General features: G+C 41.9%; 3 protein-coding genes across 6 annotated transcripts; 1 reads left to right on the top strand and 2 right to left on the bottom strand.

Moving 5' to 3' along the window:
- Positions 1 to 271: 271 nt before the first annotated feature.
- Positions 272 to 11,249, bottom strand: SPA17 (sperm autoantigenic protein 17). Of its 2 annotated transcripts, XM_079930199.1 has the most exons (6): positions 11,084 to 11,249; positions 10,580 to 10,618; positions 9,837 to 10,017; positions 6,172 to 6,242; positions 4,316 to 4,390; positions 272 to 991 (listed from the first exon to the last, which is right to left on the bottom strand). In XM_079930199.1, the coding sequence occupies exons 3-6, from the start codon at positions 9,988 to 9,990 to the stop codon at positions 848 to 850; spliced, it is 444 nt and encodes a 147-aa protein (XP_079786325.1). In that variant the 5' UTR covers positions 9,991 to 10,017; positions 10,580 to 10,618; positions 11,084 to 11,249; the 3' UTR covers positions 272 to 847. The 2 variants fall into 2 exon arrangements, with proteins under 2 accessions (XP_079786325.1, XP_079786324.1); XM_079930198.1 differs by lacking the exon at positions 10,580 to 10,618.
- Positions 11,250 to 11,299: 50 nt separating this feature from the next.
- On the top strand, positions 11,300 to 45,521 carry SIAE (sialic acid acetylesterase). Of its 3 annotated transcripts, none has more exons than XM_079930195.1 (10): positions 11,300 to 11,420; positions 14,998 to 15,159; positions 23,235 to 23,410; positions 32,127 to 32,187; positions 35,833 to 36,010; positions 37,422 to 37,531; positions 38,110 to 38,243; positions 42,258 to 42,415; positions 43,662 to 43,854; positions 45,266 to 45,521. In XM_079930195.1, exons 1-10 carry the CDS (start codon positions 11,354 to 11,356, stop codon positions 45,515 to 45,517), a joined length of 1,491 nt encoding a protein of 496 aa, XP_079786321.1. In that variant the 5' UTR covers positions 11,300 to 11,353; the 3' UTR covers positions 45,518 to 45,521. The 3 variants fall into 3 exon arrangements, with proteins under 3 accessions (XP_079786321.1, XP_079786320.1, XP_079786322.1); XM_079930194.1 differs by having other exon boundaries at positions 32,049 to 32,187; XM_079930196.1 differs by lacking the exons at positions 11,300 to 11,420; positions 14,998 to 15,159 and adding an exon at positions 17,712 to 17,825 and having other exon boundaries at positions 32,049 to 32,187.
- A 3,834-nt stretch (positions 45,522 to 49,355) lies between these two features.
- TBRG1 (transforming growth factor beta regulator 1) lies at positions 49,356 to 59,696 on the bottom strand. The gene is made up of 9 exons (XM_079930197.1): positions 59,254 to 59,696; positions 57,495 to 57,565; positions 56,650 to 56,882; positions 55,930 to 56,066; positions 55,488 to 55,634; positions 52,385 to 52,482; positions 52,031 to 52,141; positions 51,478 to 51,620; positions 49,356 to 49,507 (listed from the first exon to the last, which is right to left on the bottom strand). Exons 1-9 carry the CDS (start codon positions 59,401 to 59,403, stop codon positions 49,362 to 49,364), a joined length of 1,236 nt encoding a protein of 411 aa, XP_079786323.1. The 5' UTR covers positions 59,404 to 59,696; the 3' UTR covers positions 49,356 to 49,361.
- Between the last annotated feature and the right edge of the window lie 1,252 nt (positions 59,697 to 60,948).

Raw genomic sequence — 60,948 nt, 5'->3', positions numbered from 1 at the left:
CTTTCTAAAAATAAGGCACCAGTAGCTTGAATGGTTCATTGAAAAAAAAAACAAAAAAAAGGAATAGGCTCCTGAGTTTGTGAAATAGGTATTATCATTTACACATTAAAGAAACTTGGGAAGTTTTAGCTAAAGAAGAGAGCATTTATGATGTTATGATAACTTTTGTTTTTTGCAAATGTTATGCATTAGTCTTATTCTGTGTGGTTCTGGAGAGCAAGACAATAAAAAAAAAAAAGAAAACTGTCAACAGCTGCATGAGTGTAAGAGCAGATATTTACTACTAAATCCCAGCACATGAATTGTGCGCAATACATTTTTTTCAATAAAAGATTGCATACATGACAAATGAAAACCAATGGGTGAAACTTACAGGGAGACAGATTTTTGACTCAACTTATCTTCTAATAATTTGAGTTATTCAAAAATTGAATGGACTATCTTTGAAAAGCAGTGGAATTCTCTACTACTGGGAGTGAAAGAGGAGCCAAAGGACTATTTTTCAGGGATGTGATAGAGAGGAGTTATTCATTAGATAATGGTTGAATCACACAGCCTCTGAGATCTCTGAAAACTCAGATACTCCAGCTTTGTAACTCTAAATCCAAGGGTCTCTAGACATAGACCTGGGAGAAGTATAAATAAGACTCATGATCTCAGAGAAGTCTTCAAGAGGCATGGGTTCAATGGCATGTTTATTAAACACATGCTCGCGACAGATTTTCACAACAGCAACAAATGTTATTTCACTACCTCAAATCTCACTTATTAAGAAAAATAAGACAGTCACAACAAGGTTGATGGATTTGGATTTTTTCGTGTTTTCTGGGATGTAAAGCCAGCCTCCTCACTCGTTTTCCTCTGTTTTTTCTTGAAGATCACTCGATTTCATTTTCTTTACCTTCTCTCTGGCTAAGTGTCCCCGGAAGGCTGCTTGGATTTTGATAGCAGCATTTTCCTCCATGTCCTTGTCTTTTTCAGAAGATTCATTCTCAGAGAGGAGAAAAAGTAAGAGACTTCTTAAGCATCTCATATTTTGATGCTATAAAAATAAGTGTATAAACTTAATCAACTTAGGGATGTAACAATTGAGATGGGTTGCTTCCTGAAGGAATTTTATATATCATCACGTTGTATATGTACCAAATGGTGGATGCCAAAATATCAGACATCTTGTTTTGTCACTCTTTGATATGTCTGTGCAATAAAAGATCATTGCCAACTTCTTCCCCGCAAAACAGCTCCTATTCAACATTTTTTGGGGGAAAATAAGTGAGAATCCTTGAAGCAGGGTAAAAATGCCAAGAAGGGGCTTCCCTGGTGGCGCAGTGGTTGAGAGTCCGCCTGCCGATGCAGGGGACACGGATTCGTGCCCCGGTCCGGGCAGATCCCACATGCCGCGGAGCGGCTGGGCCCATGAGCCATGGCCGCTGAGCCTGACCGTCCGGAGCCTGTGCTCCGCAACGGGAGAGGCCACAACAGTGAGAGGCCCGCGTACCGCAAAAAAAAAAAAAAAAAAAAAAAAAAAAGCCAAGAAGAATAGTAAATGTGCTGTTTCAAAATAATCATGATTACACAAAATGGATTATTTTTAATTTCTCAATGATTAGCTAATTAAAATCATACATTTAAAATGAAATGCCAAAGAGGAATCCATTTAGTCCAATAAAATCAGTTTTAACATGGTTGGTTGAATTTTTGTACACAGCTTCCTTTTTAAAAAAAATTTAGGTATAATTTACAGAGAGTGAAATGCACAGATCTTAAGTGTACAGGTCAATAGATATATAGCTTTTAATATTTTTTTAAATTAAAAAAGTGATACACATACATTTAAAAACTTAAATACCACTGGTAGTGAAAGTTTTCTCCATCTTCCCAAATCCTATACCTAAAAGGTAACCCATCATCATGGATTGAGTATATATATCCTTCTAAAATTTCTCTATATACAAATGTATTCATATGGGTATATATTTGCCTTTTTATTTAAAAAATGAGATCATGCTAATCACAATGTTCTGCAGCTACTTTTCCCATGTAACAATGTATCTTGGTTCCCTTTTTCCCTTTTTTTATGTTATTCAGTATATAATTCTGCCCATTCCTTTTTTTTTTTTTATGATACCATTGTAGTCCATTGTACTGATATACTTTGATTTATTTACTCATTCTCCTACTAATGGACCTTTGGGTTGTTCAACCACCCCCTCCCCCCATGGCAAAGAGGCAAATCTATCTCTTAAACTTTATTTTTATTTATTTTTTGCGGTACGCGGGCCTCTCACTGTTGTGGCCGCTCCCGTTGCAGAGCATAGGCTCCGGACGAGCAGGCTCAGCGGCCATGGCTCACGGGCCCAGCCGCTCCGCGGCATGTGGGATCTGCCCGGACCGGGGCACGAACCCGCGTCCCCTGCATCGGCAGGCGGACTCTCAACCACTGTGCCACCAGGGAAGCCCCTAGCTCTTAAACTTTAATATGCAAACAGATTGGTATAAAATCCTCTGAGATGATGCCCTAATGTGGGCAAATGAATTATGCTGAAGTTGGAAATCAATGGGCTCTCAATTCAAAGTCATAAAAACCTGTGTAAGGGCACCTATTAAAGATGTAAGGAAATGACACTACCTTCCTTCTTTCCTGACCTCCCACTGCATCTTATGCTAATGTCAGGCTGACTGAGTTGCACTGATATAATTCTGAGATGACTTACAAAGGTTATAAGGTAAACTTATGACCCACTGGGTAGGAAGTAAGGTATTCCTGGAGGGGGATTGCCCATTTTGGGTGTCAATTATTGGGTAACTAACTGGGACATTAATACATGAAAAGAAACTCAGAAGTTTGGCCTTCAACACTGTAGACTGTGAGTTCTTCTTTCTCACTAGGCTTGGTCTTCTTGAATCTGGACTATGAAGCATATAGGCAGTGACATGCTGGTAAACGTTTAACAACTAGCCCTCCAGAAAAAAAAATTGGTCCTGATTTGTAGTATTTATCATGATCTTAATACTCCCACTGTGGCTGATTTCAAGCTATCAAAGTGATATTATTGAACACGGGGTTGTGTACATATGTGCATGACTGTCTCTTAAGAGCTGGCTTTAGCACACCACTGAATACAGGCATCTTTGAGAGTGGACCGAGCCTAACCCATTGTTGCTTGAATGTAGGCTGTCAGGCAGGAAGTCATTTTTGTAGAGCGAAATGCATGGAAGATGAGTAGGACTCATTGTGTAAAGCCATTTTATTTGGCTGTATGCAATTCCCCATGAGCTTCCTTTTGTTATGTCTGAACCTTTACCACTGTGTGGTGATGAAAAGTTAGTTAGTGAAAAGTTAGTGAAAAGTTCCTGAAGTGGAAGGTGAATCTGAAGGATGAAGACTGAGGCTGTATACCCTGAGAAAACCATAATTCAAAAAGACACATGCACCCCCAATGTTCACTGCAGCACTATTTACAATAGCCAGGTCATGGAAGCAACCTAAATGTCCATCAACAGATGAATGGATAAAGAAGATGTGGTACATATATACAATGGAATATTGCTCAGTCATAAAAAGGAACAAAATTGGGTCATTTGTAGAGACGTGGACGTACCTAGAGACTGTCATACAGAGTGAAGTAAGACAGAAAGAGAAAAACCAATATTGTATATTAACACATATGTGTGGAATCAAGAAAAATGGTACAGATGAACCTATTTGCAAAGCAGAAATAGAGACACAGACGTGGAGAACAAATGTATGGACACCAGTGGGGGGAAGGGGTGGGATGAATTCGGAGATTGGGATTGACATATATATACCACTGTGTATAAAATAGATAACTAATGAGAACCTGCTGTATAGCACAGGGAACTCTACTCAGTGCTCTGTGGTGACCTAAATGGGATGGAAATCCAAAAAAGAGGGGATATATGTATACGCATAACTGATTCACTTCGCTGTACAGCAGAAACTAACACAACATTGTAAAGCAACTATGCCTCAATAAAAAATTTAAAAAAAAAGACTGAGGCTGTGATTTTTGTCTGTTCTTCCCCTTGGGGAGATTTTCCCATCCATAATCTTCTTCCATAATCTTGGAAAATAAGATTTTATTTTTAAGGGGAACAATGAGTTTTCCTTTATAAGAGGCACGGCTAAAATTGATCCACCAGTTAGTATATCACTGGTGCTAGTTATCTAAAAAGCAAAATCATGATTTTAGCAATATGGATAACAGACTGGATTCATATTTGGAGGATAATTTTAAATTGAGGGATGTCATTCTTTGTAGGAATCCAATAGTACATGGAAAATATAACTTACTAAGGCTGTCACCTCTTCCATAGATGTCTGAGACTTTTCCTTTTCAGGCTCACATTTCTCCAGTGGTTCTTGCTCCTAGAGGGGAGAGGGCCAAATAGACAATATTTCCAAAACAGTAAAGTCTTGGATCAAACTGCTTAAAGGTAATTAAATATTACTTTAAGTTATTGATAAGTGGTGGGAATTAAACACACATTTTTTAACAAGGAAAGTAGGTTGGGAAAAGGGATAAAAGAAAACTCTCAAGGGAATATGCATAAACAAATATTAAAGACCAAGGAATTGGTTAAAAAAAGTTTGATCTTTTGTTTTTGGAATGTGTATAATATTGTTTTATATTAAAAACAAACCATTGTCTTAAACTAAAAGTTGATATGATGCTGTAATGAATCCTGAACAAGGAATAAAAAAGAGGTGCCAATAGTTTCTCAAACAGGAATGAAATAAATGCTATTGTATTCCATAGTATGAGGTCAAGTTGACTTTTTAATGATGTTTGTAGATTAAAAACTGAGTCAAAGAAGTAAGTTTTGCTGTAGGGAAGGATTTAAATAGAAAAAAATGGAAACCAGCTCCATTTATTTTGACATGGTTACTGAAATATTACTCCAGAATAGAAGCATGGTTAATTCAAAACCTTATGGGAAGAGCTTCTTTAATTCATAAAACATAAATTTAAGCACATATAAGCTAATCAAATAAAGTCTTTAGAATTCAAAAGAAGAAAAACCACTCTAAAATTGCTATGTGAATAAGATTTAACATTTTTCAACATTATTCCTTTGATTTCAATAAAACATGAACACAGAGAATCTACTTAAATGGAAATAAACAGAACACCCTCATATCTGGCAGGCACAGATGGATGGAACTTCACTTTTGAATTCATGGAATAAGTGACAGGGGGATTTCCTCAGGAAATCCCCCAAATCTACTGTGCAACACCATCAACATTTGACCTTTGTTAACTCCTTTTAATTCTAATATCTGCTGCTGCTTCATGGCTAATTATTATCATACTTGCCTAGAGTACTGCTTCTCAGATTTTAATGTACCTACAAGTTACTGTGTGGATCTTGTTAAAATTTAACCTCTAGCTGGGGTAGAGCCAGAGATTGAATTTCCACCAAGTTGCCAGTTGGAGGCAATGACGCTGGATCATACACAGCCTTTCTCAACCGGTGTTCCTCATTGGGATCATAGAACACAGAATCTTGAAGTGATTATTTTTCTCAATTTCCCAAAGGATGGTACATAAATAGAATCATTCTAGATACAAAGAAGAGACATTGATTCCTTACGTGCAATGGATGCCTTTGGCTTAGGGCTTAATTATTTTGAGGCGTCTTGGTTGAGAAAGACTGGTTCTGAGAATGCTGCTAAAGAGAAGATAGACTCTCTGAACAGATTGGCTTAATAGAGAAGACTCTATACCATTACCATCTTTAATTCTAATCAGTCTTTTGTAAGACGTCAATGATAATGAAATAATTGGACAAACAGCGTTTTATTTTATGAAATATCATTCATTAATTCAACCAATATTTATTGGGTATCTGCTATTGATAAGCACTGTGATACTCAATAACATTGGAACAACAAATGAAAGTAATTATTCTTTCACTTTCAAGTACGTGCTTCCTGTTGATCATCTTTAAATTTAACCTAAGTACTGTACACGATGCAGAAACCTTAGAAAAGAATTTCTTGCCAGAAAGAACAGCACAATCAAAAAGGTTTCATAAGATATTTGTGATGCCTCTCACAATATTCATGATTTTGGGAGATCCCAATAATCTCTGTATCGGAGACAGGAAGAAGAATTAACCAAATCCAATAGCTTCACGGGACCATACCTTGAATGCATGGTTGTTATAGAAGCGGTCATCTACCTTAGTCGCCCATTCTGCTGGATCAAAGTTGGTTTCTAAATAACAAAAATATAATAATTTCAGACTTACTTTGAGTTCATTAAAGTAAATGTAGACTAGTAACATAAAATGTTTTCTTTTTCAAATTATAGGTCCTTTACTGCCAGTTGAAAATTTTATTGACGCTGTACACAGCCTACTGCTGTAGATATAACCAGTGATTATTAAATATATGATGATGAATTAAACATTAGATGAACGCTTGAGGATATTTAGAAAGGCAGTTAAAAAACCTAATTGCTGCTTTCAGAGTTTACAGTAAAATGGGAGAGACAGAGAACAAATGCTAATACTTAAATATAAGTATAGAAATTTATCGTTATATAATTATGGAAACATTATGTATTAGCAAACATGGGGGAAAATGTAACAAAAATAAATGTTAAATAGTAAGGAAGTTTGGAAAAGTGAAAGATGGGAGAAGTTTTTTAAAAATTAGGCATATTATGTAGTCAGTTGACATAGAAGTATTTAAACAGAATTTTTCTTTAACTTTTCATTATGAAGAATTTCAGATTTAGAAAGTAGAGAGGATAATAACAAATTTCCATGAGCACATTACTCAGATTCAACAATTATAATCTCATGATTGATCTTATTTTATTTGTAACTTCACTCACTTTCCTGCCCTTTCTTCTGATTATTTTCAAGCCAATCCCAGGCATCCTACTATCTTATCTACAAATACTTGCTTCAGTATGCATCTCTAAGATGTAAAGCCACAATACCATTATCACACCTAAAACTACTAACAATAATTCCTTAATATCATCAACTATCCAAATTTCTCCCATTGTCTAATATATTTTTGTTTATTTATTTTTTTACTGCTGATTTGTTCAAATCAGGACCCAAACAATGGGCACACAGAGCCTTTTGTTATGTCTTTTAAATCTCTTATAATTGAAACCTCCCTACCTCCCACCCCACATTTTTTTCCTTGCAATTTATTTGTTGAGGAAATTGAGTCATTTTTCCTTTGGAGTTTTCCACAGTTTAGATATCTGATTTCATTCCCGTTATGATTTTTTACCAAGTTCCTCTGCCTTTGAATTTCCTGTAGATTGCTAGTTAGATCTATAGGTCTTATCTGATTCAGGTTTGAGTTTTTTTTTTCAAGAATACTTCATAAGTAGCGCGGTATAATTCTGCCAGGAGATATATAATATCTGGTTGTTTCTCTTTATACAATTTTTATGGGCCCATTGATGATGACTGCTTAGATCATTTCTTTAGGGTTGCAAAATGGCAATATTCTAATTTGATCATTACTTCTTTATTTCTGGAGTACTCAATAAAAAATACTTTCCCTGTTTGGTTACCCTGAAATACAGTTCTTACATAAAAGGTAGGTTAAAGGTTTGATTCTTTTCCTTTATTTACCAGTTTTCAGATTAATCAGTTGGTTCCTTAGGATCCTCTCAACGAGTTTTCTTGATTTTCTTTTTTAGTAAATAATTATGAATTAATGAATATTTAACAAATTGAACGAATTTCAATCCACTGCATTTATTAATCTTATTGATGCTCTAATTGTCCAAAATTGGCCAGTAGGGGCTTATTCAGGTGCTCAGATGTTCCTGAGTCCTTTGGAAACAACTCATAATCTTTGATAGTTTTCTTATTTTCTGGAATGGCAAGGTGTTGAGGCTCATCTTGCATATTTCCTGCCCAGTTTATGGGATTGGTTAGTTCTCCAAGAAGCTCTGGTTCCTGGAAGATGGTAGTTGGAGGCCAAAGTCTAGGGACTAGGTGCTCACTGGGACTGGGTTGGTCATTGTTTTGAGGCCTTTAAAAAATATAGAGAGCTAGAAAATAATACTTTCACTTTTCAAAGAGAAAATATATCATGAAGTCTGATGATATTTTTCAATTCAAATTTAGAATTATGGGATTTTATCAACTTCTTTCATTTTTATATTTGTATGTCATTTTTCTTACACTAAAAATCCTATTCCTAATAACAGTAGGACAGTTACTTATTTGCTATGTTCTACAATATATAAAAATTACAGAATAACTGCACTATAATATTATTAAATATTATTATTTTCAGTGATAACTGAAAACAATTTAAGATTTTTTTTAAAAACTTCATTTTATTTTTAGGCTGTATCCACCAGGAATGCACAAAGTACTGTGTTATAAAGTCTCTTGAAATAATTCTTTTTTGTGTGGTTATGTTACCCATTTAATACTAGTTAGGTTCATTTGTTTCACTTTGCTTCTAAATTTAGAAATTGCTTAACAATTAAAAAATTTAATTCTATTTTATAACTATGTGAAACATATATGATTTTGAATTTAAGATGTATTCAGACAAGTCTAGCTTCTGTCCTGTTCCCTCTGCTCTCTGTTCCTTCTCCTGCTAGAGGTAAATGTTTTTTTGCTTTTTTTTTTTTTAGAGGTAAATGTTAATTTTTTAAAGATTTATTCTTCCATTTAAAAAATATAAATGAATGGTTATGTATTCATATCAACACCTCTTTGTTAGATAATTGGTAGCATACTAAATACATTTTTTTCCACCTTACTTTTATCACTTAATATATCCTGAGGGTCACTGCATAACATCATAGAGCTCTTCCTCGTTCCATTTTTGTTTGTTTGTTTACAGCTATACATTAATCAGTAGTGTAGATGTACTCAAGTTTATTCAAAAAATCCTCTATGATGAATATTTGGGTTCTTTCCTCAAGTAACAATAAATTGTAAAATGATTAAAAATGGAATGTTTATTTGCTTGTGACTATTTCTAGTCATCTTTACTACTCTGTTGGAATACTGTAATCAAAAGTAATGATGACAGCTTAAACAAAATGGTTGTTCTAGTCAGGGTTTTTAATAGAAACTTATAGCTGTAATAATTCTCATTTTGACCAGTGGGTCAGGTCTTGATTGTCATGAACCGTCAAAGCTGGGAATTTGGAAATTTTATTTATGGAAGTGAAGAAACTCTGCTTTAGCTCTCAACCAAAGAGTCACAGTTGGCAGGAATCTTAGTCTCTGGACAGGATGGAACCTTGGAAATATAGAAAAAGAATATAAATTACCTTCCCAAGCTGGAAGTTCACTTTTCAAAGCAGTTTTTCTCTGTGCCTTTATTGAGGAACAGTTTCATATACCCCTGTGAATACCAACTTATTGAATCTAAGGAGTACAGAATTATTTTTTTTACAACACTTAATAATACTTTCAAGTAAAAAGAGTCAAAATGTAAAGAAAACCATAAACTCTCCTCCCAAGAAGAATAGACAGTCAACTGCCTGGGAGGCATAGGAACAGCATGTTGGAAAACAGACAGCTAGAGTGGGTGCTCTCCTGAGCTCCTCTTCCACCCCACGTGTCCATGAGAAATACAAAGAAGAGGGTCTGAGTGATAAACAGTAATCTTCAATAATGTGAAATAATGTGATTTAAGAGAGCCTGTCAAAAAGGCACATGCTGTTTCAAATAGCAAGAACTGTTAGTTGAAGATACCTGCCCCATAAAGGCTTTCTGTGGAATAGGAATGGTCTTAAGCAGGTCTCACCATAATCAAATGCTTAGTCTCTTATTTTTTAAAAAATGCCGATTTTAAAAAAGCTTACTCTCTCTTTTCTCTAGAAGATTCTCAAAATATGCTGCTGCAAAAGCTGGTATATTGTCCGGTTGCTCCCTCAGAATCTCGCGTGTGAGCCCTTCAAGAAGATTCCCAAATCCTTGTGGAATTCGGTAGTGGGTGTTGGAGAATGGAATCGACATCTCCTTGGGAGGAACTGCCTATTGTACCTAGAGATTCATTAAAGAGTACTGTCTTTAAATTTGTCTGATTTTACTTATATAATCACAACTATGACAACAAATTACTTCTGAGACTCCAAATTTCTGGACTTCAGTCCTTTTTTTCCCCAACACAGCCCAAGTCCATCCATTTCTTCCAAAGAGTTTTGAATTTTTCCATTATTAGAATATTAAAAATATTTAATAGGTGAAATTATTTTTTTAAAATAATTTCCTCCCTCTTTGTCTTTAAAATGGTAATTTTTCCTATCCCACAGGAATTTAGAGAGAATGATTGTTAAAAATTCATCTTAAATTGCCGAAAAGACCCTGTTTAAGGTCTAAAATTAAAAAAACAGAGGAAAAAAAACCTAGTCCTTGTTATAGAAATTAATTTGTCGAGTGAATTAAGTTTCACACTTAGTCGTTCCCTTAGCTTCCACTTCTGAAGCATGACCTACAATGCCTCGTTGAAGCATCTATATACTCTGGAAGGGGCAGTGGGGACAGAGCGGCTGGGGGCAAAGTCATGATTTTGCAGTTCCAGCCTGCAAAGTTTGGGGATGCTTACATTTTCTGGTTTTGTCTCGACCCGGTCTTCTCTTCCTGTCTTGGAATACAAGGGTCAGATAAGGATAGCTGCTAAGCAGCGGGATGGGCTACTGAGTCTGCAAACAACACTCAGGGACCTGGCCTGTTTGTGAGAGTATCAATGCCGAATAAGGCCGGAAGCCGTGGTAGGGGTCTAGGTGGGGGACTAGTCGGTTTAATGAGGCCGAATCTATAGAGTTTTTCCTTCTTATTTTGAGGGAACAGGAAATGAGGCATTGAGTCATTCTAGGGTTGTGAAAAGGAAAAGACTCTGAACTAACGTGGGGAGTGGAGGGCGGTCGGAGGGGGAACACTGGTCTAGTCGGGGGCGGCACGGCGAGGATCTGGGATTTCGGACTCGCTGCTTGGCTCCCAGTCTGCCCTAGGCTTCCCAGAATGCGGCGGGGATCCTGAGAGAATACGAGAGGCGAAGGGAAAAGGCGAGGTCTCGATTTCGGAAAGGAAACGGGGTAAACCGCCTCACCTCTCAGGTCTCTCAGAGCTGGAGCTGATGGTTCAGGTTGTGTTTTCTCGTTGCCGGGAAACCGTGTTTTGTTTTGTTTTTTCCATTCAACTACGGCGGCCGAGGAGAGGCACGGGCCCTCCCGGAAGCCGCGGACAGCTTCGCGGACTGAACGGCCTGGGAAGGGCGGAGTCAGGCCTTTTCCGCCCTGATCAGGCCCCGCCCCACGGCCCCGCCCCCGATGGCGTCCCCGCCCTGAGACCTTCGCTGTGGTGAGGGCTTCTCACAAACATGGTCGCGCCGGGATTTGTGTTTGGGCTCGTGCTGCCGTTACTCCTGCGGGCCGACGCAAGTGCAGGTGAGGCGGCCGGGCTCGGCCCGACCCCTGCCCGTCCGTCAGCCTGCGCGGGCTCCGAGATAACCGCGTCCTCCGCAGGACCGCCCCCCGCGCCCTTCTCTCTAGCTCCGGGAAGGAACTCCGGGTAGGAGCCGGGTTCCACCACCCGGGCCTCGGTTGCGGGTGTCCGCTGGGCAGGAGCCCCGGCCTGCCCGCTTCCTCCACTCCCTTCCACCGCCCCTATGTTGCAGCATGTGGGGCAGCGGGAGAGTTGGGTTATCTAAGGAGGGGAGGCCCAAATGTGCCCAGACCGAGGCCCTCAGTGTCTGAATAATTGCAGGGGAACTCGAAGGGGAGGGGGCGAAGCTAGTTAGATAATATTTGGAAACTGGTGACTGAGTCATCCAAAACATTTCAGTGCAGCCCCCTCAGTGGTGCCCCTGGGGAGGGTTTGCTTCAGGCTGGGTTGCTTGGGGGAATTAAATTTTCCTAGTTTAAGTGGTGATTAGGGCTAAGGCATACAACCCCCTCACTAGCTCAGAGTATGTAAGACTCAGCTTTGATTCCTGCTGCAGCTCGCAGACACTGCTGGTGGGATAATATGCATGGCATTGGGGAGGAGGATGACTCACTTTGACCATTGTCCAGGTCATATCGTGTCATTTGAATACCCCAGACTGGATGCTGGGTCACAGAAAAGAAATGAAAGTTGAGGTGGGAGAACAGAGTGCAGAAAAATGACTGCACTACCTAAGAACCTGCAAAGTACCCAGATGCAGACAAACCGAAGCCCTTAAGTGGTTTTTCAGGGTTTAACAAAAGTGAAAACTAGCAGCAGTTTATATCATTTCCTGACTCATCCCCACTCAGTGACCTTTGAGTCCAGTATATGAGGTGGGGAGAAGGGAAAGAGGAGAATAGGGCCCTTATTCTATTAATTTTTCTGTTAAAGGCTGTTAACTTTAACATCACTATTTTACCTTTGCCTTTGGGTCATATTGTTACATCACCTTCATTAACAATGACTTTATTTTCTAATTTATTAATGCTCTAAATTTTCTTCCCTTATTTGGTTGCATATCCTGACTTCTTTCCTTCAAATCATTCCCCCGTGCTCATGTTTATCACGTAATAGTTGAAATGTGCAAACATGTATGTAGCAATGATAAAATGAACACCCCGAGGCGCTTCACCCAGCTTAAGAACTAGAACGTTCCCAGTTTTATTGAGACTCCATGGATATTCCTCCCTAGTGCATCCACCAGTTCCTCACCAGAGGTAACCACTGTCCTCATTTTGTCAGTCTACTTTTAACTTCCCAGAACACTAATTCCTGTTTTTCTACTCCAACACCCAAAGGAAACATTGAAGACCTAAAAAAAAAAAATCAAATGTTGTGTCTTTTATTTGACAAAAACAATTACCAGTCCCACCTCCTTTCTTGTTCTCCTGTTTTGTCCATTGCTCAATTCCTTGGTAATATTCCACTGTCTATTCTTATCAGCTTGGAATGTGAGCTTTATAAGAACAGGGAATATGACTTGTCTGTGATTTACCACCAGTATCTAACTGTGGCAGAGTGGAAATTGCAGTGACTTTGGAATCAGGTGGCTTGATTTCTTGTCCTGTCTTAAACTACCTATGTGATTTGAGGCCAAAGAAGTTACTCTTTGTTACACAGTTACTCTTCCCAGTAGAATGTAAGCTCCCTGCTGGCAAGGATTTTTGCCTGCTTTTTTTTTCTTTCTTTCACTGTTACATCCTCAATGCTTAAAATCGTGCCTGGCACACAGTAGGCATCTTTAAGTGTTTGTTGAATGAATTAATGCGCAAACTATTTTAAAAAATTACCTAATCTACTTGGGTCTCAGTCTGTTGATCAGTAAATAACGTGATTATACCCCAGGGTGTAAAAAATTATTTCCACCTCTAAAATTCTTTAACTCAGAATAGAGCCATGCACAAAGAGGTTCGGTGAATGTGTGTTGTCGAAAACAGACTGACTGGGAAAAGTATTTTCCCCAACATTTGAGAAGGTGGCTGCACACCTCCAGAGCCCCTTATTTGCCTGGGTTCATGCCTGCGGCAGCCAGTTTTCTTCAATCCCTTCCCCACCCCATCCTCTTTCTGCTCAGCTCTTAGGCCTTTGGTTTTCAGGTTTTGTTCCATATAAAACACTTACCCAAGACAAGGCCTTCCCACACATGCGCCTCTTCCCTTCCCTCCAACGTGCTTATGCAATTCTGGGCTGTTGTAGTCTCTTCTTAGAGCGTTTTGCTCCTGGTAGCTGTGCATCTCCAGCCCAGTGGGTCTTCCGGATGATCTTTGATTGTCATGTAGGTTTTATGATGGAACAAACTCCTAAGAGAGAGCTGAGGATGTCTAGGGACTGGGTTGTTATTCGAAGTGCAGGAAAAATAGGCCACCAAGTCTGTGTAGGAGACCCCATTAGCTGTGCTGCCCTGTTAAGTATAGCCTGAGGGGCTGTCATCATTGTAGCTTCCAGGGGGGAAAATGTCAACTTTGTTAGTTCTGATTCTCTTTCCTGCCAATCATTTTTGTTTAAAACCCTTTAAAAAAACCTTAATTTTGTTAATTATTTTCTTCTAGGGAGTTTTGTCTGTTTTGTTCAGACAAATTGGGATGTAACTTAAAAAAGATTTTTTCCCCCCTTATGAAGTTTTGATGAGGAACCCACTGAGATAATTTGGATAGATGCTTGTTATTAATAAAATACTTCGATATAGGCTGGATGTTAAAAATAGGAATGATATCGTTAAAGTGAATTCTTATTCAGTCTTGTTAGTGACTGTCTAGAATAGAATCCACAGTTTAAAGTGCTCATTCTCTTTTTGTATAATTTAGCTTGTGAAATGGGTGAATTGCAACAAAAGACCTTTTGTTCAGACACTTTGACCTTCTGTCTCTCACTGACCTTATTTTTTGCATCTTAATTTATCTGAATTTACCTTAGAAGGAAGCAGACTTGTTGCAGATATTCATAAATGTTTATTTAGAATTTTCAGTGGGTTGTCAAAAAACACGATAAGGAGAATTATTGAGGGAAATTGACACTGAGAGGATGGAAAGGGGGAGATAAAGAGGGAGGAAAAGTTTAGAAAAGGCTGTGTTGAAGAGAGGCAGCCTTCTTTATTCCCAGCTATGAGGAGTGGGAGTGGTAATGGGAAGTAGGGAAAGGAAGTGGTTTATTTTTCTCATAAATACCATCTGTGAGGTACATAAAAAGAGAATTTTGGTGATTATGGAGGGAGAGAGTCAAGTGTTTGGGCCAAGCCTGAGAGCAAAGGAAGATGAAGAGCTTTGAAGGGGAGGAGGCTTGTGGTAAATGGGTTGCCCTAGGCTTTTTGAGTTTTCCTTATTGGTCATCTTGTACTGTGATGCATATTGCTGGAAACTGTTCTTGTTATGTTGCTTAGCTAATTAGGAGGATTAAGCTCTCACTTTAGAAAATTAAAAGGACTGGTTATCTTCAAATTCTCATGTATTAAGACTGTATGTTCCTTGCCATTTAACCAGATTCAATCTGGTGATGAATCTCTCCAACGATGCTCTCCTAAGTGTTTGCTAAATTTTTTAGATGTTGGTTTTCGCTTTGCTTCCTACATCGATAATCACATGGTGCTGCAGAAGGAGCCTGCAGGGGCAGTGATTTGGGGCTATGGAGTATCCGGAGCCACAGTGACAGTGACTCTGTGCCAAGATCAGGAAACCATCATGAAGAAAGTGACCAGTGTGAAAGGTAAGACAGGCCATCCTCCGCTCAGCTTTTGTCTTCTTCTGCCACCTGCTGGATGATCTGAAAATGAATCCTAATAGTCCAGCTCAGGTTATCCATCCATCTGTTGATCCATCCATCGATCCATCCATAAAAGTTCTTTGAGTATTTACCATGTGCACTGAGGATACAAAGAAAAATAAGACCAAGTCAAAGTCCCTGTCCTCAAGGAGCTCATGGAATAATGGGAATAGACACCAAGCCATGTAGTGCAGTGTGATAGGTGCTCTGGTGGAGGTGGATATGGGGTATCATGGGATACAGAAGAGAAACATCTAACTCAGATTGGATGGTAAGGGAAGGTTTCCACTGAAGGTGACATTTGAACTGAATCATATATAAAAGAGAGGTAGTATTGAGGAGGGGTTAAGAACCTAGGCTCTGGAATTCACCATCCCCATTCAGACCCTGACTCTGTCGCTTAATGGCTGTATAACCTTGAACATGTAATTTAACATCTCTGTGTCATAATTTCTTTATTTGTATAGCAGTGATAATAATAATATTTAGGATTATTGTGAGGGTTAAATGAATTAACATATCTAACGTACTTAGAACAGTGCCTGGCACACAATAAGTACTGAAGAAGTGTTAGCTGTTGTTATTTTTGTTACTATTATTATTATTATATTTAGTCAGTCACTCAAATATTTACTGAGTGCCTACTAAGTGCCAGATACCATGCCAGGCACTGGTTATGCAGTGATGAGCAAAACAGATGTGGTCTCTCCCCTAATGAAGCTTATGGATTTGAGGAGAGACAGAAAAATAAGAAGCAATTACAGTTAAGTGTAGTAAGTGCCACAATTGGGAAGTATAGAGTCCTATGGGAGTGCTTAAGAGGGAAAATTAACTTAGCCTAAGGCTTATTTTGAAAGGTGAGCAGGGCGAGCCAGGTAGAGGGAATAGCCTGGGCAAAGGCATGGAGGCGTGAGTGAGCCTGGGTCACTGGAGGAATGACAGGCAGGTTGGTTTTTCTGGACCACTGGGGTGTGTGACCGGTGGTGGATGGCAGGAGATAAGGTTGGAAATGTAGGGAGGCTGGTTTGTCGTTGCTATGGAGCGTGCACCGTACTTTGGATAGATGGATTTTAAGCAGCAAAATAACACAGTCCAATCTGTGTTTTAGAAAGATTACTCTGGCACCACTGTGGAAGAAGGACTGGAGATGCATGAGACTAGAGGTGGTGGGACCTGTTAGCAGGCTGTTATGATATTTAGGCAATAGACATTGAAGGCTTGACCCCAAATAGTGGCTAATTCTCAAATAGGTGAGAATTAGCAGTTAGCAGGCTTCAGGAGCAGAGACGTCCTAAAAGGAGTCTGTGTCTAGAAGAGATAAAGATGTAAAAAAAAAAAGAGAGAGAGAGAGAGAGAGAGAGAGAGAGAGAGAAAGATGTATAAGATAACGTGGGGAGGAGCTCAGAGTTACTGGATGCAGGAAGGTGTGTTCAGGGCTGGGTCAAGTGGAGACCTGGTTGTATCTTAGTTAGAGGTAACTAGGGAGCTATGGGATGTTGAGGTGAGAGTCAGGTGAGGAGGCTTCTCTGGGGGGGTGGAGTTAAGGTGGAGGCTGGTGGTTTGATAGGGACTTGAATATATATGTGACAGCGAAGCTTGTGGAAATTTTATTGGCCCCTGAAAACAAGGATTACCTGATTCGTTTTGTCAATATACGGGACTGATATCCAATCCAGAGCGATCCAGATGCTGGTGCAGACTTTTAATAATTCATTTCCATTCAGCAAACATTAAGAAATACTAAGTACCAGGCATAGATGCAAGGTAAGTGCTTCTAGTTCTTGGGTTTTAAGTCTTTTTAAGGTAAGAAGCTTATTGGGTGAAATTCAGAGACCTGAAGGGGAAGCTTAAGCTGATTGAGAAGTTGTTCTCTGTTAGATTTAAATGCTATTGGTGACTTGTAGGATACACCGAAAATGAAGAATTCAGGAGACTAGCAGTGCTTTCTTTTTGTGTTGTGTCCATCTCAGAAATGAGCAGTACGGAGTACAGATAGTGGTGCTCTCAGTAAAAAGACATTGATTTAGAGATCTAAAGAATTGATGTAATTGTTTAAAAACAATAAATAGGATTTCTTTTCCTTAGTGCTAAAAAATAGCATTACCAGTAAATATTTAGGAGACAGAGACTGTACAGTGTCGTAGAAATAGAGAAAACACATAACACATAGCATTTCAGTTTTTAAAAATATTCTTATGCATTATTTTTAGTTTTTTCCCCTTCATGGCTGTTGCAGGGCCAATATTTGGAGTGTCCAGAGACGAGACAAGAGGGTAGGTGGTGACGAGAAGGAATAAAAGGTAATAATTAGGGGATGAGCCCCTCTTCTCCTTTACGGTGATAGTGAACCTGCTCACTTATTTTGAGTTCAATTCTATAAACATCAACCGAAGGCTTATTATGTATAAAACACTGAGCTAGCAACCCTAGAAAATACAAAGAAGAATGTGCCCACCCTCCAAGAACTCACTGTCTCATGCTGTCCTTTCACATTTAGCAATTTAGGTTCAAGTAATGCTTCGGTTGCTTCACTGCAAAGTGATGCTTCATTTGGAGTTAAAATATGCAGCAGCAACTTAAGGGAGCCAAGTGATTCGTGGACTCTTGAGGTAATTTTACAGGAAAAGAGATTGTTATTGGTGGGGTGGTGGGTAGATCTATTTGTTAGGCTCTCCACACTGGCTTGGGAGAGAAGAAAGGTACTGTGGTTTATACAGATCCACAAACCTACTTCAGTGGACAGCGTGCTCTGTCTTGCCCATGAAGAAAAATGGATAAAATGTTACTTGGAATAAAAGAGATAGACATGTAAGAAATTTCACAGGGCAGTGAAGAAAATGTTTCTCAAAGGAGATACTATAGGGCATATTGAAGGGTTGACTTCTATTTAAATTTTGATGATGACTCTGGGATTTTCAGCCAGACTCTCTATCTCTGTTAATATTTAACTTATTACCTATAATCCCCTAGGTGCCCACAGCAAAGTGGAATTTAACAACGTAAAGGTTTTTGTCCAGCAGACTGACACTTAAGCATTGGGAAAATTAAAACCTGAGGGATGACTTGGAATATGGTCAGGTTCTGGGCCTGTTCAAGCCAGGTTGTCAAGTGATGCATGATGATTCTCTCAGACACAAGGAGTAAAATTGGGGCAAATAGTCTATATCCTCTCACTTTGACACACATGGGGATGCATATGTAGGTGATAAACTGAAGGCGTATCTGCCTGAATTTGTCATGATTGAGGTAAATAGAAAATACAAAAGGCCTAAACCTCTTAGAAAATTTAAAATCTCCTGGTTGCAGTGTTAGCGTGCGTGCTAGTTTTCTGCGCCATATAATAAGTTACCACAAACATAGGCGCTTAAAACAAACACACTTTTACTATCTCACAATTTCTGTAGATCTGAAGCCTGACCATCATTTATCTGGGTTCTCTACTCAGAGTTTCAGAAGGCTGAAATCAAGGTGTTGGCTGGGCTACATTCTCATCCAGAGGCTCGACTAAGGAATGATTCGCTTCCAAGCACCCTTAGGTTGCTGGCAGATTCATTTCCTTGTGCCTGTAGAATTCATGGCAGCATTTCTGCTTCTTCAAATCTCTGACCGCTAGACCCTATTTAAAGGCTCACCTTATTTAGGTCAGGCCCGCCCAGGATAATCTCCCTTTGGATTAATTTAAAGTCAACTGATTAGGGATTTTAATTATATCTGCAAGACCCCTTCATCTTTTCCATGTAATGTAACTTAATCATGAGAATGGCATCTTATCCCGTTTGCCATTTTCTGTTGATTGGAAGCAAATCATATATTCTGCCTGCACTTGAGCAGAGGGACTATACAAGAGTGTGACTCACTGGGGGTCCCCTTAGGGTGTGTCTGCCATAGCAAGCTATAGTTTAAGTAACTTGCATCAACAGTTTTATTGATAGAAAAATAGTTAAGCTTTTTTTTTTTACATTGATATTTGGTGGTGGTGGAGATGAACTTTATACAGAATAATACAGGTCAGGCAGGGGCGGTTTGGGCAGTAAGGCCTTCTTTATCTCCAGGTCACTTCCACAAACGAGTGGACCCGTTTGCAGCTGGTGAAGTACCAGGCTTCTGTGGGGGAAGAGGTGATCAGGGCCGCTTCCAGCTCTAGGTTTTCTCTCTTGGGAAGGGAAAGGTTGTGGGATAATTTTCCTTTTTCTCTTCTTGGTTTCTGAGATTTGGCACAATAACCTGAAAAACAATTAACATCTGATGTGAATAGCAGAGAAAATATAGCAAGATGTACTTCATGACTAATCATGTCTCTAGACAAATTCTTTTAATTTTTTGTCTTTGATTGTTTATTCCATTTTGAGGTGGGGTTGGTCAGGGAGATGGAGAGAACATGGAGAGAGTTCTTAACTTATGCTCTTGGCTGGAAGAGGAAGAGAAGAAGGACAGTGAGAAATAGGACACCAGATACACTAACCATTGGGCAGGAAAACACAAAGCCCCAGTCAGTCTGCGTGGCTTTCTTGTCAGTATAACCCAGGAGGACTGGGGTTTACTCTCTGCCATTTACTTGATGGAGTGCCCGGCACCTGGTAAACGCTCTCAGTGGCTGTACAATGAAGGAAGGGCATGAATCTTCCTAGATAGAAGAAGAAAGAACGGGAGGAAGCAGAGGTTTGAATGCAACAAAAATGAGCATTTACAGAAACCTGAGCCCGGATCGGTAAGAGATGTTGCAAGATAGCAAGTGATTGGGGCCCAGAGGAAGGAACCAGAGCAGGTGTTGCTCAGAAAGCCCATCCAGCTCAGCAGAAGCCAGCTGGATGGTGACCTTTAACTCTGTGGTTTGTCACTCAATTTTTAAAAAATATTTATCTATTTATTTATCTATGTTTGGCTGCATTGGGTCTTTGTTGCTGCTCGCAGGCTTTCTCTAGTTGTGGTGAGTGGGGGCTACTCCTTGTTGCGGTACACGGGCTTCTCATTACGGTGGCTTCTCTTGTTGGGGGGCATGGGCTGTAGGCGCACGGGCTTCAGTAGTTGTAGCACGCAGGCTCAGTAGTTGTGGCTCGCGGGCTCTAGAGCGCAGGCTCAGAAGTTGTGGCGCACGGGCTTAGTTGCTCCGCGGCATGTGGGATCTTCCTGGACCAGGGCTCAAACCCGTGTCCCCTGCATGGGCAGGCGGATGCTTAACCACTGTGCCACCAGGGAAGTCCGGTCACTCAATTTTATTGCTTGGACTCAACCTAATGGACTTGGTGGGTCAACACAGTTTCTGAAATCTATAACTGGACGTCACTGGCCTGTGGTCAGCTCCACTTTCACCAACCGGTCCTTAACGGACAGGCCAAGGCCTAAATAATTCTCCTTGTGAAACGTCCCACCCTTGCCCTGAGTCTAAGAAACAGTCTTCACAAGGGCCGCTCTCCTTTGTATATATTGATACTTACATGGCAGTAAATCCACATTGTTTTAAACAAATTATTTCTGAGTTACTTTGACCATTAATAACCCCTCTGTAGTGGAGCTGGTTTCCCCTGCCTTGCGTGGCAGTTAACTTTACTTAACACTCATTCTCGTGTCAGAGTTTTTCTCTTATGAAGTGGGAGAGGAAAAGAGCTAGAAACTAAAGGAACTCGAGGACTAGAACAGAAGGAAGTCTTGGTGGAAGTGGAGCAGTTTCCTGCGGGGGAGCAGTCCTGGGGAACAAGGCTCAGATCTCCATGCCTAGCTCTCTTCAGACGCTTTAGGCTCTAGAGGGAGCTCATCCTCCGGGTGTAGGATGGTGTTGCCCTGTTTTGCCCCAACATCCCCCCCTTTCCTTCTTTGTCTTTTTCTTGCTGGGCAGCAAAGCTTTTCGGAAGCTCTGGTGAAGGCGCTTTTCCACACCAGCCATATTGCCTGGATGGAGACTAAATGTAAATACCTAATTAACAGCAGTGACTAGGAATAGCTTGCACAGTAGTAGAAGGCTCAAAAATAGCCCTGTCCTGGGTTTTCTAGGGATTGACCTCATCACCACAAATGAGTAATGTTGGTGGCAGGAGGACAGAGCTCCAGTAAACAACGTCAGTGCAAGAAGTCTGGAAAGACATTGGCAAGGCTGTGGTTGGGACAGATTGGAGAGTCTGCCTGCTCAGACGAGAGAGCCATACGGAGCACATCACACCTGTGCGACACAATCTGTACTAGCTGCCCACTGTTTCCAAAACAGTGATTTTTCTGCTTTAGGTGAATTCTGCATTTAATATGTTGATGTCTGTGACTATGAGTGGTGTTAAAAGCAATAGCGAACATTTAGTCCTGGGCTTAATTGACCTCGCAGGGGTGGGAGTAGCAGGCTCAGTCAGCTGTGCTTCTGAGAGGAGCGACCTGTGCCCTTTCACTGATGCGTGAGGGTTTTGGATGTTCCCCACAGGACTCTGAGCAATCCTTTATGGTTTGAGCCTTTACCAATCTCCTGCCGTGAGGCTGGACTTCTCTTCTTAGCTCTTACTGATTAAGAGGAACTTAGCACAGTGTCTGGCACAAGTAGGCACTTGGCTAGTTTTTTTATAATTAATTTTTTCTGGTTGGTGTAATAACCTTAGGATGCCTCGTTTCCAGCTCTTGCGATTCTTTCCCTTTGAATTTACATTGATCCGATGGACACAAATTATAAATCAGTCCATATTCTTCAGCATTATGCCAAGAATATTTATTTTTCTAATAAATTTCTTTTCTTAAAAATTTATTTATTTTATTTATTTATTTTTGGCTGCGTTGGGTCTTCGTTGCTGCACGTGGGCTTTCTCTAGTTGTGGCAAGCGGAGGCTACTCTTCGTTGTGGTGTGCGGGCTTCTCATTGTGGTGGCTTCTTGTTGTGGAGCACGGCCTCTAGGCACGTGGGCTTCAGTAGTTGTGGCTCATGGGCTCAGCAGTTGTGGCTCACAGGCTCTAGAGCGCAGGCTCAGTAGTTGTGGCGCACAGGCTTAGTTGCTCTGTGGCATGTGGTATCTTCCCAGACCATGGCTCGAACCCGTGTTTCCTGCATTGGCAGGCAGATTCTTAACCACTGTGCCACCAGGGAAGTCCAAGAATATTTATTTTAAAACAATCATCTCTCTATTTTGTCTATTTTCTCCCTCTCGTTTCTTCAACTTTGTTCCTGTTGTTTGGTTCTCCTAGGCATAATTTTGCCACTTGGAAGATATTTTTCTTAAGTTTCCGAGTATGATGTTGGCAGCGGTGGTGGTGTGCGTGGGTGAGAGGGGGGAAGGTGGTAGGGGGGTGGTTCCTAAGGAATATGCTATGAATTTCTGAAATAGGGTCTTGGATAGCTTTTCATCTCCCAAACTGCATTCAAAAACCTTAAGTCTGGTGGATAACTCTGTGAAAATAATTAACTGGGCAAGTCTCAATATCTTCTTCAAAGAGAGATTAATTTATGTGCCTCCTACTACTTCTTTATGTGTCACCTGTTTAACTGTTGATAGGAGAGCCCAGAACCACTGGTGGTATTAATCCCTGAGAGCAACAGGGGGACGAGTTGGGGGGTTGATGACAAGGATGATACCATCAAGTCAGTTTCAGATGATAAGTGATTTTCTCTAACCTGTGCTCACATTTGATTGGATACTTACAAGTTAGTTTGGGGCACTGGGTAAATCTGTTCGATTAGGATTAGGTTAATATTGATAGTTGGATGGTATAGGAAGAATTTCTATTTTATATTTTTGTATTAAACTCCCTTGAATTTTAATCTCTGTAGTTTTGTCTGTCCTCGTTTAGGATTATAACTGGGTGATTTATTTTTCTTGTAAATGCTTTGATTAAAAGTAAGGAGGGATTGGTACAGATTAAAGATAGCTACGCTGCTGCTTTTGTTATTTCTGTTGACCTGTCTGAAATTTGGCCAATCTTCATAGCTTTGAATCCAGTTCATCACAGAAGCTGGGAATCGCCACAAATGATCTGATGCATGATAGGATTGGGTTTTAATTTCACTTTAGTTGATTGATTGATTAATTCTTGGAGCCTTGTTATTGTTTCAGCACACTCTAATAGCTGGATGGTGGTACTGGATCCTGTGAAGCCTGGTGGACCTTATGAAGTGATGGCACAGCAGACTCTTGGGAGGAAGAACTTCACCCTGAGAATTCACGATGTCTTATTTGGAGATGTCTGGCTTTGCAGTGGGCAAAGTAACATGCAAATGACTGTTTCACAGGTAATTTGCAGAGTCTCAGTGTTAATAATGTTGATACAAGAAGAGAAAGGAGGAAGAGGAAAGGGGCAAGGAGGAGAAGGAGGTAGAAGCCTTCTTTTTCTACTGTGTGCCAAGATCTGTTCTAAGTGCCTTCTTTGCATGTGTTAATTAATTTGATTAACAACTTTATGCGATAAGTACTTATATGATATTCCCATCTCACAGATGAGGAAACTGGCCCATCTGAGGTTAAGTTCCCTGCCTAAGGTCAGCGTGTAATTGTGGAGCCAGGATATGAATGCGACCCCAGAGCCTGCTTTCTTAGTCACGGCTAGTGTGTCAGTGTGTGGGGCACTATTTTCTCACCTTTCTGGGCTAAAGGCAGAAGCGAGAGAGTATCTGATGGTAATGGAGATTTCATATCAATGAAGGCAAAGTAGATTACTCTTCTTTTTGATTGGTTTAGAAGATGAGCTTCTGGAGAGAGCCTAGGGAATCAAAACAATTAGATTTTGTTTGAATGCTGGGCAGCTAACATACTCTGTCTTTTGTTGTTATGGAGATTTAAAAATTGAGAGTGAATGTTGGCTTTGCCTCTTACTAGTTGTATGGCTTGGAGCAAATCACTTGGTGTTTATGAAACTTTGTAAAACATGCTTTTAAAAAATTGTGGTTTAAATGAATATAACATAATGTGTATCGTTTTTGGTAAGTGTACAATTCAGTGGCATTAAATATATTCACAGTGCTGTGTGTACCCATCACCACTATCTATCCTCAAAACTTTTTCATCATCCCCAATGTATACTCTGTACCCATTAAGCAATAAATCCCCCCTTCCCCTTCCTCCTGCCTCCTGGTAACCTCTGTTCTGCTTTCTCTCTATGAATTTGCCTCTCCTAGGTACTTCATATAAGTGGAACCATACAATACTTGTTCTTCTGTGTCTGACTTATCTTGCTAAGGATCATGCTTTCAAGGTCCATCCATGTAGCAGATATCAAACTTTTATCCCTTTTTATGGTTGAATTGTATTCCATTGTATATGCCACATTTCGCTTATCCATTCATTTATTGATGAACACCTGGGTTGTTTCCACCTTTTGGCTATTGTGAGTAATGCCGCTATGAACATTGATGTACAGATATCTGTTCCAGTTCCTGCTTTCAATTCTTTTGGATATATGCCTATGAGTGGAATTGCTGGGTTAGTTCTATATTTAACTTTTGAGGAACCACCAAACCATTTCCACAGTGGCTGTACCATTTTACATTCCTACCAGCAATATACAAAGGTTCTAATTTCACTGCATTCTAACACTTTACTTTCCGTTTTCTTGATTATAGCCACACTAGTAGGTGTGCAGTGGTATCTTAATGTGGTTTTGATTTGCATTCTCTAATGACTAGTGATGTTGAGTATTATCTCATGTATTTATTGGCCATTTGTATATCTTATTTGGAAAATTGTTTACTTAGGCCATTTGCCCATTTTTGAATTGGGTTGCTTGTTGTTAAATTGTAGGACTTATTTGTATCTTCTAGGTATTAATCACTTGTCAGATACACGATCTGTAAATATTTTGTCTCATTCTTAGTTTGTCATTTCACTTTTTTGAGAGTGTCCTTTGATACATAAAAGTTTTTAATTTTTATGAAGTTCAGTTTATCTATTTTTTCTTTTGTTGTCTGTGCTTTTAGTATCATCTACTTGAAATTGTTGCCAAGTCCAATGACATGAAGATTTTCCCAATGTTTCTTCTAAGATTTTTTTGGTTTTATCTCTTAAGTTTAGGTCTTTGATCTGTTTTAATCACTTTTTTGTGTATAGTGTAAGGTGAGGGTCTAACTTCATTCTTTTGCAAGTGGATATCCAGTTCTCCCAGCATCAATTGTTGAAAACACTGTCCTTCGTCTATTGAATGGTCTTGGCACTTTTTTCAAAAATCCATTGGCCATATATATGAGGGTTTATTTCTTGGGTTTCTAGTCTATTCCATTGGTCTATATGTCTCTTCTTATGGCAGTACCGTACTGTTTTAATTACTGTAGCTTTGTAGTAAGTTTCAAAGTTGAGACATGTGAGTGTTCCAACTTTATTCTTCTTTTTCAAGATTGTTTTGGCTATTCAAGATCCCTTGTAATTCCATATAAATGTGAGGATATGATTTTCCAGTTCTGCAAAAAAGGTTGTTGGAATTTTGATAGGTATTGTGTTGAATTTGTAGATTGCTTTGGGTAGTACTGACATTTTAACAATGTTAAGTCTTCCTATCCATGAACATAGAACGTTTTTCCATTAATTTATATCTTCCTTATTTTTTTTCAGTAATATTTTATAGTTTTTCAGTGTACAAGTCTTTTACCTACTTGGGTAGATTTATTCTGAAGTATTTTTCTTTTACATACTATTATAAATAGAACTTCTTTCTTAATTTCCTTTGAGGATTGTTCATTGCTCATTTATAGAAATGAATGATTTTTGCATTTTGATGTTGTACCCTGAAACTTTGCTGAATTTGTTTATTAGCTCTAGTAGCTTTCTTCTAGGTTCTTTGGGATTTTCTATGTATAGGAGCATATTATCTGCAGTTAGAAATAGTTTTACCTTTTTTTTTTTGCAATTTGGATGCCTTTTATTTTTTTATCTTATCTAACAGCTCTGGCTAGAACTTCCAGTACAATGTTGAATAGTAATGGTGAAAACAGACATCCTTGTCTTGTTCTTGGTCTTAGGGAGAAAGCTTTTAGTCTTTCTGTGATGTGACCTGTGGGTTTTTCATAAATGCCTTTTATCATATTGAGAAAATTTCCCTCTATTCCTACTTGTCTTAGAGCTTTTTTCATGAAAGTTTGTTGTATTTTGTTAAATGTCTGAGGCTTAGTTTTAATGACTATACTGCAACTATATCTGACCTAACTAACAGGGCCATTATGAAGATAAAACTATTTTGTTTGTCTCTAAAAGGCCCTTATAAATTGAAAAGTGATGTCTAAATATAAGATGTCATTATTTAAAAAAGCTTTTTATTGTAAAAACATCAAACACACACGAAAGTTAAGAGACTTATAAAGACCTATATATCCATCACCTAGATTGACAGTTGTGAGTATTTTGCCATATTTGATTTATCTGTTTGTTGTTGTCATTGTTGAACCATCCCAAGGTAAGCCGCGCGCAGACACCTTGATACTTCAGTTAGGGGTCATGTGTCAAATTGATATATATATTCATATATCAAATTAATATATATATATATATATTTTACACAGAAATAAGAGCTGTTGATGACTCTTTTTTTTTTTTTTTTTTTTTTTGTGGTACGCGGGCCTCTCACTGCTGTGGCCTCTCCCCTTGCGGAGCACAGGCTCCGGACACGCAGTCTCAGCAGCCATGGCTCACGGGCCCAGCCGCTCCGCGGCATGTGGGATCTTCCCAGACCGGGGCACGAACCCGCGTCCCCTGCATCGGCAGGTGGACTCTCAACCACTGCGCCACCAGGGAAGCCCTGATGACTCTTTTTGCTTAACTTTTTCATAGCCTAGGATTTCTTTTGTTAGTGTCAGTTTTTTTCTCTGTTTCAGTCATGGCCTTTGAAGATAAATTTTTCTTAAATTTTGAGAACTAGCATATTTTCTCCCTTATTGTAGCTATAGAGAGACTTCACTGGGCTCTTGTTTACCCTGATAGAATGTCGGGAGGAAGAACACTACATGAGTTCCCAGATAGGGGATGGGGCATATACAGTACCCAGAGAATCAAATGGGACAGAACGAGGGAATGCCAACCTGCCAGTACATTGTCAGTGATGAAACTCATCTTGAGGTGTTCCTGTCCCCATTGCTATTAGAGGATAGGGCCCCTCTGACACACGATGAGTGAGGTCTCTTAAGTAAAGCTGGATAAAAAGGACATTGAAAGAGTTATCAAGGGAGAAAGTTTCTTAGTTGTTAATTGGTATCCTAGCAAGGCAACGGTGGTAGAACAAAAGCTTTGGTGCTAAATGTCTTTAGCACTGAGATTTCTTTTTAAAAACAACTCCACTTTCTAATTGAACACAAACACAGTCTAGAATAAAGAGAGTGGATTTCTAGGTACCGTGTGATGGGGTTATTGCTTTTGGGCCTCAGAATTGTCATTGCTTTGTTTGTTTAGTGGAAGCTATCTGATTTAAAAATAAAAGTAAGTGAGACCATTGCTGTTTCATTTATATTAGGATCAGGGCTGGACAGTAGCAAGTTCATAGACATATCAGCTTAAAATATTGCTGAAAGATGAGTAAATATTTTTTACTCAGTATCAGACATCCAGAGAAGTTAGTGTGAGTTAAATTCTTTGGCACATTTGAAATTGGGATTAGTTTTCTTTGCTTGTCTGTATTTTTTGATTTTTCTATAATGAGCATGAAATAACTATAATTTTTAAGAGCAAGTTAAAAAATCAAGAAATTGATATTCACCTAACTGATATCTTAAATATCTATCAAAGGCTCAGTTTACAGTAAAGAGGTACATTATATAAATAAGAATCTTAGGAATAAATGATTTAATTTGCATTATTCATCAGAACTAATACATTTATATACTTTGATGTGTACTTTCATTTGTTTCCTTTAATAGGTTAAGATCTTGAAAAGATTATCATCTTCTCTAGCTCTTTCTCTAAAACTCTGTTCCTCCTCAAGTTGATTTTTATTTCCTTGCCCTTTTTCCATTATCTACTTCTCCATCTTTAGAAATATTTAAATTTGAGATTTAAAAATCTCTACAGCTGGACCCTGATCTCAATTAATCTTTTTAAAAAAATTTATAAAATTGAGTCCTTGCACATCCTTATGATTTCTTATTTTGCTTCTATAGCTTCTACCCCTTATGGTTTCTTCCTTTTTTTAACCAATTAATAAATAATGCTCCTAAAAAGATTCTACTCTGGACATAGCTACTTCCTTTCATTATTAGTTTTCTAATTTAAAAATCTAAATTCTTGCACTTATGTCTTCCTAACCAATATTTTACCTAGTCTTGCTTCCTGCCTTACTTAAGTATACGGAAACCTTTTGAATTTAAATGTTTATTAAACTGGACTTTAACTGGGCTCCCTTTTAACATAAGTGAATAGAAGCAAAATTGAAGTTTTATCTCTTGATAGAAAGCATGGTTTTATATAGAAGTGGGATTGCTGTTAACTCATTAAGGAAAACAGTATTTTCCTTAATGCTTTAATTACAGTTCTCTGTTTGCACAGAAAGGCATGGACCAGATCTATTTGTATCTGTACAGTCAGGTTTTCAGCCGCAGTCTGTGCCAGGGGATCTCATCCCATTTTCTGTCAAGCTTAATCAGATTTTGATTGTTAAGACAGAACACATTCTTTCTGCCTGGAATCTACTCTTAAGCATATTCTGTATTAAACTAGGGCTACAAGCTCTGAGATACAGGGAAATAGAAAAAAGATTCCATCTGAAAAAGACAAGTGTTAATTTTTTTTATTTGTTTGTTTTAAATCACACACTTAGTCTGCAAGACTGAATTTTAGGTGCTGACAGTACCAAAAGCCAAGTTTTCTAGTCTCTAAACACTCGGTAGAACTTTGTTTTTTGATCAAAAGGATGCTTCACATGACTCCTCCTTGATTCCACTTGCTCCTTTCCCCCCGAAGACTCCCAACACACACGCGCGTATACACACATAGAGTCTCTGTCTTTCTCCTTCTCTCCCTCCGTGTGACTTTTCTGAGGAGATAAGATTTCCACTATAACCAACCACTCTTCACAGTCAAATGAGGGAAATGGCAGATTGTATGCCCATCTTGTTGTTAGGGTAAAGTGGAATTTTAAAATCAAGTGTTATTTATAACACTGAGTGAGATGTTTATAAATGGAGGAAAGTCTAAATGTTCATCTGTCACCTCCTAAGTCAGGGTATGTCTTAAGACTTGGATATTTCTAGTTAGCTCAGAAGAAGATGGCCAACATTAGGTAGAAAGCCCATTTTTCAATATCTCAGCAATCCCCGCATTCCTGCTTTACAAATAGGGGAATTAAAATCCAGAAGAGAAGGGCTGGTGCCACGTTACAATACCAGATTCATAGGAGCTGTGATGACTGGCTTATTTGTAGTTATTTTCTCAACTAAATCTGCTATATTGTACTGTGGTAGAAGGTAAAGTAACATACAGGATCCAAATTCTTTTAAGTAAAGTTTCCCTGTGTCCTTCAGTGCGTGCACTTGTGTGCACACACACACACACATTCACACACATGCCTTGCTCCCCTGTGCAGACCTCATGCCAAGATTCTCTGAGGAAATAGATTCTTGACGTTTCTTCATTAATTCAAGAATGTAGTATAAAGGTTACAAAATGAACACCAGTGAGCAGCTGCTTTGATGGTGAACTGCGGGTCCCCAGAGAGGTGGTTGGGCTCTCCCAGTCGCTGCAGCCTTAATGACTTCAAATACCTTGGTATTCATTTACATCCTCATTTCAATACTTGGTAGAAAAATAATTACACTGAGGTGTTTGATGAGATGAAATTTGATCTCAGCAGATGGAGTAAGGCTTCCCCTCTCATCAGCAGGGAAACCAAGTGTCATTTAAATGAAAATCTTCCTGAAATCTCTTTATTCCTAAGTTTGCTGCCAATATCCCCAAGGAAATCCTTCCATCAAAAAGGCTCGGTGATATTGGGACAGGATACCAATTTCAGAAGTAATTGTCATCAGATGCAGCAAGAATTTCCCTCCACCCTCATTTTTGCTAACACCTTCTGTGGCTTTCAAGCTTTGGCTTGAAATAATACACAAATGTGAGTTTGAAAATGGAAGTTTTCCAGCCAATGCTTTGGATCCAGTTCTTTGTGCTGGTAACAATAGAGGAGGATGCCGACCCCCCCCCCCCCGCCCTGCTCCCCCCAATTCTGTTGGCCTTGCAGTACTCTACAGTGTTAGCAACGGGTCGAAAAGAAAAGACGTATGTTCCCTGCGCTGCCCCCCGAAACTAGCGTCTCATTGCGAGGAGGCACTGGAGTTCCCAGTCGGTGCAGAAGCTGGTGTGGGTGGAGAGAAGCAGTTTCATCCCCTGTTTCCATGGAAGCAACATACGATCCTTACTGCTTGGTGCAGAACTGAATTTCAAGGGAGGCGACTTTTTACAGGTACTTGCTGCTGAAAAATAACTTCCCTGCCAAAATATACTGTGAGTGCATTAGTCTCTTCTTAGTCTTTAATGTTTATTTTACATGAAACTTGCCAGGGAAGATCCTGAACAAGCAGGTCTGGATTTCCTATGGAATTTTCCTGAGACCATGTGTGGAAGACCAGTAACCCTGACAGCCTAGAGCTGCCATTACCCAGGGAGCATTTCAGGCTGCGGCTCCCACTGGGACCAAAAGAGCCATTTCTTTTGCATCTGGCCATCTTATTGGCCACAGCAGGCTCAGCGGCAAGTCAAAAGGCGATTCAAGGGGCCGCGCATTTCAATGAAGTGCTCTGTGGAGGCACTCTGGCTGCTCCTACACTGCAGCGGCCAGGCCAGCTGTATTCTCTGTGGCGGGTGGGAGGGAAAGCCAGCCAGCTGCACACTCTGTGGCCAGCAGCCAATGGAAAGCGGCCCAGCCTCCTGTGCCTCTGGCTGTGGCAGTCCTGGCTCAGCTGGAGCTCTTGTTCCCCGAGGCCAGTGATAACTGGCCTTCTGGAGGCTCCTGTTAGGCCTTTGTTTTGGGAAGACCAGACTGTCCAGGGGGATGGAGAGAAGACCAGGAAAAACAAACACTAATTAAAAAGCAAAACAATATATTTATGACACATTCTTTTTAAAATAAAGAGAAACATAACTACTGAAAAATCAGGATTGAAGGAGATAGCACTTACATGTAAGCCCAGAGAGGAATGATGCTTCATAGGACCAACAATGAAACCAGTCGGTGTAGCACACATTCGTGTCCAGAGGAACCCTAAGCCAGTCCTGTCACACTCTTGGCAACTGGTGAGGTTTCATAAAGTGCTTTGGGAAAAAGTGCTGTGTCTTTGGACGGACCCTTTTCTTTGTCTGGTTTCTTGGGACTGTTGTCAGCAATCACTCTGAACACCACCTTTCACACTGCCAGGCCTCCCGTGCTATTCTTGGGTGATTTTCCAGGACTGAGATGAGAAGATAAGCATCTTGAGGCTGATTTCAGGATGTTTCAGGAGTTCAGAAATCGTTGCTCAGGTGTGTTTCTTTTGAATATACATCTCTCGTGGGCTATGGATGACGTAAACTTACCTCCCCACGGCCTTTCTGGCTCCATTAAAAAAAAAAACTCAATGCCATGGCTTTATGTTAGCAGATACGTTTTCTGAATAGAAGTATTTTCGTCTCAAGATATGGGTCTTCTTTAGCCTAAACCCATCCACAGCTCCTCTCATCTAACACAGACTTGTCCTTGAGATCTCAGATTTCATTGTGTTCCCACCTTCTTTGGGGACATGATTTATCATGGTCTCTGTGGATCAAGGCGATCCGGACCAGCCCATCATTGGTTTTGATTATTCATTTGGTTTTGGTATCCTAAAGGCTCAGAAGGAGCTCGGAGGGTTGGCAGTGTTTACCAGGAGGCAGTAGCATCATTGACCATCCACTAGCTTGGTGTAAGAAATGACGTTCCTGCTTCTTTTCCAGATATTTAATGCCACAAGCGAGCTATCGAACACAGCTGCCTATCAGTCTGTCCACATCCTCTCCGTGTCTCTCACCCAGGCTCAGCAGGAGCTGGAGGACCTTGCCAAGGTTGATTTGCAATGGTCCAAGCCCACCTTGGGTAAGTGATTGCTGGAACGTGTGCCATCTCTTCTGTGAGGGGCTGGTGCCCTGCTTGCAATCTGTGATCCTGAATTTGGTTCTGATCTATTTCATCCTTTTATTCATTCTTACTGACCCCTCCCCCATTCCTGACGGTACCTGTTTCATACATTTCTTCCCAAGACTCCACAGTGAATCTTGCCCCCTTGCTCTGAGGAGATGGCTCTTCCTCCAACTTCGTCGGTCCCATTGAGGCCACTCAGCACGAGCTCCGCCAGCATCTCTTCAGTGTCTGACGCTCTCTTCTCTTTCTTCCTTTGTTTCTGTGTCTGAACACAGCTGACTCTTTCCTTTCAGGCCTGCCTCTGATGCGGGCTCTGACCTTCTCCAGGGCCTTCTCTTATCCCTCAGGCTCTGTCCTTTTACCCCACTGTCCAGTCTGCACGAAATCTTTAGTTCAGGCTGCTCTGCGTCAGGCTCTGATCTAGACCCCGAGGGTGCAGCTGTGATTGGGGCAGACACAGTCCCCGCCCTCAGAGCTCTGCTTTTCTTTTATTCTAACAAAACCAAGGGAAACAAAGCATAACGCACACCCTTCTCCTGGTACCTCACCTCTCTCCTTTGCTCTGTTAAACCTTTTTAGAACACCTTTTCATTCTTTTCATTGCCTTCCAACGTGTTCACTCTTTAACCCTTTATAATCTGGCTTCTGCATCCAGGTCAACAACCGGTTCCCCCAAGGTTACTGCTGTTCTTCTGCAATGCACTCTGGACACCCCGTAGCATCGGCACTGCTGACTGCTGTTTTTAGAAGCTGCGCCTTCTCTGAGCTTGCTTGGTACTTCCTTTCCTTCGTTCTCCCTCTCTGTCCTCTCCCTGCCTGTTTCTTTGCTTTCTTCAGTCCCTTCCTCCAGACGTGGTCCCTTGTGCTCTTTCTGGTCCGTTTTGTCTTTCACCTGTATGTGCTTTACCTTGGTAACCTCAATTGCTCCTACATTTTCAAGTATTAATTCATCCAGCCAATATTCGGATGCCCACTATGAGCTAGGTGCTATTCTAAGTGCTGGGGGTATAGCAGAGAATAAAGCAGGCAGGCACGCCTGGTCTCCTGGATGGAGCTCACAGTCTAGTGAGGGAATACAGAAAATGAATAATACAATTTGCAAATTATATACAAAGTATTGATACTATTCCGTATCACACTGTCAGAACTTTCCCTTTAAGAACTCAGAAACTGAATAGATTTGGGTAAATTTTTTAGTGAATCCTTTGGTCCGTGAACTCTTAATGCATGTCATCCAAAACTCAGGAATCGATTAGATTTGGATAAGGTATTATACCTTGCTGTCGGCTCCATTGCACTCTCTGAACTCAGAGACTCAAATTTTTGAGCATCAAGGGATAGGTTAGATGGTAGTGCTTGCTGAGACAGAAATAAGTACATAAAATACATCAGGGAAGGGGGGCAGTACTGCTGGGGCTGGGATGGGGTAGTGGTTTCCCACTTAGAGTGGCCACGGAGGTCCCAGCTGAGAAAGGCAGCATTTCTGTAATAACCTGACAGAGGTGAGGCCACACAGGTGTGTGGGGAAGAGCCTAGCAGGTCAAGCCCCTCTCACATTTCCAGTCTCTGCAGCCTCTTCTACTGCCTTCATATCTCTGACTGCAGCTGGGAAGGGTCTCTGATTTTAAAGACTCCTGTAATTAGCTTGGCCCTATCTGGATAATTCAGGACAATCGCCCCCTCTCTAGTCCTTACTCTTGAAAACACCTGCGATGTCCCTTTAGCCACATAAGGTTCATTCACAGGTTCCAGGCATTGGACTCCGGAGACCTCTGGGGGCTGTGCTGCCCACCACACATTCTCATTCTCACGCATTTCCAAGTGGCTTTCCATTTCCTTTACTCCAAGATGTGCCTCTAGCCTCCCCTCCAGTTTTATCTTATACCATTCTCCTTTTGTAATCTATGCTCTAGGCGAATACTTTAAAAACTGTCCAGTTTTACGTGCCTTTGTACATACTGTTTCTTCTGCCTAGAATGCTAGCTCTACTTCCTGGACTTCTGTCTTTCAAGGCCGCCCAACCTCCCTCCCCTTCCCACTTAATTACCTCTTCCCTCTACCTGCCCATCAGTGAGTCACCTTTATTCCAGCTGCCCACAGCTACCCAGCACCAGCCAACAAACATTCACTGACTCTGCACTGGGTGCCAGACATGGAGAATATAGAAGTCCTAATGGTTTAGTGGGGTGAGGGAAACACCGGGCACAGAGTATGCCCGGAGCACAGGGAAGGAGGTCCGCCCTCACCTGGCATTTAATGATCTGCCTTTCATTTCTTATTCTTTCTCTTGCTGTTAAAACCCCTTAACACTTGTTTATACCTCTTAAAGCACTAAACCATATTTTGCCGTCTGTTTTACTCAGCTGAATATTTGTCTTATTCTGTAGAATATAAGACCTCTGAGGAGAGGTTCCATGTCTCTCCATGTCCCTTTAATTACAGTACCCCTATCATCTAGAAGCGCCTGGCGCCTGGCGGGCGCTCAATCCATTTTAACTGATTTGAAACTGATTTCAGTTCCTACTATTACGCTATCCGCATTTTGAGAGCCGAACTGTATTGAGTTTCGATCTTTCACGTGCCAGGCCAGTGGTTTACACATAGTGGTTCTTTAACAGCTGTTGGATTGGATTGATCCCATCAGCTGCGTGTGTTCACGTTGCCCTCTTCACCAGCCTTCTTCTAACATGGAAATTGCCTCTTCTGGTCTGTGTTGGTTACAGGGCTGTATGGACGAATGAGCTAGATGATGCTGAACATTTATTTATTTTTAAAAGATTTATTTATTTGTTGGGTCTTAGTTGTGGCATGCGGGATCTTTCATTGTGGCATGCGGGCTTCTCTCTAGCTGTGGCGTGTGGGTTTTCTCTCTCTAGTTGTGGCACGCGGGCTCCAGGGCACGTGGGCTCCATAGTTTGCGGCACACAGCCTCTCTAGTTGAGGTACACGAGCTCAGTAGTTGTGGCACGTGGGCTTAGTTGCCCCACTGCATGTGGGATCTTACTTCCCTGACCAGGGATCAAACCTCCGTCCCCTGCATTGGAAGGCGGATTCTTTACCACTGGACCACCGGGGAAGTCCCGATGCTGAACATACACTGGTTTTGGTTTCTGTTACTTTCCCTTTTGGCCAAACTCCCCATCACTTGTTTGTTCTTGTTTTCATTACCATAGCTATAAAATTGGGTATAAAACTACCCAGAAAAAACATACCTTTCTTCTCGACATTGCCCCATGCTTGCTTGTTCCCTTCCACAGAGCTAAGTGGGGATGGATGCTGGGAAAGAGGAACACGTAGGTGAGGGTGGAATGGGGGCCAGCAGCCTTTCTGCCCCTCACCTATTGCAGAGGAGTATTAATCTTCCTAGATTCCCCCCCACACATGGTGGGGAAGCAGGGGGATGCCTGCTTGCCTGGCCAGAGAGCCTTTGGCTTTCTGCTAGTGAGACAGCTGCCTCTCAATCTTATCCTACTCTTGGAAAGTCTCAGAAAGAAATGCAAGGCCTGACCCACACCCATTCTTCTCACCTAGACTCACCTAGGAGCTGCAGTCCCTATCCATCTACTTTTTCCGTGACTGTTTAACTGTTTCTCCAAACAGAAAACTTGGGCCATGGCAATTTCACGTACATGTCAGCAGTGTGCTGGCTCTTTGGGCGTTACCTGCATGACACTCTGCGGTATCCCGTGGGGCTGATCTCCTCCTCGTGGGCCGGGACGCCCATTGAAGCCTGGTCATCTGAAAGGTCACTGAAAGCCTGTGGGGTCCCAAGGCAAGGGTAAGAAAGCGTCCTCTGGTCTGGGAGAAAGCCAGCCAGGAAATTTTGTAAGAGAGAAAGATCATGGTCTCCTTTGGGGAGTCAAGAATGTGTTTAATGTACGAATATGTATTAAATGTTTGTAACTTATTCAGGTATTATTTTCACTGTCATCAGCACCACAATCATCTGAGAATACGTCAGGAAGTAATTATGACCCTTTTCCTTAATAATAGTGATAGCTAATACTTAATGGAAGCTTTCTAAATGCTGGATACTGTTGTAAGCACTTTATATATATTAATTCACTTAATACAACACTGTCTTGAAGTGGATACTATTAACATATGATGGAAAAAGGTACTAAGTCTGAGAGAGGTTTAGTGACTTGCTTGTGGACACGACTAGTAAATGATAAAGTCTGGTGTCAATGTCTGTGCTCTTAACCACTGTGCTGTGTTGCCTGTGAGAATGAACACAGTCCAACAGTTTGGAAGAACAAGTACCCATGTAATCAGAGAAGTGTATTAGAAGACTGATGGTGAAAGCACGCTCAGGAAGGGCTGGATCAGGAAGAATATTTGGGGGTGGGGGAAGGGAGAGAAAAGGCTGGTTAATAACATCTTGACACTAATGTTAAAACAGAGATGAACAATATGTGAACTGCTTTCACAGACCTTGTCCCATCAGTTCTGGGAAGAGCATGGACTTGAGCTCTTGGTATATCTTGGGTAAAGGTCTGCCTGTTGTGGAGTGAAGTTATCCAGTTTTGGAACAGAAAGACTTGCCTTCGGTAGAGTTGGAGGAATCTGAAGCCAGGTTTCCCAGGTCTCTGGGGACATGGCAGGGACAATAGCAAGGGGAAGTGGCCATTCTCATATGCAGCTCTTGCAAGTGTAAATTCATACAAGTATTGCACAGAGACAATTTAGGGACATGTTCAAAGTCTTAAGAAAATGTGCGCTTTTGACCTGGCAATCTCATTTCTGGGAATTTATCTTAAGGAAATAATTAAGACTATATGCAGTGATTTAGCTCTAAGGAAGATAATCATGGCATTGCTTATAAAAGCAAAGAGCTTAACGCAATCTCAGTGTCCACCCACTGAGTACTAGTTAAATAAACTTATTGCCTGTGCAATAGACTCATTAAAACGCTCCTCCTCCCTGGTCTTAATCACTAGATGGAAACCGGGGTGGCCCCGTCTGAACTCACAGAAAGCTGACTGATGACAGTGATTCTGGGAAGAACCTGGAGTGAAATTTGGAGACTGTCCTCATGTTTTCATGGAAACAGAGTGGTTGAATTGAACTCTGTGTTGCTTTCATCAGGAGCTTGCCCCGAGTGAAGCTGGATAGATGCCCAGCTCAGGGATCGTCATGTGATCAGTCATTGGCTCTCTCTTGACACTTGTGTGTCTTACTGATTTCAGGTTCATGCCGTCTGATCTTGAAACTGGTCCCAGTGAATACTCTGTTCTCTGGAATGCCATGATCCATCCACTCCGTAATATGACTCTGAAAGGGGTGATATGGTACCAGGGTGAGTGTTCAGTTTGCTGGTTTTCCATTGTATCAGTTAGCTGTTGCTGCACAAGAAACCACCCCAGAACGTAGTGGCTTCCGACAGTAATAATGTTAGCGAGCTCACTATTCTCTGGGTTAGCAGGGTAGTTTTTCTGTCTGGGCTGCTTTGGCTGATTTCTGCCGGGAGCTCTTACGTGCCTTTGGCCACCTGGCAGGTTGTCTGGTGGCTGGATGACCTAGCCTGGCCTCTCCCTCATGCCTGTTGACTGGGGCTGTCTGTCTGCCGGGGCCTCCTGCTTCTCACGTGGCCTCTCATCCTTCAGCAAAGCTAGTTCAGACTTAATTTATCGTTTACATGGCAGTGTCAGGGTTCCAAGTGTATCAGGAGAGAACAAACCACAGAGCTGAATTGCTTTTCAAGCCTCTGCTTGCATCGTGTTTGCTGATGCCCCATTGGCCAGAGCAAGCACAAGGCCAGTCCAGGGAGACCGCAGGAAGGCCCGCTACCTAAGGGCATGCATGGAGGTTGGGGAGCAGTGTGTGGCTGCCTTTGCATCTACCCCAAACTCTTCTCACAATTTGGACTGTTTCTAGGGGAGTCCAATGTAAACTTTAACAGGGACCTGTACAATTGTACGTTCCCTGCACTCATTGAAGACTGGCGCCAAACCTTCCACGATGGCTCCCAGGGGCAGACAGAGCGCTTCTTCCCATTTGGATTTGTCCAGGTACGTGCTGAGAGGAAGAGGGTTCATGGGCTTTGGTGTGGGGAGGTGCTGTTGAGATCTCTTCCCTGGAATCCATCTTCCTTTTTTTGCCCTCCTAGCTTGCCTGCTGGTCAAGAACTGAATGTAACTTAATTCTTCTCAGTTTACTGATGGGACAATTACATCTTTAAAAAAGTTAATAAGTAACCAATATTTCTTCTTATTAAAAAGCATTACATGTTCATTAAAGAAATATTAAAGAGAAAGGCAAAAAAAAAAAAAGAAGCTAAAAACACTTATAATTCCACAATCCAGAAATAAGCAGACCTTTTCTGCTCATATATTTTTGAAATAGGATCCATACCGTAATACTGTATCATATCTCGCTTTTTCTCTTAAGGTCATATTGTGAACATTTTTCATGCCAATAAATTTTAATCTTCAGCACAATTTATAACGATTGGAGGGTGTTCAGAAGTGTGGTTGTATTGTAATTTAACTAGTCTTCCATAGATAGGCTCTTAGGTTGCTTTAAACGTTTTGCCTTTATAAGCAGTGGCATGTTTATTTTCCTTGTAGCTAAATCCTTGCACACATGCTTAATTATTTCCATAAGATAAATTCCCAGAAATGAAATTACTAGGTTAAATTGCACACTTTTTAAGGCTTTGAACATGTCCTTAAATTTTTCTGTGGAAATGTATCAATTTGTATATTTATACTCTTAGCAACCATGTGTGACAGTGTCCACCTCCCCACACCTTCCCGAACTTGCTGTTATCCCTCCCACCTCTGAGAATGAACCGCGCTCTTTCACTCACTCCCAGCCCACTGCGCATGCTCTCTGCCTGGAATAATCTTTTTTTGCCACACATTCCTAACTTTCATCATCCGTTAGCCTGGATATCAGTTAGGAAGCCTTCTGCGACTACCCAGAGTCTGTCCGCATATGGGTGACTGCTTAGTACCCTTCACTTCCCCTTTTTACTTGTATGTACTTTGTGCACATGACCACATTTTCCTGGATCACATTTATAGCCCCAGTACGACCTAATTGGTCGGCACTCATTAAATATGTCCCGACACACAAATGAAAAAGTATATCAAGAGAAACCATACTTTCAGTTAGTGGTACCTCGTCAGAAAGATTCTGCTCTCAGCCTTGTCTAAAAGGAATAAACATATTTAACCAAGTTCATAATTGCCTTGCCTCACCTGTTCACGTGACCCCTCCGAGACCTAGACGTCTTAGCAGGGTAGTAGTTCTGACTTGTCTGGGACATAGGAATTAAACAAGTAAGGTGTTATAAAAACGAGGCCCAGGTTCATGCCCCGGTCCGGGAAGATCCCACATGCCGCGGAGCGGCTGGGCCCGTGAGCCATGGCCGCTGAGCCTGTGCGTCCGGAGCCTGTGCTCCACAACGGGAGAGGCCACAACAGTGAGAGGCCCGTGTGCTGCAAAACAAAAACCAAACAACAAAAACAAAAACAAACAAACAAAAAAAACGAGGCCCACCTCACAGCATAAACACAAAATAGGCTTTAATGTTTGAGTTGGACGCACCTACTTCCAGGCGTCTGCCTCTGAGTGTCCCCCAGATGCTCTCCTCTCACCATCCTCCTGTTCCTCTACCTCATCCCATTTCATGTACCTTTTTTTGGATAAAGATTTTTATAGACCTTCTTTCCACTTATAATTTCTTTACAATCATTTTCTTTCTTCTTTCTAACATTTGTTTTGACTTTGAATGAGAATATTCTGCTCATTATTTTCAAAATAGCAACTCCTGTCACCAGTTCTGTATTACTGTTGGTGGAAACTATTTTTTTGTCTCTCAGCCTGTGCACATGGTGATTTGAATGTGACTTCAACCGATTCAAGCCAAAAATATGTTTAAATGCTTATTACATGCCACGAACTGTGTGAGGTACTAGAAATATACCATGAAGCAGAGAGACCTGGTCCTTGCACTTGTGCATGTGGTTTAGTGGAAGTCCCTTAGCCTTGGGTGTCAACTTTATCATCATCAACAACAGTATGTTGGTTGGTTGGTTGTGGAAAACTGGGAATATAAATATAAATATAAATGTTTAACTTCAAAGGGAAATGGTAAATTCGGCAACATAATGGCTCAGAGCATGGTCTGGGGATTCGAATCCCAGCTCTGGCTTCTTTAGCTATGTGATTTCGAACAAGATATTGAACCTTTTTGTTATTTTAAGTATTCAATGAGTTAGTCCATGTAAAGCCTGGCACAAGCTAGAAAATGTCAGTGTTTATTATTATTAATGAGAGAAGTCAGAAAATCTGGAGGGACAGTTGTTGTGTAAAGGAAGATGAATTGACTTAATGGAAGGGCCGAGTGTGAAACGGTGGTGGCAGTAACTAGAGCACAGTTAGAGGCAGGACACGAACTCCGTGGAGAGAGCAGGGCTAGACACCTGTGTCTGAGTAGAGAGGTGAGCGGAGGCCCGGGGAGAGAGAAAAAGGAGCCGGAGTTGAGGCACTGGAGTCCCTAGGAGTGTGCTTTTTTTTTTTTTTTTTTAGGAGTGTTCTTTTTAAAAAGGGTTTTGGAGGAACAGTGGAACACACTGCAGACTGCAGATGCTATTGTAAAGTCCTCCAAATGTGCCCAGTTTTATATTCTTTGGCTATTATATGCTTTCTTTAGCAGTGATTAGTATTTCTACTAATCACTGCAGGAGACTGAGCAAGTGCCCTGCTTTATCTCAGGAAAAACAGGAATTTCATGCGCGTGTGGAGTCTGCTGGTGCCCCCATGAGGCCAGTGTGTAGTAGTGCAGCCGATGAAATAGTGGAGAATTACTGCAGCAATTCTCAGCAAACTGCCATTTTGAGACAACTTCCTAGGCTTGAGTGGCTGTTGGTAGCATTTCTCCCGCAGCGCTTCAGGTTAGTAACTCACCCTAGACTTTGTTGCCATGATCCTCATCATGGCGCTGGTTGGTGAACATGGCTCCACTTTCACTCTTCTTCTGGCTGTTGTGTGGGAAGAAGTAGGGTCACTTACTGGATCTTTTTTTTGCCATTTTCTAGTTTGCATGACGTTTCATTGTGCAGCTTCAGCGCCTTTTATCATTTCATATGTTAAAGCCAATTTGCATAAGAGATTTTAATAAGAATCAAGTGGTGGGGAAATGTACTCCTTCTCTTAGTGGGAGAAACCACAGAGCCATATGGCAGGAGGGTGTGGCTCTTGGAAGGTGTGAAGAACTGGGGTCCTTGATGCAATCTGCCACGCACTCAAGGGCAGATTCCTCCCTGCTTCCCTACAGTGCTTTGCCCTGTGTTGTACACAGAGTTGTCAGTGACGGACCTACTGCTTTGTAACAAGCTACCTCAGAAGTTCGGGGCTTACCACATCAGCCACTGTGTTTGCTCCTGATTCCGTGGGTTGGCCAGGCAGGCAGGGCTCAGCTGGGGTGGCTCATCTCTGCTCTGTAACTTCAGCCAGGCTTGCTCATGTGGCTGCAGTTTGAACTGAAGGATCTAGAATTCACATGATTGGCCCCTCAGCTGGGACGGCTGGGATATTAACACCTCTCTCCTCATGACCTTCCAGTTTCCAAGGCTGCTCTCTCCACATTTCTCCAGCAGGGTAGCTGGACTTCTGTTACATGGCCATCTCAGGGTTCCAAGAAAATGAAATCTGAAGGCAAGGGCTCTTGAGGCAAAGCCTCAGAAGCTGCACACCATCACCTCTGCTGCACTGTTTGTCAGAGCAAATCACAGGCTTAGACAGGTTCAGCGAGAGGAGAGATAGACTCCACCTCTTGCTGAGAGGGGTGGCAGAGTTTCATTGCGGCGAGGGGGATGAGAGGTTCAGCCACAAGGGTGAGAGGCTCCGTAAGTACGTGTTGGATGAGCACGGGGGTCAGTGAAGCAGAAGCAGGGTCTTCTTGTGAAAGACTCTAGTGTAGCTTTCTTTTTAAAAATGTTTAATGTTTTTTCAGCTTTATTGCAGTATAGGTTTCTGGTGAAATAAAATGCTGATGCACAATGTCTACTTTCCAGTTATCTTCATATTTGTCTGGTGCAACCCCAAATGATGGGCTTCCTGAGATCCGTTGGCATCAAACGGCAGACTTTGGCTATGTCCCTAACCTAAGGATGCCCAACACTTTCATGGCTGTAGCTGTGGATCTCTGTGATAGGAATTCGCCTTTTGGCAGGTGGGTGCTTCTTGGGCTTTGTTTGAACAATAATATATGTTCTTTGTCTGTGGCCTTCACTCTGATGTTCACTTGTGAGGGGGCCTGAGGATTGGACATTAGAAGCATGATTTATCAATCATTCACGTGGGATGCGCTGCAGTAACCAAAAACCCTCACCATCCCAGTGCCTTGATGCCACGGAACCTTATTTCGTGTTCACACTCCATGTCCAAATAAGGTCAACAGAGAGGCTTTGCTCTCATCGTCATTCACAGATCCAGAGCGACAGAGGCTCCAGGGTGATCTGTGCTTCCACATGCACCTACGGTTTCAGGTTGGCAATTAAATGCTTCCACCCAAAGCAACGTAAGTCACTTCTGCTCACATTGCACTGGCCAAAGCAAATCCCATGGCCATGCCTGTCTTCAGCGAGAGCAGGAAATGGAATTCTGCCGTGGACTCAGAGGGGGACTATCTGGATGACTACCCCGATGTTAACAGCCCCTATGATTACCACCCGCTAGCTGTAGGATACCAGGGGATTTCAGTGTGAAATGGAGCCCAACACAGAGTGTCCGGATTATAGTAGGAGCCTGAATGAACATTTCTTTCTTTCTTAATTTTATTTATTTATTTATTTATTTATTTAAGCTGCGCTGGGTCTTTGTTGCAGCGCGCGGGCTTCTCTAGTTGTGGTGCATGGGCTCTAGAGCACGCGTGGGCTCGGTAGTTGCAGCATGCGGGCTTAGCTGCAGTATGTGGGATCTTAGTTCCCTGACCAGGGATCAAACCCGGGCCCCCTGCATTGGGAGTGCAGTCTTAACCACTGGACCACTAGGGATATTTATTTAGTTTTGAATGAATGAATGTTTATTGAATGAACAAATAAACCTAGAGGGGACCAAGTAATGAACAGCTGATTCAGATGAAACACAGGACTTTCAGTGGTTGCAGCAGTCTTACGAGAGCTCTCCTAGGTTAGTTCCAATACCTGCCCTCCCTCCCTCCTTCTCTCCCTTTATTCTTTCCTTCCGAGTCCTCGGTTATTTCAAGGTTTCCGACCCGTAGAAGGCCCAGAGCCCCATCTGTGGTTACAACTCACCATTTCTCTTAGGCTGACTCGCCACAGATCACTGGCTATTAGATTCAGTCAACTTTATTCTCACCTTCTTAAGGGGTGCTTTGTATAAGATTTCCTTTTTTAAAAAATGTGATTATTGTTGAGCCCAAACCCAAAGTTCTCTACCTCTTCTTTATCCTGTAGCACACACCCTCGAGATAAGCAGACGGTGGCCTACAGGCTGCACCTGGGGGCCCGTGCCGTGGCCTATGGGGCAAAGTTGACCTTTCAAGGACCACTGCCTCAGAAGATAGAACTCCTGGGCGACATGGGGCTGCTGAACCTCACATATTCCCAGCCAATCCAGGTGCAGAGGCACAACAACAAGATATTTGAGGTGAGAACTGCAGAAACAGTAGGGGTTCATCCTGTGGGGGGTTGGGGGGGGCGGGATATCCTCCACGCCGAGGCCCACCTCTAATTATCACATGACTGCGAGGCAGGTTTTGGTTGGTCAGGGGCTGAGTTTATCTCAGAGCAACAAAAAAGCAGCTATTGATTCATTCACTTAGAGGCAATTTTGATGGGACCACCAAGGAAGGGAAGACGTGCCCACATTGAAATGATACTCCTTTTGCGTTTTCCCTCCCAGAGCAGCCATCTTTGCGTGGGAAAGGGCCCGTGGCTTTATGTGTGGACACCTATTGAAAGGACCCTCGCTCCAGAATGTTTCCCTCACTCGTAGACATCTTTTCTTTGTCACACTATCCTAAATTCTGATTTTCTTTTGAGTCTCTCCTTTAAGAGGTTGAAGCTTGGTGATTTGCAACTTAGTATGAATTACTGTAACGGAACTCTGTACTCGCTTCTAATACCTGGTGAGGATCATTCCTCTGTGGAACTGGGGCTATTGATTAAACAGCTTCTTTAGGAGTCTTCTAAGGTCGGGGTTGGCGGTGGAGGCATTCCCAGGTGGGGCATTTATATGAGTGTCTTTGGGAGCCCCGAAGTCGTTAGGCTGTGGCGGGCGGTGAGTGAAAACAGGGCATTGGAGGGGGGATGAAAGAATGTAGAAGACAAACTGTACACAGGCGTTCATCTAGGACTGTTCCTCCTCTGGAATCCTAACCAGAGCACCCACCTGCCTCAGGTGCTTCCTCAGCACCTACTCCACCTAGCTTCTTTGCATGCTGGGTTTTAGGTGAATCCTAGCTCCAAGGAGCCTCTGTGTTCTGAGTTCTCCTCTCTAGTCAACAGCTGGCAGCCTGCCCATTGTCTGGACCTGGAATCTTAGCTGGGACCAGGACAGAACTGAACCTTGGGAACTGGGTATTTTATGCTCCCTTCACCAGATAGATTGTTTTCTGACTTGAGAACAGCTTACCATCCAAAGTTCCTTTGTGCCCCTTCTTCATTCCCCAGCTCCTTTGGGAGCCAGAGAGCAGCACAGCAGTGCCTCGCTTCACCCAAATTCCTGCCTGCTTTGCTGTTTGGCCGGAGGATCACAGGAAGGTTGTTCAGGGGAGCCTTCCCTGAATGGTTCATGACTACGCTGCCTTGTCTCCCTCAGTCATTTAATGTTTTACTCATGGATTTAAGCTATTTATTTTAGCACGTGAACTTTTACTATGGATCTGTGGCTGTGCTGACCAGACCCAGCCTGGACTCAGGTTTGTTCTGGTCACTGTAGGAAATGTGTCTGTGGCTGCGAGTGGCCGCTTCTCCTCTTTCAGTCTGTCTGAAGAGCAGTCCCGCCTCTTGGCATATCCTCCTGACCTAACTGTTCCTGTTTATGACTCTCCTGTTAGATCTCCTGTTGCAGTGACCATCAGTGCAAGTGGCTTCCAGCTCCCATGGACACTTTCTCCGCCCAGACGCTGGCCCTGAATGTCAAGTCTTGTCACAACAGCCTGGTTGCTGTTCGCTATGCGTGGACCACATGGCCTTGTGAATATAAGCAGTGTCCCCTGTACCACCCCACCAGTGCCCTGCCAGCTCCTCCCTTCACTGCTTTCATTACAAACCAGATTCCTGGGTATCGCAGCAAGGTTGCTAAATGATTCCGTTGCAGTATGATCACATCTTAGACGTAAGTGTGGATCCTTTAGATTTGGGCATTTAGGAGTTTAAATGACAGCTGTTGCTTTTTAATGGAAATGAATAGAACTGCCTCATTGACAGCGCCCGGCTAGCACATGGCTGTTTCCATATTCTGAGATGCCAGAGCTGGTAGGCAAATGAAACGCTTGTCTTTTGTCCTCCAGTTGGGCCAGGTATCTGTATTAGAATAATTCCAAACTACAAACAACTTGAATCTCAATGTCATTCGCTTCCCTTATTACTGGGAGTGAAATGTCTAACACTTTTGTCCCCTTACCTCCAGACTGTGGCAACTCGGGGTCGGAAGAGATTTTAAGGCCCTGCAGGCTGGCTAGCATTTATGTTTTTTTCTATAAAATATGAGAGGTGGTTATCAAATTTCTGTATAAAGTTTCCCTTCTACACTTCCCAACAGTTTTTCCTCAGGTGGAACTGAAATGTTTCTTCCACTACACAACAATCTTTCAGAGAACTGATTTCAGCCCTATTTTGTTCCAAGCTGAAAACAATTCTATTCCTTTAGTCTAAATAATGATAATGTGAATATTTAACAGAAAGAAACCAGAATCACGTGCAGGCATTTTGGGAGGCGCTAAGGGACGGCCTCAAGGAGGGAAGAGAAAGGCGAGCTGGAGCAGCCCATGGGGAGCCCATGTGACCGCAGAGGTCATTGAGAAGCAAACAGAGATATCAGGCTCTTTAAAGGTAAGAGGTTTAACTATGAAAAGGACAATCCAGATGGAGGAACAACGTGAGGCTGAAAGTAAAGCTACAGGATAAGCATTTAGAAAAGTAATCTAGATGGGGCAAATGTGAAAGAGGGCTTTTGTGTATACTATTAAGAATCATAATGCTGTTTATTGGTTGATTAAGAACAGTTAAAGGCACTTGACAATTGTCTGTAATCTCTAAGAAGCTGGAAATAAAAGTATAATCATTAGTCACGTGTACACATTCCTCTCTAGTCAAAACTGGGTTATGAACGGGCTTGCAAATTGTCCCCTGAACCTGAGAAAGGAGTGAGACTAATCTGTGGGTAGTTTCCATTCCCTTAATGTGAAAAATGAGAACGAAAGCATAAGCATCACTCTCTCCATACCTGTCCCCCAAGGGGTCCTGGTGTAACTGAAGAGCAGGAATGCATCGTCAGTGCCAGGATCTTAGTAAAAAGCGAAACAGCTACGCAGCTTGCAAGGAACTCTGCTCCTTCAAGGACTTCCCAGTGCACAGCTGGCTCCTAACACCCAAACCTTGGCCTCTTATTCATCTGGCCTAACAGGAACCACGGACCCAGTAACAGACTCCTGCGGAAAAGCGAATGTACTGTCCACTCCTCCTCACCGCAGCACTCACGCACGTCGCGTGGCAGCGGTTCTAACTTGGAAGAAGCTAGAAACAGTTAAGCGCTCCAGGCCCAGGTTCCCTTCACCCCCAGTAAGCTAGGGCACACAGTGTAAAATGTTAGGTTTAGGTGGTGGATATCTTAATGAAAAGTCATATGAAAGTTTATTTTTAATGGTTGAATAATTTAAAACATTCTGTGGGAATTCAGTTTCTTTCCCAAATGAAAATAACTTTTTACTATTTGCAAAAATCGAATTCATAATCACTAAGAAGACTTGGATGCTAAAGAAAAGTATACGTAAGTAAAAATCACCACAAAATTCATCATTTGGAGACACTTAATATCTTGGTGAACATCACCTGATTTGTTTAGGTCACATTTTACATACTACTACGCGGTATATTATTTTGTAATCTGCGTTTCTGACTTATTCTAGAGAAATAATTTTCCTATGTAAAGTGAAAACAGATTTAGTTTGTTTCAGTTTGTGGGAGCTCTATATTTTCTTTAACCAATTTGCCATCAGTGGACATAGAGGGTTTTAAACAAATACTGTGATAACTGTTACGTGCAAACACCATCCCGCACTTAATTCCTTAGGGTCCTGAATATGGAATAATGGGTTTAAGGATAAATATGTTTAACATTTTGACACCTACAGCTTAACCCTCCCAAAGGGTTCAACAGTTTACATTTCCACCAAGGCACAGTCCCATTTTCTCCCTCATTTTCACTGACATTGGATGTTGTCAAACTATTTTCAACAATCCAGTAGATGAAAAGATTTTTTAAGTATGCCAGCTAGGGCAGTGTTTTTCAAGTTACTTAAAATGATGATCCATAGTAAAAACACTTTACATCATTCCATGTGTCCCCATGTGTATTGTGTGAATGGTGTATAAACGCCTATATACACACTATAGTTGAAACCAGTTTCAACCTTTGACATGCGATGCATTCCAATATGTTCTAATTGTCTTCTAATTTAATTTTAAAAGATGTGGGTCTTGATTGCCTAAGTTTAAGAACAACTAGTGTGTTGAAATTTGTAGTTTGAAAAACACTGTTCTAGGAAAGCTACAAAATGAATACTTTAATTAAAGGAAAACCGTGCACTAACTTACATAAATTTTTTTTAATGTCCTTCTTAGAATGATGCTCACTTTGAATCTGTGATTAACTCAGGCTGTAACAGAATGGAAAGATATTGGTTATGTGATAAAAGCAGCATATACCATTTCTGTGTAAATGCAAATGGCTCCAGGCACCTTATGCAGAGAAAAAAGAAAAAAGAAAAACATTAACAGTTTTGAGTAATCTCCTTTCTATCCCTGATTTGCTATTATCCAAATTTTACTATTGTTTTTGCACTGTAAAAGCTATACAAACTTGTAAGACTATAAATAAGAATCATAAAATTAGTGTTAGTTACTTTAGTTTCTGATACTTTGCAGTGGCCAGTGTGATGTGCTCTAAATGCTGCATCAGATCCCTCCCTCTGCCATCCAGATATAGTCCTGTAAGATGCTAGGCCCATTTGTTTCCTCCCCCGTTAGCAGCTATGGACGGTAGCACAGTGACAATCCAGTTCTCACCGCCTTCCCCATTCTTCTACTTCCGGGGTCCTTTTGTTCCTTCCCATTCCAGGCCGGGCTGGGTGGGCAGCGAAGCATCCCACAACGCACCGTGGAGTTGTCCTGGCTGGGATAAGGTGTTGTGGTATACCTCTACCTTAATGCTGTAAGCAGAGTCCAAAAAATTCAGTTATACAGAATGCGGAATTACATCAGTACACGACTAACGAACTGTTGGGGTGAGTCTGTTACGGAGGATGGGAACCAATCACGTTCTGTCTAAATGTGTGTTATCATGTGGTTTAGCTAAAAGCACATTCTCCAATAAGGAGCCACAAAGGGAATGTAGGAAGGGTTAGAGAGGATTTTTTGATCCCCTTGTGAAATGTGAAAAAGATGAACAGTGGGCCTGGGACTGGACCTTGCAGCTTGGGGATAAGCAGGATTTCACTGTGGTGACGCTGACATGAAAACAAAGCAGCAGCTGGTTGTAGGGGCTGCGACTTAATATTCACTGACCTAGATCAGAATCAAGGGTGCAAGGTTGTCAGAATCTTACTACCTTCCTCATGAGTCAGCAGCCATCTCTCCCTCTGGTTTACAAAGGACTTAAGTTTACCTCAGGCAGAGCTAAGCCAAAAGATTATATCCTGATTACAACAAGATGAAAATAAGCAGAACTGTCAAGAAAAATTTATTACTAAAAATAAAGCAGCTGAAGTTTTTCCCAGGAAAGCTGTCACCATGGGAACCTCCGCGACAAAATGTGTTAATTTACTATCTTCTTCACTTGAGTCGCTGCCTTCTTCCATATAGTCTTAAGTTTTAGTTTAAGATAAAAAATCCATCCTGATGAAAATGATGTGGTCATTGATCCCTTCCTGTTCAATCTGAAGACTGAGTTGGGCTACACTGCGACGGAGACTTCAAGTGCTGTAGGTGAGTATCTACCAAGGGTTCATGTGTCAGGAACATGCGTTGATAAGAAGACACAAAGGCTGTAGGCTGAAGCTCTGGGAGGTCCAAGGATCCTGGAGAAAAAAAAATTCCTCAAGTTCCACTGCTGCCTGGGAATCTCAGGAGACTGGCTTGACCAGACACATACGTGTCCTTTTAATTCTTTCAACTCTTTTGCATCTGTCAGCCCAGTTCTGCCCTTGTTTGGTAAGACAGGACAGATACTTACTTTTACAATGAAGAAAACTGTGGCTGAAATACAGCAAGTGGTACTGGAAAAATTGGACAGCCATATGTAAATCAGTGAAGTTACAACACACCCTCACACCACATACAAAAATAAACTCAAAATGCCTTTAAGACTTATTATAAGACATGACACCATAAAACTCCTAGAAGAGAACATAGGCAAAACATTCCCGGACATAAATCATACCAATGTTTTCTTAGGTCAGTCTCCCAAGGCAATAGAAATGAAAGCAAAAATAAACAAATGGGACCTAATCAAACATAAGTTTTTGCACAGCAAAGGAAACCATAAACAAAATGAAAAGACAACCTACGGACTGGGAGAAAATATTTGCAAATGATGCGACTGACAAGGGCTTAGGTTCCAAAATATACAAACAGCTCATACAACTCAAAAACAAAAAAAACAACCCAATCAAAAAATGGGCCAAAGACCTAAATAGACATTTCTCCAAAGAAGACATACAGATGGCCAAGAGGCACATGAAAAGATGCTCAACATCACTAATCATTAGAGAAATTCAAATTGAAACTACAATGAGGTATCACTTCACACCAGTCAGAATGGATCATCAAAAAATATACAAACAATAAATAATGGAGAGGATATGGAAAAAAGGGAACCTTCTTGCACTGTTGGGGGAATGTAAATTGATATAGCCACTATATAGAACAGTATGGAGGTTCCTTAAAAAACTAAAAATAGAATTATCATATGACCCAGCAATCCCACTCCTGGGCATTTACCCAGACAAAACTATAACCCGAAAAGATACATGCACCCCTATGTTCACAGCAGCACTATTTGCAAAAGCCAAGCCATGGACAGACGAATTAATAAAGAAGATGTGGCATACACACATACACACACACACACAGGAATATCAGCCATAAAAACGAACGAAATAACGCCATGTGCAGCAACATGGATGGACAGAGATGATCACACTAAGCGAAGTAAGAAAGAGACAAATACCGTGTGATATCACTTATATGTGGAATATAAAATATGACACAAATGAACATATCTATGAAACAAAGACTCACGGACATAGAGAAAAGACCTGTGGTTGTCAAGGGGGAGGGAAGGATTGGGAGTTTGGGACTAGCAGATGCAAACTAGTATATACAGGATGGATGAACAACAAGGTCCTACTGTATAGCACGGAACTATATTCAATATCCTGTGATAAAACATAATGGAAAAGAATATGAAAAAATATATACGTGTATAACTGAATCACTGCTGTACAGCAGAAATTAACACAACATTGTTAATCAGCTATACTTCAATAAAATATTAAAAAAGAACAAAACTGGCTGAAATAGATCAAGTGACTTGCCTAGGGTTACACAGCACAGTAGGCAGAGACAGAGAAGTTAATACTATCTTCTTATTTCTAGTCCAGAGCTCTCCCTATATGACTCCTATGCCGGATCCCCTGATCACTCCACTCATTTGTGGGAGGGAATCCACGGAACATAGGCAGGACCAAGGCCATGACCTGATCCCCTTTACTACATCTGAAATTTCAGTCCCACAGTAAACTTTCCCTTGTATTCTGCTTAGGTCTTATTTAGGTTAGAAAATGAGATGCCCTAGTTTCTTGGTGAGCCCTGCCTCACCATGATCTCAGCCACGCCTTGTGACTTCTGCAAGGGCTGCCCATGGCCAGAGCAGGGAAAGCTTCTATCACTCACTGTCCAGACATGGGATACTCAGCGATGGATGAAGAGGGGAGGGTTGCCTAAAAATGGCCAATTTTCGAAGCAGAAGGGAAAAAATAAAAGATACCTTGTAGAATGGGATCATTGTGATCTTTATGGAAGGTCTGTCTCTGAAAGGCTTCAAAGCTTGTAGCTGCATCATTCTCTAGCTGTCCTTGGGGCGGCAGACTGTCTCCAGGTTTACACACGTCGAACTTCACCCACTGGTAACTGCAGGACCAAAGGGATCATTACTGAGTTGTCTGTTGGCCATACAACCCATTCTTCCCTTCAAAGGGACCAGGTATTTTTTTCTTTAGGTCTCTGCCATATATATCTGAAAAACATATTAACTAACCAAAAATGAAAAGCACACAGACAGGCTTCTTTAGTGACACTTACTCTGCAGGACTTCCCAATCCGTTTGCTGTCATGGTGCACACAGACGATAAGAACTTCAGTACAGTGGGGTACTGGCTCCTGCTCGCCGTCCAGGGGCCGCAGAGGACCAATACTGTGCCTTGTGCACAGAAGCAGCTCATTAAATAGATGAATGAGCAGAGCAGTGACCGCCAGTTTAGGTCCCTGGCCCACCTGGTCCCTGGGGCTTCTTTCAAGGGAATGGATTTGACCCCACTTACTTGACGCATTTTCGAGCTCCTGGACAACTCTGGATCAGGTTGTGGATGGCCGGATGAGAAAACCCAAAAAAGTCAGCTCCAGATGGATGCACGTTGGGCATTAGTTTCCCCCTAAACAGGAGAGGGAGAATTTTAGCTTGAGAGCTGAGAGGGAGGTGAGAATGTGGGTATGAACACATGGAATAAGCTTTCCTCACTTGGATACTCTGGAGACGGTAGCTGCTAAGACATTCAAAGGACACAGGATAGCTTTCTATAAAATAAGGGATCTCTACTCATTAAAAGCAAGAGAGAAGGCCTCAGTGTACCCAAAGTGATCTTTTTAGCCTGTCTCCAAGCTGTTGGTCAACTTACATAGCAGCACTTATGGTCTCGAGCAGTTCTGCATGACAGGCGTCTGCAGAAGAGCTGGCAATGGCATTCTGGGGGTCATCTTCAGGAACAATTTCAAACTGAGAAATACAAGGGAGCAATGAGGTCAGTCTTCAAGGAGAAGGGGGTAGAGAGAGTCACACTACTGCTATTACTCTTTCTTCACTCTGGAACCTGAAGCTGAGTATACCAGGTAGGAGGTGGGTACCCTTCCTAGAGGGCTGTTAGAAATTCCAAGCCAAGAAAACAGAGCAAGTCTTCTGTTTAATTTTATACTCTTTGCTTGACTCCTCTCCAGAGGCCAACACTTATTTCTTATATACCTTTCCAGATGCTTTCTTATCCACTTACTTACATTTGTAAGTATAAATACAAATGGTATTTTAAAAACAAATGAAATCATTCTCCACATAATCTTAGATTTACTTTATAACGCCTAGGAAGAGTATAGGCCGTTTTGACTGCAAATCGCCATTTCACTTTACTTTTTGAGTTGTAAAATATCCTTTTTATAAAAAGAAACTGTTAAATCAAAATTATACTGATACTGAGGAATTTCTGCCAAGAAAGCATTATTGTAACAAGTGCTATCTACCCAACTTAATTCCTTGACCAGTTTTCTATAAAGTTCACGACTTTTTGCAAAAAAAAAAAAAAATTTCTGTAACAGCTTCTCTTTAGTCATTTAAATTCCTTAACCAGTTTTCTATAAAGTTCAGTTAAGCAGTTTCCAGTTTTTCAATGTTTAATAAAATTATTCCACACAGAATTAATTTATTTTCTGTATATATATATATATATATATTTTTTTTTCTTTTTCCCCCCAGTGATGTGCATTATTGATCATTTTTTTAGACTCCAAAAGTGAACCTTACTGAGTACAGTTTCTACTGCTGTTAGTTTTCTTCTGTGGTTATTTCATTTGATTCAATTTTCCTGTGTCAATTTTAGAGCTCTTTCAATTTTGTCAGTAGTAAATTATCTTGAGAGTAGTTTTAGTCAATGGTTTTGTTACTTCAGTGACATGTTGCAAGTTTAACATTGTGATGGTTTATACTGATTTCTCAGCTAATTCATGAAAAAACCGTAAACAATTATCTTTAAATATTTCAGGATTGCTCTTCTACTTGGTATTGATCATGCCAATTCCAATTTTTTATATTGTGTGTAAACTATATCTTCTATTTGAGCAAAGAGCAATTAAAAGGCCAAAATGTAGTATTTTGGTTTGGGGTCTTTCCCTACTTCATTCTTTTAACTGCCGTATAATATTACACAAGGTGGATATATCTTAATTTTTAACCATTTTCCTATTGGTGGGTATTTAGGCTACTTTTAACTTCTTGCTATTGCAAACAATGCCACAATTACATTGTTGTACGTAATTCTTTTGTTCACATTTGCACATTTCTCTAAGACATACTAGAATATCTAGAAGTATTCTGGATCAAAGGAGTCACACATTAAAATTGTTGATACTGCCCAGCTGCCTTCCAAAAAAAGGAACTTTACAAATTTTCCCTCCTACTAATGCCATTTGTACTTATTTTCCTACATGCTGGCCAACATCTGCTATTATCTATCTTATATTTGCCTATGAGAAAAAATAAGATCTTTCTGTTTTATTTGCGTCTCCCTAACTACTAGTAAGGTCTGCTCTCATCGACCATCTGCACTGTTTCTGTGAAATGCCTGTTTTATCTGACTGCTTTTTTATCTTAGATCACAAGAGCACTTTATCTGGATATTAATCCACTGTGACATATTTTCTTCTTGTTTGTCACTTTTAACTTTGATTATGGTGGTTTTGGTCATTCAGAAGTGTTTAAATTTTTAATAGTCAAATCTGTTACTGCTTTCCATTATGGCTTCTACTTTTCACATCTTGCTAAGGAAAACGTTTTCACCTCACCCTAGGATTATAAATATATTGTTCAATATTTTTTAAACATATTTATAGTATAAAACATTTTATAAAGCTAAAGCAATTAAAAGTCATACTGGCATTTATAGACAAATAGATGAAACAGAATCGTCTGGAAACATACTCAAGTATTATATGTATTTAGTATATACTAAATGTGTCACTTGATGTTAGGGGAAAAAAATTAAAGCTCACAATGTACCTGAAAATAATGTCTGCATGGGTTAGTGGCTTAATAAAGGAAACAAAAAAAACCCCAAAGACTTTTTTTTAAAAAATATTTTAGCAATTTGTCTTTCAGAGGAAATTAAGGACCAGCTTGTCAATTACCATTTACATTCTATTAGGATTTTGATTAGATCTTCCTTGAACATATAGATTTGTTATAATTATTGCTACAATATCGAGACTGTCTGTTAGAGCACTTTCTAAAGAGAAATGCTGCATGGCCAAGGTCATCCAAACTCTCAGCTGCATCCGACAGCGTTCTAACCAGGATAGGAGTGACGCAATACTGTCCACATGTGTCAGGCAGGCCCTCAGCTTCTGCTCAAAGGTTCCTTCCCTTGCTTCTATCTCCTTCCACCCCATTTTCTAGCGATCTGTAACATCATCAGACAGTGAAGCCTGAAACTCTGAAAATGGTCTATTTTCCCCCAATGATCAGAGGAAACTGGGAAAGTGAATTGTCTTGAACCACAGCACCGAGAAAGATGAACAAAGATACTTAATATGACTAGGATTCAGGTCTCCCAGGTCCTCAAGAGTACGTGCAGTCAGAAACTAATATGCAGTTTCTCTGCTACCTTCATCTTGGTCCCACCTGAGTTGGCAGAATGTCAAACTAATCTTCCCTGAATGTAGGCCTGCACTTTACAAACAAGAAGCTTGATCAGGCCTCATGTGGTCACCATATTGACATTAGCACCAGCACGGTTCAAGGGAATGGGTGTCAGTAGGACACTCACACAAATGCAGATTCACATCCCAGCTCAAATCACTTATTAGGAGAGGTGTGACTCAGGGCCAATCACTTTCTGCAACTTACACACTATCTACCTTGTAAAGTGTCTGAATAGATAATATATATTAAGTGCGTGTCACAGAGAAGGTTCTCAAAAAAAAAAGAAGAAAACCAGCAGTTATTCTTAGAGTGGGTACCTGAGGCTGTGTGCCACCGTCCTTGATCTGACAGGTGTACAGACACTGCTGGTCTGGGCTCTTCATGCTGGCGTACACCCGAGTGCTGCAGTAGCCCACAGGGTAGATGGCGCCCTCGTCATGGAAGCCAGGTCGGTCGGTGATGATCTATAAAAAAAGATTCCCCCAACCTGCCACTGAGGTCACCAGAGAATGTAGAAGTCCAGGGTACTGTGGTAGCCTTTAGAACCACCTTGGGGCTGCAAAGAGTGACTCAAATCAGAGAGAGAAAGAGCGTAGGATGTGTAGCAGACAAAACTGACCTGGTTTCCTAGGGACTGGAGATTTTCTGGGGTTGGTCTGGATCAGCAAGGGGCTGCTGCTAACGGGAACAGGGAGGGAAGGCTCAACCCCACTCCCGTATTTCTGATTCTCCTCTCTCTTTATCGCTGGTCTCACTCACCTCCCCCAGGCTATATACTGTTAGACCCCCCAGTCCGATGGGGAACACAGGCCGTCCTGAGGGATCCAGGGCAATGGGCTGAACCAGCTTGCGAGCACCTGTCTCCATTTTCTTTTTCTTGGATGTTTTCTTCAGAACTGAAACGCAAATCTAGGGTCACCCACTTTAGGCCCTTCCCAGTGTTGAGGGGAAGGGAAAACTCTGCACGATGCTAAGAGCAATAAGCCAATCCTGGTTCTACACACTCCCTGAATGGGCACATGGGACTTTTCCCCAAAGCCCTGAGTATTCTTCTAACCCACCCACCTGGCAGTAACCAATTTTGGTATCAGTGCTTAGTATCTAAAAGCCTTATACTTTTTAAGGCCTCTGACTTCATTTATAAGGTCAGCAATTTCCCAGGTCATCTGTGTGCTCAAAAGGCCACCAAGCCCATTTCCCTGCCTCTAGGAAAGACTGAACTGAAGGCACCCAGAGAGTCGGGTGTGTAGGAGAAGGGGGAGGCCTTGGCCTGCTCCCATCACGTTTAACCAGGTCTAACTGCAATTCCTCCACCTGAAGTGGCTTTAAGACACTTGGTTTTCAAGGGCTACCAGGGCTGCTTAAGGACCAGGTGAGAGTTTAAGTCATCTCTGTGGCCGAGTGTCTACCAGTTAGTACCAGGTCTTCGTCATTAGTCGCTGAGCCACTGGGGCAACTGATATCCTCTCCCCAAGGTACCTTCCAGTTTGTTGTTCTCTTTGCCTTTTTCTTTTTTCTCCTTCTTGGATTTCTTTCCAAATGGTTCCTCAGCTCCAGTGCTAGGCCCAGAAAGCGGCCCAGCTCCCTGGATAGTTCCCACAGAGCTGGCCACACCGTAAGTCAGGGGCAAACTGGAGCTGTGGGAAGGAGCTGCAACCTGTGCTTCCCCTTCAGTCAGAGCCTGGAGCTGAAGGAGCTTCTTTAGCAAGTACCTGAGGTCAGGAAGGAAAGGGAGCAGAAGTATGAGCTTCTGTTTTATCACAATTCCATATTTTATTCAAGTACTGGGAAAAGCCAGAACTATATACAAAGATTATTGCATTCACAAAAATAAGGTTCTTATTGGACCCCGGGAAAAACGAAGCTCCAGAGAATACTACTTCAAGAAGCTAAGGATAAAGGATTATAGCGTATCTCTTTTGCATCTGGAGAGCTCTTCTAACTGGATGTTGGAAGGTGTTAGGCTTCTGAAGGGCACATACCATGAACTGCACATGTACATGTACTCACGGAGTACTACATATGGAATAAATATATGTAGAATGAAATGCAGTTTCTTTTATTCCTTGGCTTTTATAACTACAGTTATAATAAAATTACTTATAAGATGTGGCAAGAGAGATGAATAGAGCTGTTTCATCATCATGGTCCAACACGACCTGGGTAAACAGGAACCAATACCATAGGTTGTGACTTTGTACCAGATTAGTGGCCAGTGGGCTGTGCAAAGCACAAAAATCCCGATGGAGGAAAATTCATAGGAGCAGAAACACCGTATCAATCACCAAAAAATATAATTCTGAACACAAAATGAACCAGCTCACCGTCTTTCTTCTTTAGCTTTAAGAAATTTTTCCTCAAGACGAGCAATTTCATCACAAATAGCAGCATTTTCCTTGAAGAAAATTTTGAATATAGTCACACAAAATGAATAAAAGATCAAAGTATTATGCTGAGAAGAGGAGCTATATTCCAAACCAAAGAAGTCTGTGTTGCTGGGTGAGAAGGAAGTGCTAGTCTACCTTGCAGAGAAACTGTAAACAAACCTATAAGTAAAGGTAGGGTCAAGTTCTAATGTGGGCAGAGTAATTAGATAATTTATAGAAACTGGTGCACCTTTGCGTGAAAAGGGGGAGCTATTGATGATTTTGCCAGAACAATATGGCAAAGTAGTAGGGCTGTCCTAGGCAAACCAAGACATATGGTCACCTTAATTAGGGTAGCCTTTAGCAAACACAAGGGCATACTGCTCAAATCATAGATGCTTAAACTCAACCCTTGTAAATATGGGGAAGGTCCATTCCCAAGTGCCTTGACTCTTGGGGAGCTTACAAAGCGAACCTAACCCAAAGCATCCCATGTAGTATGAACCTTAAAGAGAAAATACAGATGGAACAAAATCTAGTCTAGTCTATAAAATTCTTAAATTTCATAACCTATTTATGTGTATTCAAGCATCAGCTTTCTTTACTGACGATTCAATCTAGTTCCCAAGCATGAGTCCTGAGGGGACTGCTCCAATCTGGATGCTCCATAGTTGGGACCTCAAACTTTGAATGATCAAAACAATATCCTTTTTCTTCACAAAACCTTCTGCATAGACTTGGTGGAACCAGTATCCTAACAACATAGGTGCCAGGCTTTAGGTACCTTTGACATTTAGGGAATAAAAGAAAGGTAACATAATTAGATACTAAATCCTCTTAATTCTGTTTTTCTTACTTCTCTCCAGTGTACATGGCAAGTGCCAAATAAATGTTTTCGGAATGAATCCTCTGATTTCCAAACCTTTCCTTATGCTTCCAAAAAAGCTGAGGGATGTTCTAGCTTTTGGTAGAAGAAGAGGTAAGGTAGTGGTGATTCAGATGTGGGGAGATATTTGAGACACCTGCTATTTCCAAGCATTGAGGTGAGCTTGAGCAAGCCAGAATATTATAACACTTGGTTGTGGCTGGAAAACCATTTCATTCATTCAGTAAATCCAGTGCCGCTACAATAAAGGATCGGGAAGACTCAAAAGAGGTTAGAAGGGGGGATTACTGAGAGCTTTGTGTGCCTGTTCGTGGAAGGGGTCAGTTACGGGTAAGCGGGGTGCTTGGGAAACAGGCTGCGTAATGGAAGTACTAAAGAAACTAGAATCAGGTGTTTGAGTTGGAGCCAGGGCTCAGACATAGCGCCCTCGAGCAAATCATCTCTCGGGCCTTAAGTGCTGCTACTTTAAAAATAGCGCCTCATTCTCAGGTTTCTCTGGAGGCTCAAAGGCATTTCCAAGAGTTCGGCGGTAATAACGATAATGACTAAAACTTATTAGCACAGCTTCTAGGTACCGAGAGCTTTACTTTCCTCATTTAATCTTCATTAAGTCTGCAAGGCAGTTATTAGCTCTCATTTGCAGATGAGGAAACACGATTACAGGAATTACGTAATTTGTCCAAGGCATGAGGCTAACAAGAAGTAATGTACAATGTAAAACCTAACACTGTATTAATACTGTCACTCTGGGAAGGGGTACAGCTCGGGGAAAGATTTCGCGAGTTAGGAGAGGCTCGAGGCTGAGAAGGGCTGAGCGCCGGTCACACTCACAAACACCGTGGCTTTGGCCGCTTTGCGCAGCCGCAGGTACTTGAGCCGGTACTTCTCGTTCTGGCTCTTCTTCGGGAGCTTTTTCATCCTGGCCTTGCTGGACTGCAGCGGGGCCCGCGGCGAGGAGGCCAGGCCGCCCAGCAGGCTCATGGTCCGGCCCCGCTACGGGGGCTCCAGGGAGCGGCCGGCATCAGCTCCTCGGCCGAGGAGTGGCCCCTAGCGCCGGCTACGTCTGGTCTGGGCTGGTGGAAGCCGGCCGCTAGGAATCGACCTCTCTAGAACATTCACGAAGCGCAGGGCTCGGCCGCAAATCCTGCAACCAAACCCGGTTCCCGGTGCCTCCCTGCACTTCCGCGTCTGCCTCGGAAGTTAGCCGTGACCGGAACTTACATCACGGCGCCGGCCGCGCGTAACTTCCGGGGCTGGGAGTTGGGTCGTCTCGGTTCGGCCGATCCTCGGCTCCGGAAGAGGGGAGGAGAAGGGGAAAGGGAAGGGGAGGGGAAGGGGAGGGGAGGGGAAGGGGAAGGGGCGGGAAGGGGAGGGAGGGAAGGGGAGGAGAAAGAGAAGAGGAGGGGAAAGGGGGGAGGGGAAAGGGGAGGAAGGGGAGGGAAAGGGAATGGGAGGGGAGGGAAGGGGAATGGGAGGGGAAGGGGAATGGGAGGGGAGGGGAAGGGGAGGAGGGGAAGGGGAGGGGAGGGGGAAGGAAAGGGAAGGGGAGGAAGGGAGGGGGAGGAAGGGAGGAGGAGGAGAGGGGAAAGGGGAGGGGAGGGGAAAGAGAAGGGGAGGGGAAGGGGAGGGAAAGGGAATGGGAGGGGAGGGGAAAGAGAAGGGGAGGGGAAGGGGAGGGAAAGGGAATGGGAGGGGAGGGGAAAGAGAAGGGGAGGGGAAGGGGAGGGAAAGGGAATGGGAGGGGAGGGGAAAGAGAAGGGGAGGGGAAGGGGAGGGAAAGGGAATGGGAGGGGAGGGGAAAGGGAATGGGAGGGGAGGGGAAAGAGAAGAGGAGGGGAAGGGGAGGGAAAGGGAATGGAGGGGAGGGGAAAGAGAAGGGGAGGGAAGGGGAGGGAATGGGGAGGGGGAAAGGAAGGGGAGGGGAAGGGGAGAACCTGAGGAGGAGGAGGGCGGCTGGAAAGGACTCTGAGACTCGCGTGTGTGTGTTTAGCTGAGGCGTGTTATTGTTGAGCTAAAGTCGCACAAAAATCTTCTCGAAGCCAATCTCATACACGTTTCCGAACCCCACCCACTGCGTTTCAGCACCACTTTTCCACACTTGATACAGACTGGCCTTCTGGACTGTAGGATGCACTCCAACGCATTGCTGGGACTGCTGCTTTCTCTACTTCCTTTCTTTATACAGCTCGCATAGATGTTTCTTGAGGGCCTGTTACGCTGTCCTTTTACTGGGAGCTGGGATTACAGTGGTGAATAGAAAAAAGTCCTCTGCTCTCAGATTAGGATTTAGTAGGGAAGATGGAAGATTTAACCGGCACTTTTAATAACATGCTTGCACTAAGTAGGCACTGAGTAAATATTTGCCTAATGAAACCAAAAATATGTTTCTGTACCTAAACTTATATGTATATAGCTCTAACTTTATAACCAAGTTCTGTCTAATCATCAAATAAATAGACAGTTCTTTAGAATGCAGTATTGGTAAATGAGCTGGGCTGGAAGGCAGAAGGCTTGTAGTATTCATTT

This window comes from Stenella coeruleoalba, assembly GCF_951394435.1.
Source record: "Stenella coeruleoalba genome assembly, chromosome: 8".
NCBI lineage: Eukaryota > Metazoa > Chordata > Mammalia > Artiodactyla > Delphinidae > Stenella > Stenella coeruleoalba.
Note: the sequence above shows the minus strand (reverse complement) of the source record. Positions and strands in the feature narration are given on the sequence as shown.

Bases quoted from the DNA above. Each gene is read 5' to 3' on its own strand.
- SPA17 (XM_079930199.1), bottom strand. From the start codon at position 9,990: ATGTCGATTCCATTCTCCAACACCCACTACCGAATTCCACAAGGATTT. The intron at 6,243-9,836 runs GTAAGCTTTTTT...TTTGTTATTTAG, and splicing joins TCTTCTAGAGAAAAGAGAGA to AAACCAACTTTGATCCAGCA. The intron at 4,391-6,171 runs GTATGGTCCCGT...TCTCCCCTCTAG, and splicing joins ATAACAACCATGCATTCAAG to GAGCAAGAACCACTGGAGAA.
- SIAE (XM_079930194.1), top strand. From the start codon at position 11,354: ATGGTCGCGCCGGGATTTGTGTTTGGGCTCGTGCTGCCGTTACTCCTG. The intron at 36,011-37,421 runs GTAAGAAAGCGT...TACTGATTTCAG, and splicing joins TGTGGGGTCCCAAGGCAAGG to GTTCATGCCGTCTGATCTTG. The intron at 43,855-45,265 runs GTGAGAACTGCA...CTCTCCTGTTAG, and splicing joins ACAACAACAAGATATTTGAG to ATCTCCTGTTGCAGTGACCA.
- TBRG1 (XM_079930197.1), bottom strand. From the start codon at position 59,403: ATGAGCCTGCTGGGCGGCCTGGCCTCCTCGCCGCGGGCCCCGCTGCAG. The intron at 57,566-59,253 runs GTGAGTGTGACC...ATTTTCTTCAAG, and splicing joins CGGCCAAAGCCACGGTGTTT to GAAAATGCTGCTATTTGTGA. The intron at 56,067-56,649 runs GTACCTTGGGGA...TTTGCGTTTCAG, and splicing joins AGAGAACAACAAACTGGAAG to TTCTGAAGAAAACATCCAAG.